Genomic DNA, 71,434 nt, shown 5'->3' on the forward strand with positions numbered 1-71,434 from the left:
TAGAATTCCAGGCTTACTGCGGTGAATGGCTGGCTGTTTAGGAATTAGATGGGAAAGGAAACAGGCTGAGTTGTTCTTCAGTTCTGGGAGTGAGAAATGGTGGTAGCCCTTGGTGGACTTGGTGGAATCATGATGTGAAATCTAAATGGTTTGGAGACTAGACATCTGGAGAATGCGTGATATTGCATTGGCAGTGTCAGATTGTCTTAATTAAAGCAATGTTTTTTATTATTTCATGAAAATGCCACAGTTCTGCCAATAGAATAGCTATATCCTTGTCTTAATACACTGTTGTAAAACAATCAAGGCCTAGAAATGAGCAGAATTTGGCAACGCTTTACTTTGATGGTCCACGGATGGTCCACCTCAAACCTCTTGTAGTCTCCTTGTTCAAATTCCAAAGCCGGCATAAGCAGGTCAGCGCCATTTCAAAGCCTTGCCTCCTTTTCTTTAGGGCCCCATACCATAAAATATATCTAGTCCACACGACTAGCATTGCCCTCGAGATATTCTCTCCCAGGATGTTCATCGGTCACGCTGGAGAGCATGAATATCACCGCCAGATATTCATGCCGGATGTTTAAAATTTTTGACCTCTGGTTGCTACGCTAATCGGCCTAAACAGCCTCATGGATGCGGCTTCAGCTGATGCCACTAGCTCTGAAAGGGACGAGGAAGCAAATAGGTGGGAGGTGGAAGGTGAGAGCATATCTGTGCTAAGCTAAAAGCTATCCCTAGCCTAGCACTAATTCCAGAGGAGGCAACTCAGCTAGCGACAGGATAGCAGCATCGCTGTAAACCAGCCAATCTGAGTAGAGCTCATTAGGTGATTTGTGATCAGCCCATAAAAGGAAAGCACAGCTTGTCACATTCTGGACCGTGACTTACTTTTGTCCCGAGTAAATCTCGCAGACCGATCATTTCTCAGAAGCATCAAACTCGGATTTTTGATGTATCCACCTGAACGCTGTAACTTCCCCACGACAGCGATGGATCATTCATGTTAGTGACATATTTAATAAGAAAGGGATCACGCCCCGAGGGCTGCTGTCCAGTCCAGCAGTGAGTGATGGGGCTAAAAAAAATAAAAAATAAATAAATGGACGTCCGCTAGCCCTGGTGAGCGGTGATGAATGGGGCGGCCAGTGCTGAGTGAGCTGTAACTTTCAGCAGTGCCCCACAGGTGTGGATGATCTTTCATCCTTCCGTCTTCTCTCCTTCCTTCTCTCCTTAACACTCCCCTCCTATCTCTCCCTCCATCGCAGTCGAGTGTACCGCCCCAGGTTGGGCTTAACTCGCGCTCCGACAGACGAAAGACCCCCCTCCTTCCCTCTGGCCCTTTTCCACCTCATCACACACCTCCTACAACAGGGGAAATTAGGGCCACTTTAGCAGATCTTACAGCGCCACTAAACACCGCCCTAGATCACAAACTGATTGCTGGGCTTGCCTCGTCTCTCACAGATACACACACACACACACACACACACACACACACACACACACACTCTCCCACTGCTTATCTTTGCCTCTGGCCAAAACCTGCTTCTTCAGTCTCTTTCAATCAGACTAGGCTGCCCTCAGAAAATATATAACTCCCTTACTGTAGCTCTTGCTAGCTTTTCCAAAGTGCCGTGAGATACCATCAGCTTGGCGGGGGGGGGCGGGAAGGTTACCCGGACAGGAACGAGGGCTTTCAGCTTTTTTTTGCAGTCTTTAATTGCCCGGTTGACCTCCCTTCATCTCCGTCCACACCAGAGCATGGGATTTGTTTAAGGTACCCAGGTACTGCGTACCCGAAGGATTTGCATCCGTCCATCCTTCTACAACTACTCAAAGGGGCTGGCCCCCTGTTATCTTAACGGGAAGCCAAATGGCTTCGAAAATGTGCCAAATATACGTGTGACAAGAGTTTTAATGGGGGCCAATCCTTTCAGCAGCACTGAGGTGGGAGTTTGACAGCGGACTCGTCGCTGCAGGAGGGTGCAAAACTCAATTTTACATTCCACCCAATCTAAAAGACTTTATTACATCATTTAATTGGCAGCCGATGGGGTCCATCAACCTTTGGGTGAAATGTCAAGACCCCTTGGGCTGGGTGAGACCCACCATTTGTCTCTCTCGACTATTTCCTGTGTTTCTTCCTCTTCCCTTTTCTTAGCGGGGAGACCTTGTTCGGCGACCCCCAAAAAAACCTCTCTCCCTTCCCGAGCATGCTCAGCTGAGCACGGCCCGAGCACAGCCCGAGCACAAGCCACTCGGCATGTCTATCAAAACAGACTGGTTTATTTGGCCGGCGCTAAAGGCCAAGGCGAGAGCCCTCTTAACTGGAGTCTTTATTTTCGAGGGGCACGATCGGGAAGGTTGTTATGTGTGAAACCACAGGAGGCTGGTCTGGCGCCTGACCAGAGCTTGAGTGTGCAATATGGAGGGACGGCAGAGCTTCTGCCAGAGCCCAAAAAAAAGAGAGAGATGTGCATGTGTTGAGATCTTGGATTAGATCTTAGGTTCTTGTTGGCTAGGACCATCACTGTTGGTGCTGTAGGGGCATTTATCACGAGAACATGAGGCTAGATTGCATTGCATCTACACTGTATGTCGAAAAGTTTGTGGACCCCCCTGATTATTATTAGTACATTCAGCTTTAATGACCTCCATAGGAAGTCACTGGCAGTAGAACGGGACACTCGTGGAGGAGCCAGAGTGGGCCGTGGAGCCATGAGCATGCAAACTGAGTGATGGAGCTCCATCCAACACCTCTGGGATTAGCTGGAGAGGAGTTTTGAGCCGAAACTAATCGTCCAACTCCTTTTTAATTCCCTTGATTTTAGAAGAAACCATGGATGATGTGTCATGTAATGTCTCAGTAGTGTCATTTTTGTCTCCGGACCATACTGACCACAAAGACGACTCCCTTTTATGCCCTTTATGAGCATGTTGGCTACCAAATCTATAAATACAGGTCCATCATGAATGCAAAAAAAGATTCCGGATAGATAACATTGTTATCTTTGACATCCCAAAAACAGTCAATTCAAGGGGCTCTGAGTGACTCTGCGGTCTAATGTGCTTCCACTATGGCCCAGAGATTGCAAGTTCGAATCTCAAGCCATGTCACTTTGCCATCAGCAACCAGAGTCAGAAAGAGCACAATTGGCCGTGCTCTCTCCCCTCATCACTCTTAAGCGATGTTGGCCTGTACGGGCGTCTGGAGAAGCTGGGGACCTGGTGCTTTCTTCCGAGCATGTTGGTGGCTGGTCCTGGCCCTCCTGTTGTGCTAGTGTCAGGGGGAGCTAGGGATGGGTGTGTTAATTGGCAGTACCACATTGGTAGAAAAGGGAGAAATTTAACACATTTCTAAAACACTTACATTTTATATATATATATATATAGTGAGGACAATACAGATTTCTGTGGACCACTTTTACGTGTCAAAATCGAACCTACGCCCTTACTACAGACTGTGTGACTTGTGTGCATCACTGTCAAAGTTCTAGATTTTTCTTAGGAGCCTTTTGTCGTGAGTTTTCGAGGACTCCTGTGGCCGAGGAGCAGTCCGTTACTCTCTGGGTCGCTTTTTCTGAGTTGGAATGTGGAAATAAGTCAGATTTGCTGTCCATGTTTTTCTAAAGACAAGAAAAGAAACGATTTCCTTCCCTCGAGGAGACGTTTAAACATCGTTTGAAGTAGCCGAGAGACTTTTCAGCACATTAAATTGCCTTGTTAAGTAAAAAATGCCAGATGGATTTCAGATAGCAGAGGTGAACTGTCTTCTCTTCTTCTTCTTCTTCTTCTTCTTCTTCTTTTTTTTCTTTTTTGCCAGGAGCCATTTCTCTGACTCTGGCTTTTTTTGGAGAACAGGTTTTTAGCCTGTTCAGCCTTTTCAGGAGAGGAATCCATGTCACTTGTGGCCTTTTTCTTCTTGCAAACTAATATTTACATATGAGCCATAGACCTTTTTTTTTTTTCGTGTGTCAAACACCTGTTTCCAGCACTGTGCTTTTCAGAGCACAAAAGCCTTCATTCAACCTACTCCTTTAAAGCCTTGCGTTGTAAATTGCATGTCGTAAATGAGTGGACACTGGCGAAGAGTCTTTTAGTGCAGAGTATAAACAAACACTCTAATTCTGCATAATAGTTCACTGTGGGTGATGTTCAGGGAGCAGCAATGGCCAGTCTCAGTGGCTTCATTATCACTCTAATTTGTATTAGTGAGGCCTATCCTCTCAGGAATAATTATGTATCTAGTGTGTGCTCTCTTAATGAGGTTAAACTTAAGTCTTGACTTAGAGTAAGAGCCCGGTGAGGCAAAAAAAAACGAAAAAAAAAAACGTTAGCGTGCTGTTTTTACCTCCAGCTTGATTCTTCTTTCCTTAATTGATGTTTGTCCTCCATGCAAGGTGGGGCGAACGCACCCCTGTTCCTGTTGATGCAATCGATACAGATTTTAATGTGCATTATAGAGCAGGGTTTGAGACATTTTGCGATGTTAAGAAATGAATTAAGGCTGGTTATGCATTAATTAAAGGTACATGGATACGTATTAGTTTAATAGGAATCGTGAATAATAAGCCTGAGTCTGTGCTTCATAATCAAGGCAGTCTATGCATTAATCAACAGTGGGTGGAAGTGCTGAAAGACTTATACCGGGGGGTTCCCACATGTCCTGGGAAGCTTGGGAATTTAGAGGCTAATTATTAGAAATGAGCAAAAATGTCCTGGAAATATTAAAGAGGACCTGAAATGGTTGCATGTGTTAACTACTGATGCCCTATTTATTAAAATTGCATCTAATGGAAAATATATGCATTTAATACTATTTTATATTTACTAACCATGTGCCTAAAAAACAGTTCATACTGGGAGGCTTATAATACACTCATCGTAAGACTGTTGTCATCTATAGATGTTATGGAAATTGTCTTGGATAAGTTCTGGAAAATGGAGTGCAGATTCCTGTCATAGCATTTTCTTGTAATATGTGCTTGAAATTAATCATTTATTATTGATTAAGTCATTATACATATTTACATTTGCACTTTTCAGCTTCTGTTTACTGGCCATCTTTGGTACTCTGTTGTGACTGACTACCCAGTGTTGAAACATTATATGACTAAATGGGCGAATGCACAAATGGGCGGAGCCAAACTGCTGTATGTAAATACATTTGTTATCTTCGACATCCCAAAAACAGTCAATTCAAGGGGCTCTGAGTGACTCTGCGGTCTAATGTGCTTCCACTATAAGGTCAAATCTCAAGCCATGTCACTTTGCCATCAGCAACCGGAGTCAGAAAGAGCACAATTGGCCGTGCTCTCTCCCCTCATCACTCTTAAGCGACGTTGGCCTGTACGGGCGTCTGGAGAAGCCGGGGACCTGGTGCTTTCTTCCGAGCATGTTGGTGGCTGGCTAATTGGCAGTACCACATTAGTAGAAAAGGGAAAAATTCATATGTATATATATATATATATATATATATATATAAAGATAGTGAGGACAATACAGATTTCCACAATACAGGCCCTGTAACTTCTATAAACATGGTGCAGTGTGTTCGTCAGTGCCGCCCCATTGTCAGCCTGGTGTTGTTGAGCGTCTGCTGTCTCCTACTGTAGCTTATCTCTTTGTTAACTGAGTGTAGAGATCAGTGGTTTAACGCCATGCTCCCGCGGGGAAACACAGCTCCAACATCTCCCAACACACCAGTCTGAGACAGATAGCATCGTATCTGATCGACACACTCCTCTCATCTCTCACCAGGTCGACTCTCGACCTCTCTGACATTTTCCTCAGAGCCACCGCGCCGCTGAAGGTGACGGAGAGATCGCTGCGATGCTGTCGGGGCTGTTGGGATCAGCGCTACATGCGTATATCAGTTGTGCTTGGGTTTATAGAGCACTCCATTATCACCGCAGCTATCCGAGAAATGCCTTCCAAGCGTCTATGTCAAATTTGTACTTTCAGAAACCCTCCGCACCTGCAAGGAATAACTCAATGTCTCTGCAGCTCATAAAGGCCCCATAAAAGGCCCATATGTGGCTATATAGTGCATATTGGCCGTCGAAAGTTCGGGGACACCAGGCTTTTCAAAAAGGCTTCAGCATGTGTGTGTCAGGCTGCGGTGCGGACACGTAATAAACGGAACGCTGTTTAGATTTGAGTTATTTTTGCTTCGCCAAAACTGAACTGAGAAAATCCCTACCTTAGGAATAATGCCAAAGCCCACACATTTTATCTTGAAGATTTCTTTATTGCTAAGATTCCTGCAGTCATACCCTTTGTGTGTTTTTGGGATCAAAAACTGTCAAATCATTATTTTGAAAATAGCAACAAATTTTACTACACTTTTTGCAGAATATAATATATCATAAAAAATTATCATAAAAATAATGTTAAAATATATTTTCAGTCATTCAGTTCCAAACATGGACAGAAAAAAATGGCACAACTATAATAAGTGCTCTATAATCAGAGATATCTTTTAAGCAGTAATTCAAGGGGTGTAACATATATATATATATATATATATATATATATATATATATATATATATATATATATATATAAGATGTGTGTATTTATAGCATGTAATAACCCTAATATGCAATATATATATATATAAGCAAAAATATTCTAATAAGAGCATTTCTATTAGAATAGTCATCCAGAATTATTTACACAGTGTACAGAACTGCTACAGCCATGGAGAACCATGTTTTTGATTGGACATCAATCAATCAATCAATTTGAATAATTAACTGTCTTGTCAAACATGGTGGAGGCACTATTATGGCATGGACTTGTATCGTTACCAATGGAACTGGTCACTGGTGTTTGAAATCTAATTCAGCAGCTTTGCACTTTCTGGAGACAAAGCTGAAGCTGAAAGACTCACAAACAAGCAGCAACTGAAGGCAATTGGCTAAGCTTTTCAAAGGTGGAAACATCATGGCAGTCAGGCAGTCATTGGCTGCAAAGGATTTGCACCCAAGCATTAAAACGAATCGTTCTATGTGTAATTAGGTTTGTTTGTCCAATTACTTTTGGGACTGTCTAAAACAGTTGATTCATCATTTCTAATGTTTTTTTCATTAACCCCTTAAATTAAAGTCTACACTTCACTCCACAGACCCAGGAGCCAAAGCCTAGTATCAGTAAAGATGCTGAATGATCTCCAGTGAGCCAAGAGGCTGAACAAATAAAGCACCCAACAAACTCCACCACCCCCCACTCCACCAGCTCCTCCTCCCTCGTTAAACACACCTCTTTGTTTTCTTTGCTCTGCGAGGTTCAAAAAGAGCACCGCCTTATCAGTGATGGAGTGGGATTTATTAGCGCAAAAAAGATAATTGCTACCCCACAGGGCCACAGGGGCCTGATTTACTGCCACTGCTATCCAGGATTCCTTCAACCACGCCGACCTACGGTCTCTTCATCTCCCCCCTGGCGGTGGCGCTGAGAGGCGCTAGGTTCGGCCCGGGACGTTGAGGGATGATCCCCCCAGCAAAACAGCACTCTCCTCGTGTAGGCCAGCACAGCAGGAGAAAGCTAACCTAGCTAACATCTGTTAGGCCCCATAGCAAGGAGCTGACAGGCACCTGCTGAGAAGCACACAATGCTCCAAATACTCGTGCCCCCATTTCCAGCCTTTGTTTTTGCAAAGCTCGCTGGGCTCAGACCATCTCTGTTCCTCTTCCTGATGAGAGGCCCGTCAGCTGAACTGATGGCGATGTGATTTAACGCCGGCTCTCTGTGAGGAGCCAGTTTTTTTGGGGGACATATTTTATGGATCCTCAAAGTTCACCAAAGAGGAACGTGCTTCACAGTGATGAATATTTATCGCTTTGTATGTGTGCTTTAAAAAAAGAACGGGGTTTAATTCTCGGCCTCTGACAGTAGTTTGACGAACACTTTCATTTACACATTGTTCCCCTTACATAAATGTAGTCAAACGGCCAAGACATGCTCGCTTCAAAGTTTGCTTCTTTAGATTTGCGCTGGAGCTACAAAGCTAAATCAGCCACAAAGTAATCCATTAAAGTGGACGAAAGAACCTCACGAAGGAAAAAGTGCTGGGAGCCATTCAGGAGTCTCCGAGTATTTCAGGCAAGTGTGTGATGATAGCCAAACAAACTGTTAGCACCATGCTAACTTGTGTGGAACCCCCTTCTATGACTTGTTGGTAGAACTGTCATCCAGGCCACCTCGGACAGGTCCAGAAGATCTTGTCAAACCGAGTCAAGGCCGATTCTAATGGTGGTGGCAAGCAAGTCGAGAGCATGTATATATGAGAGTGAGGCTGAGATCGTGAGGCCAAGATCGTGACAAGATCAAGCCTTAACTAGTCGCTAACTCAGGGGTACCAAATCCTGGTCCAGAGTGCAGAGATCTTCAGAGATTGGTCACAACTGAGTCTAAGGCCAAGACCATAGTCTAGCTAGTCTCTAACTCAGGGGTGCCCAATCCTGGTCTCAGAGATCTGCTATCTTTTAGCTACAACCCCAATTCAACACACCTGGTTCAGGTAATTAAGGCCTTCAGGGGCTCCTGAGTATTACAGCCAGGCGTGCTCTAACTGTGTTTAGTCCACATTTATTGGCCTTTTAAAAGGTTTGGTGGAGTCATTTCAGATTCCCTTTAGATAACAAAATTAACAGAGTAAACTAAATCCTCTCACTTAAAAAACACTTTTTTCACTTTTAAAATTACTCAGTTGTCTTAAATCTTTTATTGAACGTAGTAAATAAGAAGTTAACAGAACGTAATATTTCAGTTAGCTGCATTTTAAGGCAGTCAGATTATGTATGTTATTACTTGTATTGTTGTATTGTTATTAATTTTCTTAATTTTGATGCAGTTTTAAACTATGTCAAGGTCTAAAACGTAAATATAGTCGTTAAATGGAAAGCATGTATCTCCATGTATAATGTATAATAGAAAGTATAAAAGAATGTGTGCTGATCGTCGCCTTTAAAAACATTTGATCCAAATGCTAGGGTGACCATATTTTTCTTTTTCTTTTCTTTTTTTTTTTTTAATAAATAAATAAAAGAGCACACTGGGGGCACACGGGTATCACCATAGTTACAATGTCATTGATGGCTGTTTTTTTTTTCTGAGTCGTAAATTGATCTGATTGGTCTTATAGGCTATAAAGGCTATTTACTGGTCTTTCTGGCCAAATGTTTAAATGTACCACAGTCCAGCAAATTAGGCCTATTTTTAACCCCCCACAAGCCACTGCATTCCTAACCACGGTGGATACATGTCCCCAGTGTCCTTTTCTTAAAAATAAAGGTCATGAACATCATTGCCAAACATCGCATTTAGTACATTTTGCACATTACACCATATTGTGACAACCACTCAAAAACGTTGTATAACCATTTTTGACATAATGTAAATCTGGCAGTTGTTCTTGTTCACATTGTGTCCAAATCTGATGATGAATGGGCCAATAGAAATGCTCCAAAATGACCTGAAATAAGAAGTTGCGTTGAAAGTTTCTTCAGTCTTTCAAGATTGCAGCCATACACGACCTCTGCTTATAGAACTGCACACACTGGACATAGCAAGGCTATGCAGTCTGCAGTTTAGCTAAATGTCTTGCATATTAGGGTTATTACATGCCTATATGTGAATATCCACACCAGCAGAGCCCTCGTAGAGTCCTATTCGTGGACACAGCTGCACTTCTCTTCCAGCGACCCCGTTGAGGCAGCTATTACCTGGGCGCAGGTGACATGTCTCAGAGGAAGGGGGTGGGAAGGGGTGGTGGGGGTTGGCTCTGTGCTTCAGGGTGGTTGGAGGCCAAACAGGATATGAAGAGTTGTGGGGCTGTCTGTCCATGCTGATCCCCGCGCTGACCGGGAGGCAGAGGCAGCTTCGGCAGCCGTGAGGTCAGCGGTTCAAATCCCAGGTGTTGTGCCCCGCAGCAGGACACGTCCAGTCTAAACAGTGTAAACGCTTTTCAGGAATGTAAAAATGAACCACAAGATCAAAGTGATCCTGTCAAGCATACTGTAATGTTTGAGAGAGAGAGAAATAGAAAGAGAGCGAGAGAGAGAGACATTGGCAGTGGCCTTCATTCTGGATTGGACACAGCAGTGTGAGTCAGAGGATGTGAGTTATGTTGTGAGTGTGTAGTGCTAAAAGCCCCTATCTTTTGGGATGTCTAAAACACTATTTAATTTACATACATCTCCCTACTCTGCATGTAGCAGTTTAGCCACGCCCATTTGGTGTAGACTGCCTTCTATGGGAGGCAGCAAAAGGTCATTAACATATATCACATATCGACGTCTTAAAGGTACAGTAACAAGGCCGTCATGGAATTTGGTCATTATTGGGTTTTAGGTACATACAAACGTACGCTCTGAGATGGAACGGGAGGGTAAAGTGGGCTTTCCTGTGCTCTGTGAGTAAGGCCGGATACCCCCCCCAACCCCCACCAACCCCTGTTGGTGTGGTGAGTAATGAAAGAAAGGGAGGAGACGGGGTGGAGGTGGGTGCGACGTTTGTTCGACACAGAGTTCAACTAAAAAGCAGGGCTTTTGAGGGCCAGGAGGACAAGGAGGAGTTTGGGACGTGGTCCTTCTACCAGAATTCAGAATGTCCTCAAGGGGCCTCGTGGACCTCAAGGGACATTTCAAATGTGAGAAAGAAATTTGACCTACTTGTGACCTCATGTTGACTAATTTTCAGAAAGTTGTGTGAGTGCTAGAAGTGAATAAATATCTCCTCGGACGAAAGCTAGGAGAGAAGTTGGCCGCCTCATTATGTTTACTCTGAACACAGGTGGCGGAGAGGAAGCACATCTCATTTTGATTCAATTTCCATTTCTTTCATTTCTTCTTCGTCTTCTTCGTCTTCTTCTTTTTTCTTCCCTCCTGGCTTAAAGACGTCAGTTCGTCAGAACATTTCATTCCTGCCGCGTATCGCCGCCTCTTTAGAATAATCTCTTTGCCCGGACAGAAATCTCACCGTCGGATAATCGGAGATAAATATGCTTAATTGAGGCCAAGTGAACTTTCTCTATCTCCACCACAGTCAAGCAATCTAAAGTAAACGTGATAATTAGAACCGCGCTGTCTTTCTCCAGAATGCTGAGTGAGGCGGGCTGTCGCAAAGCAGGTGCCCACTCGGCTCAGCTGCGCACACACATACACACACACATTTCAGTCAATTTATAGTGCTTTATAGATGTTGTGTGTGTGTGTGTGTGTCAGTGGATTAAAAAGAGGAAAGATTTGTATGTAGCTGTTTATAATACTTCTATATCTCACGGAGTAATTAGCAAAGTGATGCTAATGCTACGGACATTTGGTGTATGCTGCATGTATCCTGGGCCCATGTTACGAAAAATCTCAATTTCCTCAATTTTGATGCTGTTTGTAAACTCTGTTAAGGTCTAATAACGTAAATACAGCCCATGAATGGAAAACATGTATCTCCATTTTTGTCCATTTTTAGTTTTCTTCCTTTAGCTGTCTCTACACTGTGGAAATAATCCTGTATGAATGGACCAATAGAAATGCTCTAAATTAGTTGGAATAAACTCGTGTTTTACTCGGAATAAACTCGTGTTTTACTTCCATTCAAAGTTAAGATCAGTAAGAGATAAGTATGTGTTTTTCTTTGGACAGCGATGATATACATGTATTTAAATACAGCTATTCACCTATTCAGCTTACAGCAGTTTAGCCCCGCCCACCAACATTGAAGTTATAAGGAGTGTTTCTGCATGGACTGTTGTTGTTGTTTTTTTTTTTGGACGAGGCTCTGTACAAGGCAACCAATCAGAACTGACAACATTTACACATCTTAGTTTTGAAGGTACGGTAACAATGTACAAATGTCTTGCGTAGTAGGAAAGGATAAAATAAGATGAAAAAAGAATGAATAATATATTTTTTTTTTACACAGACCCATGTTCATATCAGAAGTGAGCTTTGGATTTTAAATGGCATCTTAATGTTTCCAATTTCAAGAAACCTTAGGGTTTAGTTTGCTTTTATCCACCATTTTTAGTATTTATATTGTGTCAAATGGGCTTTTTATTACAATGCATTTCATTGCTGTGATGCATTTTGCATCATCTTTGCATTTGTTTATGAATGGACCAATCAAAATGCTCCAGAATAAGAAGTTTTTGCACTAAAACAATTACGAACAATATGTCCACATGTTTGTGGACACCCCGTCTAATGAATTCATTCAGCTACTGACCTCACTATCGCTGAATGCAATCAAATCTTCACAGCAATGCTCCCACATCTAGTAGAAAGCCTTCTTTCATGGACAGTAGAGACAGCCACACCAACAAAAGCAGGATCAACGTTTAAATACGTGATTTAAAAAATAAAGAGAACGAGAATAAGCAGGTGTCCCAATACTTTTGTCCATTTAGTGTATTTAACAACACAATTCTTTGGGGCTTTTGCTGCCACAGTCTTTTTTAAAATGGTAACTTGAATGAAAACAGTGGTGTCACATGACTTTCGTATGATGGCGACGGCGGGTTTGTTACTGTACTGCTAGCTCAACGGCTAACTCGCTAATCTGTTTACTGCAGCTATGTGACCACGCCTTGTCTCTTGCTCAGCGCTACCCTGTCCGTTCCCTAACAAATCGGCTGTCCTGGCCGTTGTGCAGAACGTTGTGGAGCCAGGGCCTGAGCAGATATAACAGGTCCAGGTCAGCGAGAGGTGAAAATTAGCGCTCCTCTCCCTTTTTTCAGAGGGGTCTGGGAGGCTAGCATCCCTGGTCAGCCTGCTGGCCCGAGCGCTGATGAGACTGGACTGCTAGCACCCAGGGGAATCGAATGTCTAATTACCTATTGTGCCTGACAGAAGCTCCTTAATTACCAACTTCATTAGCTCGCTGGTCTTTGTTTTTCTATCGAGGGGGCTGGCGGGGTGGGGGGTGTGGGTGGTGGTGGTGGGGGGGGGGGTGAGGAAAGAGAAAAGAGATGGTGTTTTAGCACCTTTTCCACTCCTCTCTCTCTCTTCTTCTCTCTCTCTCTCTCTCTCTCTCCCTCCCTTCAAGGAAATGTTAAGACCTCAGTCAGGGATCTAATTAGATTCATGGTGAGAACCAGACACCCTTCTAACTAGCCTCTGGAGTCCCCTAAAAGGACAGCAAGTGACTGGACACGAGAAAAGAGGAGCTTCACACACACACACACACACACACACACTTGTTCTCTCTCCCATACTTGCTCGCTTGCACACACACACTTACAAGCACGCACACCCTTGTGTGAATTGGCCTGCTTTGCTCTCTCCTCACCTTAAGAGACAAAACAACCTCCATTATTTAGACATTATGTGGCGCAGACGTGCTCCGCTCACTCGCCGGCTCCTTCTTCCAGGGTTCTCCTCGCTGGAAGGTTCTGCGTGCAACTGTTGGCACCATGACAAACCCTACGAATGGCTTCTTAGTACCATTTGCAGGCTGGTTCTGTTTTTACTGTGCCTTTCGCGGCCTGACGTCAACTAGGGTTCAAGGTCAGTCCCTATCAGGAGCCTCTGGACCAGAGTCATGGAAGAACCTTGTTAAGTTCCTTAAACAGCCGAGGAACCTTTGATTTGATGGTCCTACTCTAAGAACGACTGCTTTGGAATCATGAATCGGTCCAAATAATGGACAGCCTACCATCTAAATATCCTTTTCTTCACCCTATTAAACACAAAGCAACACTTTTCACTCCAGATTGCCTTTCGCCAACCTCCCGCCAACAGCGCTTCCCACTCTGTAATTGGTTCGCACTGTATTCTCGCACATTCATTGGCTAACGATGATTCACAGGGCACTGATAGGCCGCAACAGTCTTTTAAAACGTAATTGGCCGAGCTAGCAGACCCTCACTTAACGATTGGCTATACTTTCCAGAGCCTGTTAGAGGACAGATGTCAAAAGGGGTTGTGTTCTTCACATGATCACAGAGCTCAGTTGCGGAAAAAGAGGGCTTTCCTGTGAAGCTGCATGCGCTATTAAAAATCCAAGGTCGGAGAGTTGAAGCTCGGAGGTTGTGGGGGAGTGTAAAGTCCTCGAATGTTCTTTGCTTCCGAACTAGCTTATTGACAAAGTATTTAATGCTACTCCAGAACATAAGTCTGATATATTAATCTGATCATTCTTGAGTGGCATGTCGGTTTACGGGGTACAGTGGGGTCCATAAATCTGAGATTGCATTTAAGCAATTGAAAGTTCACACATTTCTAGGCAAATATTTGAATTTAAGCGAATTGGCTGTTAGCACCTTTAGTCAAAAAGGTCAGGCTTCCATTGAGGATTGAGTTCAGATAACTCTCAGGTGGATCTGACCTTCTTGTCAGAGCCTTTTTACACAAACTGGTCCATGCAGCTCAAGTCGTATTAAAGCAAAATGTGGAAACATCACCAGATACACACACTTTATGAAATGCCAATGTTCAAATGTCAAAAATTCGGCATATTTTACTCAAATTGTAAAGTTGATGTCATTTGTGTTGGAAAAACTTCCACTAGTGGTCTCAGATTTGTGAACCCCACTGTATGTCTGAACATCTACATCAATGATTTGTCGACCCACTGCTAAATATCTGCGTAATGGTTGGAAACCATTGGTGTAACTGCTTAGCTTTCTCTTCAAAGCATGTTGAGGCACTGGACAGTCTAGCCTTGAGATACTTGAGAAATGGTACGTCTTTCTGGTATTTTAGTGCACGGTTTGTATTTTACTGTAGTAGCATTAAAAGTCAATACTTGTATTTTTATTCATTTTCAATTACATCCAATAATAAAACACATTTCCAAGTTCTTATTAGTTTAAAGTGAGTGTGCCTGCAAATATGCTTATTTGTCTTTGTGCAAGGACTAGTAGCACTAATTAGTCTCCTCAAAGCACATCAGCCACCATCGCAGTTTTCTTTATTAAAACTGTAACTTTTTACATTTATTCACTTGAAAATGCTCAGCTGTAGATACCATTTAACTTTAGTTTAGCTTAATTACAGTTTTGGCTCTTTATATATTTTTAATTGAGTAAGATTTTGACAAGGTACCTAAACCTTCACTTACATATAATTACTCTGTACTGTAGGTCAAAATGGTAAGGCAGTAAGTTTTAAGTAAGTAAGTGGCCAGAGAACTGCACTGGCTCTGAAGCTGATGGTGTTGGTGGTGCAAGTCATTGAGAAATCTACTACTTTGGGTGCAGGCCATGATTAAACATTTAGAAATTTGAAGGAATACCTTTTTTCTGGTGTATAAAGTACATAAAAGTATGAGGTCAAATAAGTAACATAAACTGTATGAACTGATAAAACCCAATTTATAAAGAACACTGTGTCCTGCACCCACGTGTTCATGCTGTGAGACACGTTGGTTTTATAACAGCAACTACCAGAGCAATTATGTGGTCACTGGCTTTTAAATTGTGCTGCACAACAAATCCACAGCTCGTAAAAACACTGTGCGATGTGCGATTCTGCAGTGGGGTCTAAAAAGGCTGAGATCACATTGAAAATGTGGGACTTTTTTTTTTATTTAGAATTGGAAATTGGACGTTTTTTAGAAGTTTAAAACAAAGAACTTATGACATGTAAAGTGGAGAAGAGATGCTTCATTAGAAGCTTATAAGACCTTGTAATTATGGGGTTGCATCTAAGTATGGGGTCCAAAAATCAGAGGTTGTATATAACACACAAAAATGTTAGAATATGTAGGTTAATATTCAAATTTATGCAAATATGTGACCTCTTCTTTTAAGTCTTTAAAATCTCTTGCATTGAAGTTAGTGCACTCAAGTTCAGGTGACTCTCAGGAGGATCTGATCGGCTACCACCAGTCTATGCAGCTCAGGTGCAGGTCATTAACGTAAAAAGCAGGGACATACCACCAAATACTAAGAAATTCGATTCTCAAATTTCAAATATTCAACATTTTCCCTAAATTATTTTTACTGATCATGTCCCTTGTCCCATTAACTAGACTTTTAACCCCACTAAGTTCAGACCAAATGACCTTCTTATGCAACTAGTCCTATTTGCCATAATGCTTTCAACATACAGAAGATTTTGATAGAAATGTAATGCAGGAAGCAGATAAAGTCCACTGCCAGTGCTGCATTTACAGTGTATTTAACCTCCTTTTCAGGAGCCACAAGTTATTAGCTACCAAACAGCCTGCAGGAAAGTATTGCCCATTGAGAACATGTGTAATAGGCTAATTCTATTTACAAAAGTGTAAATGCTACACAGGATCTACAGGCTACACATGTTTTCACTTTATAACAGTGGAGATGACCTCAGTGGATTGTGAAGAATGCGGCCTGCGTTTTGAAGAAGCTGACTGCAGGAACGGTGACATTACAGCGCGCTTCGGCCTGCACTCAATGAAGCAGTGTTAACCAGAGTTACCTTGCCGGGCTGCGGAACATGTATGAGGAGAAGGGCGAATGGGGGCAGAAGACCAGGGGAATCAGTACGGCAACACATGTGATGTATTTAGCGAAGCCACTGCTTATTTTATTTAGGGAACGAATTGAGGATTTTCCGAACAGCGAGGCCCCTGAGGTATTTTATCAGGTGTACGCTCTGGCCATATGGAGCACATTAGAGGAAAGAATGTCACTTGTAGATGCATTTTCAATAAAAAAAAGACGTTTTTATTTAGTGTCCATCACCAAGCGGGTCATATATAATTCATCGCCAGTTAAAAAGGTGTGGAAGGAAATGGCACACATGAGAGAGACTAGGGTGATAGTTGCATGAATGAACTCTGACCTGGACCTCCAGATCCCTGTTGATGTTCTTAAGCTTTGTAGTGAACAACTGGGAAAAGTCTAGACGTGAGATGACCCTTTTTGGTCTTTCCGGGTGTGAGGACAACACCCAGCAAAATTTTGAAAGTGCACACTTCAGAATGCACAGTTTTACCCCCCCCCCCCCCCCCTAAAAAAACGATGAGTCCTTTTTACTTGACCAACCTCTCTTTACTAAGTTTGTTTTTAACCGCACCTTTAAGACTATAAGACTATAATATATATGAAAAACAAATGACCTCTGTTCTGACTGTTCTGGCTGTCCTCTATCATGTCTATGTGAGTGGTTGAGGACATATGCAAATACATTGTAAAAAATTTCAATTGGTTTGTTTTTGCAGCTGGGTTTTATAGACTGGCCAGTAAATGGTACTCTTAACAGTGTTTATATTGTACATCAAACTGTATTTCAAACAAGTGAGGGAAAAATGTTTTTCTATAATATAGTCTCTTTAACATGGACGTCTGTGTATAAGGTCCCTGGGAGAAGGCCCAGTCGCTATTGGAATAACTGAGGCACATACACTGAAATAACAAGCTGCTCAGGCCGTGAGCTTCCAGCCAAGCCTCCCTGTCCCTGTGACTGACTGATGGGGGAACGTGAGCCCAAGGTGGAGAACAGTTTACAGTTTCCATCGTACGACAGCGTAAAGGCTGAATTATAGAATCACCAATTTGTCACTGTTATTGGGCTGACATTTAGATGCCAAACGACCTCTTTCAGCTCTGAGAACATTCTGACGTATGCTTGACCATGTCTGAAAGGCTTAACGTACAAATCAAAATAAACAATGCCAAAATATCACCGCTGGAGCGATTCCATAGATAAACCACATTTCTGTAACAAACTTTATAATGGGCTGTTCTTTGAAGAACGATTTTTGTGAACGAGATGTGTGAGTGGGGAGAACCTTTTGTACATTTAAAGAACGTTATTTAAAAAGTTCCAATGTTCACCATTCACCTCCCACTCATTATGGTCTGCATAATGGCAAAAATGTAATCTCTGACATCACAAATAATTTTTCATGACATCACAGCTTAAGAAAATAGTACGTCATAAAAAAAATCGAACTTCTTCGAACGTCTTTGTGATGTCTTTTTAGCCCCTCCCACAGCATGACTTTATAGAGTTTTTTTCAGTCCAGGCTGTATTTATGAATGTGAATCACAATATGGGCCAGCCAGTCAGAACAGAGCTCATTAACATATATCAGTCTTAAAGGCACAGTAACAAAACCTGCGTGTTTAATTCTAAGAGTTGAGGAGCTGTAGTACAATTACACATAAACCCATAAAAATACTGTAAGTGGAGCTTAGGGGGGGGAATAAAATGCCCTTTCATTTAAATATTCTATTCCTTGCATCAAATATATCATATACTGAGATGGGCTGGGTTTCCCAAAAGCATCTTAGCACAAAGAATTGAGCGACCGTCCCACCATGCGTTCTCTCTACTTGTCTAAGATGATCTTAACACTAAGATGCTTTTAGGAAACTGGGCCCCGATCAGGTCATTTAAAACATGAACTGATTCTGTGATTAAACTGAAAGTTAAACTGCTGATCAAAATTATTTCCATAATATTCATCAAAAGTCCACATCATCTCCTTCAACTTCATTATCTCCTCAAAACAACTCCAACTCCACCAGATAGGTTGTAATTTCTTTAATCTATCCAACAGCGCAAAGCCTGCATCGTTCCACCACCACCAGTTTTCTGTTTTCACTGTACTGACTGTACCCTACCGTCCCACATTCCCCTAATACTGAGACCATTGTTCCTTCTTGTATTTAATACATATATTAATGAAAACGGCAAGCGCGCGCTGAAGGGAGCTTAGCAAGTCGTCGTTCAGAAATTGTTTAGTCTCTTATTACGCAAAGAAGAGCGTGATAGATTGAACTAGCGCTGGATGGATGATGGTAAAAATCTTTGACAAAACAAATTGACAAACAAAATGTATCTCCTCACCAGTTCAAATCTCATCACTGTGGGCGCACCTAAAGAGACACAATAATCCATAAATTAATAAATAAAAGTGGAGCATATAAATGTATTCATTTTATTATTCGCATTTTAGTATTTGATTCATTTGTATTTTAATACTGTTTGTATATATTAAAAGGCAGTGCCAAATAGACAAACATTTTTAGCAGTTTTAAAATCGATCAGTTAAACGTGACGTCATTCAACATTTATTGAATAACTAAATGAATAAAAATGTGTTGCTATAGACTGATCTGGTAAATAGTCTGTGTTGTCTGAACATTTTGGGTTATGAAACATTTAATACACCAATAATAAATTAAGGACAAACAAACGTGCATGCTAATTTTATCTGAAGGTATCTCCACGTTTATCAGTTTTCGTCTTCTGACATAATATAAATCTGGCAGTAGTTTATACATTGTGTCAATTTTTTTCTTGCTGAATGGACCAATAGAAACGCTCCAAAATGACTGACAGTAATATAATATTACTTCTAAATTCAATTGAAAGTTAAGATTTTTCCTTTATTTAAGAAGTTTTACAAATACAAGGTTTACGAATGCGCTAAATATACGCTATATGAAGATAGCAGTTTTTGAGTGACCATAACCTAATTTTATCAAAGTGGAAACATTAAATTGAACTAGAACGTAATCTAGGTTACGAAATATCTCAAATATTATATGACACAAAAATATTGAAATGAAATCGACGAACAAAAGAAGAGAGCTTTATAGTTCAAGGCCAGTATGAGCTGAAGCCCGCCAGGGTCAGCTCTATTAACTCAGTAAGTTCAGTAGAACTGCAGTGTGTAGGCCCGATAGGCACTCAGGTAAGGCGGGTTGGCTACACATCCTCAACTTTCCCATTTGTCAGAATAAACCACTGTCATTTCGGGCACTGGAGCTTGTGCTTTCATTTCCATACTGGTGCGATGCTTTTGCAGGTAGTAGTTAGGGTCAAAGCATGACTTTATCCCGCGCACCGAGTCCTGTGAAAACTGCCATTCATATTAGTGGGATCAGCGGATGTAATTAAAGCTGGTAATTGCAGATTAGAGGTTTTGGGTCACTGGGGTTATTTGATAGGCGGCCGTTTGAAACGACGGGCAATTATTGAGCATCACTCGTAGAAAGGAAGCAGGTTTTACACGTCCATCTCTACTACCTTCTACTTTTACTTCTCTCTTTCTCTCTTTATCCCTTAGGTGTGTGTGTGTGTATATATATATATATATATATATATATATATATATATATATATATATATATATATATAAAGAGATAGAAAAAAAATTCTTTAATAATTTCCAATTCCATTTATACTGTATTCCATACTGAAATACAGTAATAATGGAGATACAAGGTTTTTGCGTGACCGCGACAAAGGTATACTAACATAAAAATAAAGCTACTGAAAAGAGCAGCACCATATATATAAACCACATTTCATTCAGTGAAAAGGTGTGAAGAACCCTAGCACAAGTTTCCGTACGGTGCAGGCAAGAACCACTTAGGATTCTTTATTTTTAGGAGCCTATTTGGAAGCCAAACTGGGGTTTTGGGAAGTGATGTGATGAATTGCGCCCCTACTTCATAAACAGGCCAACGCTGGAGTTCAAGTTGCTCCTCCGTCAAGTTACCCCAAGCTGGGTTTGGCTTAACGGGTCACTAGGGTCTCAGACCCGCGTGCAAATCAATTCATAGCCCATGAGGTCAAACTCATAATCAGTGGTCCTGATTTGTAGAGTAGAATTGTTGCCAAACTCGGGGGTGCCAGTCTTTTCACCCTTGCAATAAAGCGACTTAGTTTTTTTTTTTTTTTTTTTACATTTTGAATATGGCAACCCTGGCACACTCCTTCGTTGCTTTTTAGTGAACAAGCAAACCGTTCTTTTTAGGCCAGTAAGACAAAAACAAATAGGTTATTAAAAGTTTCCAGTGCCTGGACTGTTCGGCCAAAACACACTTGATTGAAGCTAATTGGCCCGCCGTTAAATAATGTAAAACAGTGGGCGCCTTTAAATTGGCAGTGTAAAATTAATAAAAGGGGGGTAGCAGTAGTGATTATGTGTGTGTGTGTGGGGGGGGGGGTCCTGTCTTGTCTTTTGACGCAGAAAGTGCGCCAAATTTGTTTGCAGCGGATCAAGGCTCACCGCCTCCACTGCACTTTTCTTTATCTTAATTCCAACTTGAAAAGATATAATTATCTAGTTTGAACAGGACGGCTATCAAATCCCTTCTTTAGGCAGGGTAGGGGAACAGCTCGAGTGGATTGTGGGCTCTGAGCCGCTCCGTGTTGCTCCAGATAGGGAGTAATGAAGTTGTGGAGTCCGGAGATACAAAGGGCATTAACCTCATTAGCATGAAACCTTTTCTTCTAACTATTGTGGGACCCTTTCAGCCTTCTAATCCCTCTATTTCAAAGCTGGGTGTGTAATAAAGCTTTTAGGGGGTTTTCAAAGCTAATGGTATTCTCTGAAGATTTTTTCTTATTGCCGTTTTGGTGAACAGACCATTTTTATAATAACGAAAAAAATCCTTCCATACTGTGGATGTATATCTGCCGCAGACAGTATGAAAAATAGCTTGTTAGGTGTTTTGTGTCTAGTTCAAGACTTAGCGCAATTTTCTGCCCCAGTAAAAATTACCACGCTAATTTTATATGAGCAAGTTTTTACTTTATGCACTGCTTTATTTTCTAACCGGCCTTATTGGTGAAATTGTGGCGTGTAGGTTAAATGCTATGCGGTTTTAAAGGACACGGTTTTAAACAAAGCAAAGCACATTGCAAACCTTCCCTTATCGCCTTGTGAGGGGTAGTCAGATTGTACTAAATTATGTCCAACCAGGCCCCTTTGGATCCACGGATTAACAGATTAAAGTGGACCACTGGGCAATGCACCCCCCCCCCCCCCATATTACTCGTATGATAATTGCCTAAACTGATTTGCACTTGCACAAAAAGCTCGGAGGACTCTTTGTAGGCCAGAACAGAGCAGACTGCTGCTTCTCTGTCAATGGAAATAAAACTGATTAATGCCGTCTATCAGGGCTGAGAGGCAAACGAGACAGGAAAAACAAAACAAAAAAAAAAACACAAGACCTTATAAAAAATATAAAACCTGAAACTGATTACAGTTTTAAAACATAATAACTGGTTACAGCATTCTTGTTGTGTGTGTAACTTGTGTAGAGAAACGCCCTCAAAATAACACGAACCGATCTGTATGTTTTTTCAAATTGTGTAAATTATTTTTTTTAATACTGTTTACTATTTGTTTACTAAACTTCGTATCTTCAAAATGTCAACTTGTACAGTATGAGCAAAACGTCTTAAATTTCAGTGGAAGTCAATGTTAAAAGATTTTATTTATTAAGTCATGTTGGAGCATTTATGTTGGTCCATGCATCATAAAATGCGGACACAACCCGAATTGAATTATGTCAAAAAGTAAATAAAAACGGCAAAAAATGAGCCAACGAGTGTTGTTTTTTGTGTGACACCGATAAATATGACTCCAATCAGAGACTCTTGTGGCCGCGCACCTGCCAGTAAGGTACTAAGTACTAAGATAGCGTTTGCGACCCCCCCCCTCCCACCACCACCACCACCAAAATGAGGCGCAAAATTCAGTTGAACTCCTCACAAATCCTGAGTCGATTTTATTCTCAGCAACATGATAAAACTTTATTGACAAAATATTGACAATTATATACTTCTTGGAAGTATATGTTTTTCGTGTTAAAATTGTAGCAAACTTAACACAAAACACAAAAAAAATTATTTACATTCTGGTAAAAGAGAATTTAACAGAAGCATTAGCTTTTTAGGATCTCTGTACATGGAATATACGCTCAGTGCTTGAAGTTTTTTTCTCTGCTGCCAATTCTTGCGTTTTAGTCCTTCGTGGCAACTCTTTAAATGAGGAGTGAGAACAGGGAGTAATGGTAAAGCTTCCAGGAATTTTTCAAGGAATGTCACTGATATTTTGTTGTCGTACGTTTTTGTGGCAAAGGTTAGAAAATGTTCGTTTTTTATCGTTTTTCATTTTTTCGCTTCTTTAAAAAACACTATAACGCAGCACTGCTACTTCATGTTTTGTTTTTTTCTTTTCTTTTATCTTCACAACCACTTGAACACGATAATTATAAATTCAAATACTTCACACTGTCGTAGAAAAAAAACGGAAGAAGCACACAACAATTTCTTAGGTCGAAAAAATAGAGTTGAAACAAATTCGTAGCCTACGGGAGGTCAAATTAAATCACCTATACCCAAAAATAATAATAATAATAATAATCCATTGCTCTATCATGCAATTCAAGTTTTTTTTTTTTTTTACAAAAACAGTCGTGTATTTTGGTATCTTGGAGAGGAGCGTTCACGTTTTGCCCAAAATAAAATAACAAAATAATAAAATTATCAGAAGTGCAAAATGTCTTATGCATTGGAGTTATGTTGTTTTTTTCTAGGGTGGGGGGGTAGTAGTGGTGGTGGTGGTGGTGGTGGGGATTGAGGTGGGGGATGAAGAGAACATGTTGTAATACCTGTCAATCATCTCGTTTTGGCAACGTGGACAAATTATTGACAGTCCCCTCGTAGTGACAGCAGTGCCACCAACAGGAATATCTCACCCTCAAGCTGCCGATCTCCAAAAGAGTGGAATTGTGACCATTGGCTTTACCCTCACTCTCTTTTCTCTCTCTCTTGCTCTCGCGCTCTGTCTTTTAGTCTCTCTCCCAGCACACAGCATCCCCTCATCCGTGTCCTCCTTCAAGCCGTCGCAAGCTCCTGTCCTGGGATTCAGACAGTCTATTTTTTCGTTTTCTTAAAAAAAACAACGTCTTTGTTTTTATTTTAATCGTCCGATGTAACATCTATTTCCTCCGGACTGCCTTGTTTGGTGGCCAGTCTCCATCGGTTTACGTGATGGGTGCCCTTCTTCTTCTGCTGGGAGTCTGAGCCTTCCTCCTCCAGCTTTTGACGCTTAAACTTCGTCCTTCGGTTCTGAAACCAAACTTTTACCTGCGGGGAGAAAATTAGAAACGTCTTAAAAAAGGAAAAAGTACAGCACGGTTTCCGTTTTCTCTTTAAATGAAACTCCAAAACAAAGAAAAAAAGAGTGCTGGCCTCTGAGCCGGTATCAGTGACGGGGAGCTGAATAGCCTTATACAAAAAAGAAAAAGAAAAAGAGAGAAAGAAGGGGGTGGGGGGTGGGGGGGCATCTCAAATGCAATCTATCCGAGAGACAAAATAGTCCGCTTTCCATTCAACCAGGGTATTTCGTTCTTTACAAAACGCAAAACGCAAGTGTAAAACTATTTGAAAATGATATATAATATGTATATATGTGTATATATTTTGAGTATATATTGGCTGCCAAACTGGTTTCATTTGCAGTCTTCCCTGCAAATGAAGCTGAGCTGGTTATCTGCTTCTACATGTTGTGATCCGCCGCCTGTGTTGCAGGCAGGCAGTTGGAAACACTAAATAAAGATGCCATAAAATCGCGCAACACTGGCCAAAAGAGCTGATGCGCCATGGTTGCACGCTGACCCCTCAATGCACATATGTTGGTGTGTTTTTAGTCATGGCTCGATTCGATGGGATGCGATCAAAACCACCTTCCATATAAAAGGGTTTCGTATAATTGCATCGTATTTTAACTCAAGCATGTTCTACGGTAGTAACGTATACGATAAACGTAGGTGTAAAACACTGTAAGTTAAATAACCAGTTAATAAACAAAACACCACGCTGGACAGTGCTATTAGAAGTGTTATTAGAATTAGAAGTGTGTTATTTATATTTATCATAATAAAAAAGTCTCACCGTGTATATAGGCTAAATATCGCCCTTGAACTTATACCATTCCGTTTACTGTTTCCAACTCACCTCTATTAGTGTCACACTTTTCTACCATCATGTAAAATACACTGTGCTCTCAGCTTCATCCTACAGCAGCTCAATTCGTCATCTTTTATCATTCACATTAGACAAGTTGTCCGAGCGAGGAAGGGAAAGGGAGGGGTGGGCATTTAATGTGCTTTCAGGGGGCTAATTGAAGCATTGAAGTGGGCTCCCAGTTCGTCTCCCCTCTCTCTGAAAAGCGTCCGTTTCTAAAAGGGCCCACCGAGAGCCCTGCGCACAAATACGATCTTAAACGTGGCGTAAGGAAATTCACCAATCCGCCCTTTTTTCTTTTAAGCGTCCCTTTAAAGCCTTTAACTGCTTAATTGCCAGACATTTTCCAATAAGGAGCGCCCGCACGAGCACGGGATCCTGAACGGAGCTCGTGGATCCGATTCCCTCTTCATCCTTCATCTTTTTTACGCGTATAACGTCCCACATCTCACACCCCAAAACACATAAGTAGTCCTTTGGCTGTGCAGCTTTAAAGCATGAAATAAGCAAACAATCAGCGTGCAGTTTAGAGTGCGTGCGCATGATATGCTGGGAATACAACCTTGCATTGTTATGTGTATAAGGTTAATATATAACGAGCAAGGGAGTTGTAAGAAAAACAAAACAAAAGTAGCAAAAAAAATAGCAGCAAAAAAAACAACAAAAAAACAAAAACAAAAAAATGCGTTTTTAATAAACGTGATAAACGCACAACGCAACCAATTCTTACGATTTTAACGCACCTATAAAGGGCTGTATGCGTATATATATTAAGTGATGTATTTATTGCACGCAACGTAATTTATTTTAAATCATTAAATGTATTCAATACACAACCCATACACGCAGGTGCACCGTGTCGCGCGTCAGGGGCGCTTTTGGAGAGGGAGGATTGCTCGTACCTGAGTTTCTGTGAGGCTGAGGCTGTGGGCTAGCTGTTTGCGCTCCGCTCCCACCACGTAGTGGTTCTTCTCGAAAGCGTGCTCAAGCCGCAGTAACTGGGAGGGGGAAAACGCAGTGCGGATCCTCTTGGGCTTTCTGGCCAGTGCATTGTGCAAAAGGAAGCTTTCCGGACTCGTTTCGTTCCCTGCACATCACAACGAACAAGACACCATCAGTTCTCTACTTGCAGACTGTCACAATCAATTCAAGTTCAATTCAATGCAGGCCTTATCTTTACTGGCCCGACTAGGCTAAAGTTGTATGTAATGACAATCTGCATAATGACCAACTATGACAATCAGCCAGTAAATATTATAAACGTTTTAGCATTTAGTTCAACTACACCGAAATTCAGTCCCAAAGGCCTAAATAGATTGAACTGTTTAAACAGAGCTATTCAGTATCTTTAAAAGAAACAGAAAAAAACAATCAAAGTAGCAAAATAAATCGTTAGTGGATCATGATTACACACTTTCAAAAGGGTATTAAATAAATCCACGACCCCCATATAAAAGCATAATATCTTTTCACTGTATTTTAACATAACTCGGCTTATAGTAACCAGCAATGCACAGCAATGCTGATAAGTAAACGTGTGCTGTGCTGTAAAAAATTTAAATATTTCTATATTCTATATAACGTAGTAAGTAAACACATAGGCCATGTTTGATGATACGATACGAACTACTACTACTAGAGCTGGAGAAGTTCATTACAGCATTGCAATGTACTGCTGCTATCTGCACGCGACAGAGGACACCTCATAAAACACCAACTAAGGCTTTTTAACTTGAAATGCAAGATAATGCAATTCAATCAATTACGAGTCGTGGGTTTATAAATATAATAATTTATCTTCTTACTGCTGTTATTAATTGCAATTAGCCTGCCATGCAATTTGCATTATAAAATGAGCTAATACTTAATAACAAACCCGCTAGTAACACCACGAGCTTATTATTAACTAACATTACCCTTCTATTGCTTGGTAAAATTCTACATTGCAGACCCTCGTCACTGAAGACAGTGTTGTATTTGGATAGGGCAGTGTATGGCCTACTGTAGCTATGAATGCAGTCTCTTTTAGCAACAGCGTTAGGTCTTCAATTCTGATGTGAAAATATGGCACTGCTGGAATTTTATTATTCCAAACTAAACTTCTTATGAACATTTTTCATGTGTAATTGTGCTCTGTTGCACAGTTCCGGTCATTTATTTTCCCAACAGATAATTATTTTAAATTGTGCACGTGCCTGTCTAGCCATTAGCCTTAATAAGCTTTATTTATAGAAGCTACATTTTCATTCATGCTTAATCAAATAGATGTCAATTGCAAAAGAAAAGGCGTTTTGCACCAAATTGTCGTTTTATTTAAAATTAAATTAGACGTTTAAAAATAAGACAGATCTTATTTAAGCTTGTTTGGCTGTTTAAGAGAACTAAAACAATACACTTGGCTTAAAGTATGGTTAAACAGAGTTGAATTAAAACTAAATTTTCGTTTTATAATTCTCGGCTATTGAGACGGGTTTTTTGTTTGTTTTGTTTTATTTGTAAAATTTGTAAATTTTTATTAATAGTCAAAAGTAAAATTTAAAATAGTCAAATGTTAGTTCTAGTTTCGACCTCCTTCGAATGTTCAGGCTAATAAAGGCAAATTGTCCTGTCCAACAACATAAACAAAAAAAAAATCAGAAAGAAAGAAAAGAAAGAAAAAGAAAATAAGAAAATGTTTTGTTAGTTTTTATTTTTTAAATTCAGAATCAACCCACCTTGAAATCTGTGTCCCAGATATCTATACCGGTGTATCAACCAGGGGTAAAACGTGGAAGGGTCCCTTTGCTGTCCGGCGAAAAGCGGATGCGGCCCGTGCGCCGCGGACGTGGACGAGGACGAGAGCGGGTGGGCGGCGAGCGCGTGTGCGTGCGGCGCCACCGGGTGCACCGGAGGCATGGCGGATCCAGGCGCGTGCGACACGGCCTCTGCGAACACCAGCTCCGGGCTGGAGTAGACAGCCCGCGCTCCTGGGTGGAAGCCATTGAGGAAGGGACTGACGGGGCTCGGGTTGGCGTAGCTGAGCGCCGCCGGACGCACGGGTTCTTCGGCTCGAGACGCCGCCGCAACCGCCGCCGCCGTCGGTAGAGGATTATCCTTGGCCACCAACGACTCTATCGTGAAACATCGCTTGGGCGCGGGCTGAAACATTGTCTTTAAAAGAGAGAGAGAGGGGGAGAGGGGGAGAGAGAGAGAAGTCGAAATCCAAACAAAGTTTTACTCCACACGCGGGACCAGAGCGGAGGAACCAGGCAGGAACAAGAAGAAGCAATGGAAGAAGTGCAAGAAGAAGAAAAAGAAAAAGGGGTTCTTCACAAATGTTGCAGACGCGCACGCATCGCCGTGTCCTCCACCGCATCCATGGATGTGACGGGGTTTGTTTTGTTGTCTCTCTCTTTTTTCCTCCCTTCTTTTTATTTCTCCACCGGTTTGTTGCAGGATGTAAGGTTAGCTCAGGAGAGTCTAATTAGTCCCGTGAAGGAGCTTTCCCGTGGAGCCCGTGTGCTGGTGATTGGTCGCAGCTCGGAAGCGAAGGGGAGGCTTTAAAGTGCGTCAGCGGCGCGCGCGGAGAGGCGGACTCACAGGCTCGAGCCCACAGAACCGGGGAGAGAGAGAGATTTACATACAGTTCGTCCCACGGAGGCAGCAGATCTACTGAGAGTTTGGGTGGCTGGTCTGCGACTGGAGCACTATTCTATTTATCGGCTTTGATTTTTTTTTTGTTGTTGTTATTTTTTCCTTTTTCGGTTTTTCTAAGTTCTAGTTTTAAGTTCTAGTTTTGGACGAGAGCTGAAGTTTAAACCAAAACCAGTCAGACAAGTTGTTGTGGAGTCTCTCAACCTCTCTCTCTATGGCCTCTTGTCATGTGAAGTCCAGTCGTGAGGGGTGAGAGTCTCTCTCTCTCTCTCTCTCTTGCTCTCTCTCTTGCTCTCTCTCTCTCGCTCGCTCGCTCGCGCGCGCGCACGCTCTGTCTCGCGTGTCTATTGGCCAGGAGTGAGGGATGAGCCTTATTAGACACACACAATATTTCCAGCTCTGTTTGTTGGGGGACGTCATGAGGAGAGGCCATTACGCACCGAGCGCGCATTCAATTAGCATCCATCCTGGTTCGGGAGCGCGCAGAAGACAGGCAGAGGGGCACGAGCTGCACCCATTCAACACACAGGGGTGTGTTGAAGTGATCACAGATTAAATAACGTGCACTTGTTCTCTTCCACTTCCACACACTCCTTAATCAAACGCTGAGAATAAGCCGAGCTTATGTTTAGAGGGGAACGGCGTGTATATTTCTGGGCCTACTTTTACTTAAGGTTGTTGTTAAATACCCTGTTATTATTATTATTATTATTATTATTATTATTATTAATACGCCTCCATTACTGCTCACTGTTATTTACCCTTGGCTGAGTTGGTCTTAAAGCGTCGCAAAATGCTGACACTCCGTGTGTGTGTGTGTGTGTGTATGTGTGTGTGTTTCCAGGAGTGTATTTTCCTGCTGTTTAGACAGTCGTATTAAACATATTAAACGTATTAAATGATATTCTGTTTTTTGTTTTAGTTTAGGACACATATATGCATAATAACAGAACAGAAGAACAGAAGATCAACACTACTGATAGTAAACTACTGAATTTATTGTTCCCGGTTTTATTATTAGGAGTGTTATTATTATTATTATTATTACTATTAGTAGTATCTTCATCATATTTGCTCGTTATTATCATCGGAATCATTGTGTTGTTAAATGTAATAGTTTAGTAAGATGTGGAAAGGTTGGTTATTATTATTATTATTATTATTATTAGCAGCAGCAGCAGCATTGTTGCAGTTGCCATTCTTATTATATTGTTATATTATTATTATTATTATCATTATCATCATCGTCGCTTTGATGTCGTTAATAAGCTAATATAGCTTATAATAGTGTATTAATAATGTATTTTTTATATCATTTATATTTTGTTCATTTTTAAATATAGTTAATATTACATATTCTAAAAGAAATACGGATTATTAAATAGAATAATAAAAAATCAAATAAAAAAATAAGAATAATAACTATCGTCATCGTCAACTGTTATTATTATCATAATTGTTATTATTATATTTATTTCTTATAGTTAATAAGTTATTCACTAAAAATACGCTGTTGTTATTATTATTGTTATTGATGTTATTGTTAAATTTTGGTCACCTCGTTATTGTACCGGATGATGTTCTACAAAGTATAAATCCCTTTTTAAAGACACATTTTTAAAAGTGTGTGTGTGTGTGTGTGTGTTCGTGCATGTGTGACGGTGGCCTGTGCCCTTTCAGACTGGTCGAAGTCATAAGGATACAGCGCCACCTGCCGGCGTGTTGGTAAACGGCACATGTGAATTAAACTGCGCCGCCAGCTTTAGTGAATTCAGGGAACTGAGATGCCGTGGTCCTGTATTCCCCCTGTAGAGCTCGACTGCACCGCTTTTCTCTGCATTTCTGCTCAGTGGGATTTGTGTTGATGTGGGTGTATAAACTTGTAACACTCTAGTCTACACGCTAAGTTCTGCGTCTACACTGCGCCCTCTGGCGGACACAGCGGGAACTGCCCTTTGCAGCCCACAGGAACAGGACGATTCTGGTAGTGTGGAGGGCTATCGTCAGAAAGGTCCTGCGCTGTATCGTTACAACAGGTGAGAAGAAGGGCGAGCGGGAGCTTTGAGAATTACAGGGAGTTGTTTTCTCATGTTCTGTTAATCTGAGGTTGATATTAAACTCTACTGCCTCTAACGTCTGTTTTAAACTAATCTCAACCTTCAGACTTAGTTTAGTGGTTCAGTAAATGACTTTGCAAACGTTGTGCGTGTTTTCTTATTTTGCGTTGAAAGGTTTAACACACTGATATTGATTCCAAAATTAGTGCCAAAGAAAATCCATTGAATTTCTGTCACGCGTTCAACCAGTCAGTAAAAATGTCTGATCAAAAAACAAAACGATAACATTTCATAATAACATGACTAATTGCCGATTTGTCATTATTCAAGCATCTGTCTAGAATGTCTTGTTTGAGTCTGTCAAGCAGAAAAACTAGCGTCCGGATTAGTAAACCACGTATCTCCACAATAGCAACTTTACAAGATAAAGAAACAACCCTTCTAAACCTTTAGATGAAGGCAATGGGGGTGGGATTTTTTTTTTACTCAAGTCATTTCTGGAACATTTGTATCAGTCAGTTCGTCATGACATTTTGACACGAAGTACAGAACGACTGCCAAATTCAAAAAGTATCAAAAAGTAAAAACGGAGAAAAAATGGAGATACGAGGTGTAGGCGTGACAGGCCAAATGATGGTCATTTTATTTAAAAAATGCGGTTCTTATTTAATATTTTAAAACATACTGACCAAGAAACTCACGAGTGTGGCTTTGCATGAGAGAAAGAGAGAGAGAGAGAGTGAGAGAGAGAGAGAGACTGACTTCAAATGCTCGTCATGTACTGCAGCTCTCTAGGCTTGAAGATTAAAAGTCCCTTTCCTTGATCAAAGCAGAATATTCCACTATTTGCCAAATTGCAAATCGTAAACGACCGGTCCACAATGAATTAGCCCAAGTTTGCCTTTTACACCTCCACCACCGACCAAACCAGTGACCAATCTCAGCAATCCGACACAGTTATGCTTCCGATACGAAAACTACGATCCATTTAAAGAGTGTTTTGTAGGTGCATTTGCTCACTTAGATGCTCTCTAGTAACTATTCTGATGGACTCATACTTTCTTCAGCACATTCAGATGGTAGTATTTTTCCTCTGCTGTATTTCAGAGGAAAGATGAAACTCATCTCATTTTAGTTTATTTTAGTCATTCATTTTTCCATTGAGTTTAGTTCCATTCTGCATTGATCTTTGAGGCCATTTTTTGTTAAAAAAAAACAAAACAAAAAAAAACAATTTTTAACGTTTAAACGTTAGTTCCCAAATTGATGGATGCTGGATGTGCCCTGCCGAGACATTCCACTCCAGGCTTGCGGATGTTCTTCCTCTCGGGTTGAAATATTTAATGTATTTTCAGTTCTTTACCTCGCAGAAGCAACAACGGTGGTTTAGGGCACTCTACCCGCCTTTAGATTGGTGGAAAGGGAGGTGAAGACGTTGACAAATCCTGCTGGGGTTATATATATATATATATATATATATATATATATATATATATATATCGCTTGTCTAATCTCCAAAACATCTGCTTTACATGAACACCATCACAATGGTAGTCATCCTAAAAAGTTTACTTTTACTTTCCAAGTGATTTTTGAGTATTTCTATTGGTCCATTTGTCAAGAAATTTGGACTCAATGTACAGAACAATTGCCTCTGACATACAGTTATTTGCATCACAATGATGATCTGTAGAACAAATTTAGGGAGGACTGTGGTTTTAAACATATTTGAGGTAGTGGCATGGTTGCAGTGCATACTTTTATTAAGTAATTTAGTAAATATGGTAGTATTGTTGTTATTATAGGAAGATATTCTCTAGTCTTGCGGTAAACATAATATTTATTTGTTTATATCTCAAAGTATACACTGTTTTTAAATGTATAGACTTTTGACTGAAAAAGGCACTGTGCTACTAATCCAAAAGGAATAAAATGGAAGTGAAGAGATGCCATAATAAAGAGAATGTCATCTTCCTGCACCCCTCTCAAACTAAACCCCCGTAATAGGACAGTATGTCAATGTGGTGATATGTGTTAGGCTCTATAGAAGAGTGCGTGGTGATATATGTTTGGTGTGGACAGAATATGGTAATATGTGTTAGATGGTTTAGGACAGTATGTGTTAGATGTTTTAGGACAGTATGTGTTAAGTATTTTAGGACAGTATGTGTTAGATGTTTTAGGACAGTATGTGTTGGTTTTTTTAGGACAGTATGTGTTAGATGTTTTAGGACAGTATGTGTTAAGTATTTTAGGACAGTATGTGTTAGATGTTTTAGGACAGTATGTGTTAAGTATTTTAGGACAGTATGTGTTGGTTTTTCTAGGACAGTATGTGTTGGGTTTTTTAGGACAGTATGTGTTAAGTGTTTTAGGACAGTATGTGTTAAGTGTTTTAGGACAGTATGTGTTAGATGTTTTAGGACAGTATTTGTTAGATGTTTTAGGACAGTATGTGTTGGGTTTTTTAGGACAGTATGTGTTAAGTATTTTAGGACAGTATGTGTTGGTTTTTCTAGGACAGTATGTGTTAAGTATTTTAGGACAGTATGTGTTGGGTTTTTTAGGACAGTATGTGTTAAGTGTTTTAGGACAGTATGTGTTAGATGTTTTAGGACAGTATGTGTTAGATGTTTTAGGACAGTATGTGTTAAGTATTTTAGGACAGTATGTGTTAGATGTTTTAGGACAGTATGTGTTAAGTATTTTAGGACAGTATGTGTTGGTTTTTCTAGGACAGTATGTGTTGGTTTTTTAGGACAGTATGTGTTAAGTGTTTTAGGACAGTATGTGTTAGGTGTTTTAGGACAGTATGTGTTAGATGTTTTAGGACAGTATGTGTTAGATGTTTTAGGACAGTATGTGTTGGGTATTTTAGGACAGTATGTGTTGGGTGTTTTAGGACAGTATGTGTTAAGTATTTTAGGACAGTATGTGTTAGATGTTTTAGGACAGTATGTGTTAAGTATTTTAGGACAGTATGTGTTGGTTTTTCTAGGACAGTATGTGTTGGGTTTTTTAGGACAGTATGTGTTAAGTGTTTTAGGACAGTATTTGTTAGATGTTTTAGGACAGTATGTGATGGGTGTTTTAGGACAGTATGTGTTAGATGTTTTAGGACAGTATGTGTTGGGTATTTTAGGACAGTATGTGTTAGGTGTTTTAGGACAGTATGTGTTAGATGTTTTAGGACAGTATGTGTTAGGTGTTTTAGGACAGTATGTGTTGGGTATTTTAGGACAGTATGTGTTAGGTGTTTTAGGACAGTATGTGTTGGGTATTTTAGGACAGTATGTGTTGGGTTTTTTAGGACAGTATGTGTTAGGTGTTTTAGGACAGTATGTGTTAGATGTTTTAGAACAGTATGTGTTAGATGTTTTAGGACAGTATGTGTTAGGTGTTTTAGGACAGTATGTGTTGGGTATTTTAGGACAGTATGTGTTGGGTATTTTAGGACAGTATGTGTTAGGTGTTTTAGGACAGTATGTGTTAGATGTTTTAGAACAGTATGTGTTAGATGTTTTAGGACAGTATGTGTTAGATGTTTTAGAACAGTATGTGTTGGGAATTTTAGGACAGTATGTGTTAAGTATTTTAGGACAGTATGTGTTGGGTGTTTTAGGACAGTATGTGTTGGGTGTTTTAGGACAGTATGTGTTGGGTGTTTTAGGACAGTATGTGTTAGATGTTTTAGGACAGTATTTGTTAGATGTTTTAGGACAATATGTGTTAGATGTTTTAGGACAGTATTTGTTAGATGTTTTAGGACAGTATGTGATGGGTGTTTTAGGACAGTATGTGTTAGATGTTTTAGGACAGTATGTGTTGGGTGTTTTAGGACAGTATGTGTTGGGTGTTTTAGGACAGTATGTGTTAGATGTTTTAGGACAGTATTTGTTAGATGTTTTAGGACAATATGTGTTAGATGTTTTAGGACAGTATTTGTTAGATGTTTTAGGACAGTATGTGTTAAGTGTTTTAGGACAGTATGTGTTAGATGTTTTAGGACAGTATGTGTTAGATGTTTTAGGACAGTATGTGTTAAGTATTTTAGGACAGTATTTGTTAGATGTTTTAGGACAGTATGTGATGGGTGTTTTAGGACAGTATGTGTTAGATGTTTTAGGACAGTATGTGTTAGATGTTTTAGGACAGTATTTGTTAGATGTTTTAGGACAGTATGTGATGGGTGTTTTAGGACAGTATGTTTTAGGGTAGGATGTGGTGATATGTGTTTACATTGTTTCCTTCTGCTTATGTGAAGAAATGAGCACCAGAATCAGCTGAAACAACAATAAACAGAACTTTTTCATGTGTCCCACTTTACTTGATGGCTATAATATCCCGTCTTTAAGCTTTAATGGCTTTAATTTGCAGTAGTTCCCTTAGCCAACTCCTCAAACATTTCCTTACCAAACATTTCCTCCTGCTCTCAAAATAATCTACAAGCCCTCGGTTCAGAAACGGCCGTTGTGAGAAGGCTTTGAGGGCGGATTTTTAATGGCCAAACAGCAGAGGGTCTCAGAGTCACAGCTTATGAACACTTAGGTTGGGTGAGTTTACACAAGGAGGAGGAAGACCTTTTAGAGCACAGTCCAGTGCCGTCCAGTCGGGCAGTTCATCACCTCCGCCGTGGGAACTGACCGCTCCTGTTGGGGGATTATTGTCCCTAACTGGGGATTTTCCACTAAAACGCAGCAAACAAAAAAATCCCCTATGTTGTCCTTTAAGCACTGAAATGTTTCTTTCTGTTGTATCCTTTTGTTGGAGAGCGATACTCTCCGTTCAGAAGTCCCTCACCCCGCAGAGAACTGGAGAAAGCCCTGCTGAGGAGAACCAGGCAGGGATTAAAGTACTAAAGCTAAAGGCAGGGGACTGTGTGTGGTCCTCCGTCATTCTATCAAACATAGATATTAAACCATTGATGTTTCTGCTGTGGTCATTATAGTGGTGTACGGGTGTAGTTTTGTATATATTGTATATTTCTTGTATATACGGTTTATATATATTTTTAATTTCTATCATTACTGAAAACCTTGAGATGCTCAGACTTCCAGTTCCAGTTCAATAGGAGTGTTCATAATAAGACATGATAAATAGATACTGATTCTTTACACATAATAACAATACTAACAAAATAATGTGCAAATAATGCTAACAATATTTACTGCAAATAGTAATATATATAATATATAATTAGAAAAATCCTATTATTACATGGTATATTATGACATAAAAGTATTTGGACACCTACTCATTCATTGTTTCTTCCAAAATCAAATTTCATATTAAAAATGAGTTTTTGTTGGATAAACTGTCTCTCTTGTCAATGGAAGAAGGCCGTGGACAACCCTCCACTAGATTTTGGAGGAGCCAGAGGAGCATTAGTAAGGTCAGCATGTTGGATGATTACTACCCCACCTCCTATTCCCAATTTGCCAACCCATCCCAAAAGTACTGGGTGGAGCACTGTCATCATTCCAGAGAGCACAGATCTTCAATGCTCCACAGCTCAGTGCTGCTGGGGGGCTTTCTACCCCTCCAGTCCACGCCTGACACTAGGCAGAGTCCTAAAAAAAAGCTTTGTGAGTGCATTTGTCGGCAATATTTGCAACCTAAATTATCTGAATTAATTCATTAGAAAGGGTGTCCACTAACATTTGGACATATAGTATAAAGAGTATATCAATATCAAAACCCAGTGTAATATTCTGTAGGTCTGACACATTGAGACAAGACCTCCGGAGGCGTCCTGTAGTATCTGGCTCCAAGACGTTGGCAGCAGATCCTTTAAGTCCTGTAGGTTGAGAGGTGGGGTCTTGACCCTGTCACTGGTCCATTGCTTATCCTTCCTTGGAGCACTTTTGGTAGGTACTGACCACTGCAAACTGGAAACACCCCACAATCTACCCACTTGACAGGAGCCTTGACAGACAGGTGGATGTCACTCAGTAGAGTCATGTAGCGTTGAGGGTGGAGCAAGTTTTTATTTATCAACCAATAACATCATAGTTACTTCACACTCAACCAGGATGTGAAAGAGTGGTCAGGAGCAGGACAGAGTAACACACACCTCCACCTGATGGAGGAGAAAGAGCAGCAGAAGATCCTGCAGCACCATCTTTGAGCAGCAGAGGGCAGAACAACGTCTCCAGAGGAAGAGAAGAAGAAGGAGCAGCAGTGAAAGCAGGTGAGTTAGTAACTAAACTCTGCTCTAATTTCAGTAGAATTGTTCTCTAGTGAAGAAAACACCTCACTGAGCTGAACTTCAGCTCTAATGCTCAGTGTGCTGCTCCTCCTGCTGAAGAGTCTTTCACACACTGCTTCATCCATTTAGAGAGGATGAGCTTCAGCTGGGAGACTGGAGCTCCACCCTCAACTGAAAGCTGGTGTTTGAAGCTCAGGTTGGAGCTGCTGTGCTGTTTCTCATGAAGAAACTGCTGTAGTTTTACTACAGTAACGCTGTGCTCACCCTCACACCCTCCTGAAGTTCACCTCAGAGTCCTTCAACAGTCTGATCTTCACTGAACTTCTCCTACATGAGCTCCTGCTGCTGGACTCCTAGTGGTGGATGCTGGTGGTGCAGATGGACACCTAGTGGAGCTGGGTTTGTCCTCCATCGTCGTCATTAGTCGTATTTCTCTGTAGAAGTTCTGTCACAACATCAGGCTTGTTCTGGACTGAGGAGCTTTGAGGAACTTCATTCAGGAAGAACAGCAGGTTCTAAAGGTTCTTTATGGACTGTTAGTAACAAGGCTCCTAAAACTGTAGAGCATCTGTAGATGGTGGTGTGGTGGTGGTGTTGCTGGTGTTGGTGGTGCTGCAGTGCTAGCAGGAGTGTAGTAACTCGTTTGGCTTTAGAAGCTGCAGCTGCGTGGTTCGACCACCAGGGGTCTGTAGAGTGCAAATGCAGTAATAGTAAGTTCCAGTCATTAAACAGGGGGGTAGATATGGCAGTTTTGGGGGGCTTTAGTCTGGGGTGAAGCTGTAAACTATTATTAAGCAGATAAACATGTTTAAAGTAAAGTTTGCAGCTGATTGTTTTTCTAATATTCAGTATTTCTGCACATGGAAATCAGCCAGAGAAGACTGGATTCACTAAATGAATCAGATCATTAATTTGATACAGTTGGATGCTGTGGGTTCTCAATTCAGGACCTTTTTAATGAAGCGGTGACTGAACATGTGTCTTTTAGTGATTGTTATTAGTTATAATTTCAGCTTTTTTATTTTTTAGATCTTCCAACATTAAGGGTCCTGTCTTACACCCTGCGTAAGGTGCGTCACGATGCTCATCGCTGTCTTACACCCCACCAACAGTCTATTTCCACTGCTTCCATCTGCGGCGTTTAAACAGCAGCACTGCTGGTGAATATATCTACACTGATGGGAGCGGGGGTCTCGAAATGAGGGGTGTTCAGGTTAGTTTCTGGCGTGTTGCTGTGTATCTTGGCGATGGAAAACACAGGAGGAGCTCCACTGACTGAAAACAGCCTAGGCAGACGTCAACAGTCAGACGCTCGTTGCAATCTTGGCAGTGAGTTGTCAACACAGGCGCGTGCAGCCCGGCACTCGTACTCCCCCGAAATAGCAATCCACCAAAGTCAGACCTCACCTGGCTCTTAAAGGGAACGACGAGAGACACGCTGATTGGTTTACTGAACGTCCCAAAAAACAGACCCATGATTAAATAAGAGACCCCGTCCCCCCGTCGTTCCCGTCCTTATGATACCAAAGACACACCAACACGCCCTAAATCAAGCTGTATGGTTGACGACTCGCCTAAAGATCGATAAAATAGGGCCCTAAAAGTTCACCATCTGAACCACAAGCTGAGCCTCATAATGTCCTGATTCATTTAGCTAACATGCTAATCCTGCTATAATTCTACCAGACAATAATAATCAATAATTCCATACAGATCTAATTTTACATTCCTACTGAATGACACTGTGTTTTTACTGTTCACATAAAGGCTGAGTTCTCAACTGTCCGTGTCCATCTCGCTATTAGCAGGGGTGGGAAGCGAAGCGTGGGCCGGAGTCCAGCACAGTTTGCTGATTTTCCTTCTCTGACACACCAACTAACCCTGGAAAGATGTGAGAGGAAGCAGCTGTGCTTAAGCAGGTAAACCACACAGCTGTGCAGGAACCCTGTCCTGCAGCACTGCACTTCTCCACCCGTGGTCTAAAGGCTTTTCTCCCCGTCTTTTTCAGACCGCGACTCTGAGCTGATCCTGAGCTGCTGACAAGAGAACCGTGTTACCATCCCTCCACCAGCTACAACACCTGCAGTGGAAGCACAGGCCCCTTTCTCAGGACTGTTCAGACTGGACTTCTGGCTGCTGGACTGCATCCCTTCCTGAAACGTGTCCATCAGTGATGAAGAGACAGAGACTGAAAGACTGTAGAGAAAGTGTGTGTGTGATTAAACTGCTGTTCTAACAGCTCAGAGTGGACGAGTCCTCCTTTTACTGTGGAGAGCAGCTGGAAGTGGGTCCTCCAGTCAGGAACATCTCCACTGCAGTTCCTGTGATGAGCTGCTGAGTCTCAGCTCAGCTCCACTGCTTTAACAGGGAGAGAGAGGGCGAGAGACCTTATGTTTGTATGGAGAGGGAGGTCCCTATAAGGTGGAGCTCCATGAAGAGATTCACACAATAGTGAGTGCTCCCAGAGTTCCAGAGTGCTCATTTGCATATTAAATGAGCAACTGACCAATCAGAAGCAAGCAAAGTGAATGACTGCTTAAATACCCTGAGATGTGAGCGGTGTTCTCGATGATGGTGAATTGTAAAAATAAGCAAATTTGAAGTTTTTCTTCACCGTGGATGAGAACACTAGCGCAGCAGAATAAGTCAAACTCAGTGGCCAGATTTTCCTCAAATTTTGAAAAGCAAAAATTTTTTTCACTTCTGTAGTTTTGCAGCACTTTCTTTTCTTAGTTCCTCACTCTCAGACCTTCCAGTGTCGGGGCCTCGGCTGGGGGAGCCGAGACGCCTCCACGCACGGAACTCCAGCACTTCCGGCCAACACCCACAAGGGGTGAAGAGCAAGAAAGGGTAAATTTGGGCTAATGAAACAAATAACACTAGACCCAAATTTATACCCCTCCTCTGTTATGAAGCTGTAAGTATGTTAGAACTAGTTTTATCAGTTATGGTTACTTCATTATGCAAACTCCTCCCACTCTACCATGAGTTTGAAGTCTGGTTCATCATTTCAGGTAATTAGTGAAAGTTGGTTCTTCTGTTTATCAGTTTATACTAAAGCTCTTCTCACTGTGAAAACCCAAACATCTCAAACTTAAGCTCTGTGTCTGGGGTTGGGTCAGAAACACCAGAATCAGAACATAAACTGCTGTGAATTTCTCTCCATAAAAAAGAACAGCATCCTTACACACCCAGACCCACCCTGAGAGAACCAGCCAGCACTTTAACACTAGGCTTCACATTTATGGTAACAGCTCTGATCTACCAGCGATCAGTGTGTGACCTGGTGGGCCCTCCCAGGTCTGTCCAGTGGGTCACATGCTTTGGGTCAGTGCTTTTTGGTATAGCTTTATAGGCCAGTTATATAATAACACAGCTCTGTGATGCAGGTGTGGAGTTAATCAGCTGAACCTCACTACACTTCTACACTTATACAAGTGTTACTTAAACTAAATGGACCCCCCTATATAGCGCAATGCTAATGAGGGAGGAGTAAACTAGTAGACTCAATAGACCCTCCTATATAGTGCAATGCTAATGATGCCATAGACTAGCATTCTAAATAGACTCCCCTATACAGCGCAATGCTAATGAGGGAGGAGTAAACTAGTAGACTCAATTGGCTTCCCTATATAGTGCAATGCTAGTGAGGAGGGGTAAACTAGCATACTAAATAAGCTTCCCTGTATAATGCAATGCTAATGAGGGAGGATTAAACTAGTACACTAAATAGGCTGCCCTTTATAGCACTAAGCTAATGAGAGAGGAGTAAACTAGTAGACTCAACAGACTCCCCTATATAATGCAATGCTAATGAGGGAGGATTAAACTAGCATACTAAATAAGCTTCCCTATATAATGCGATGCTAATGAGGCAGGAGTAAACTAGTAGACTAAATAGGCTGCCCTATATAGCGCAATACTAATGAGGATGAGGGAGAGGTAGACTAGTAGACTTAATAGGCTCCCCTATATAGCGCAATGCTAATGAGGGAGGAGTAAACTAGTAGACTCAATAGACTCCCTATATAGCACAATGCTAATGAGGGAGGAGTATACTAGTAGACTCAATAGGCTCCACTATATAGTGCAATGCTAATGAGGGAGGAGTAAACTAGTAGACTCAATAGGCTTCTCTATATAGTACAATGCTAATGAGGGAGGAATAAACTAGTAGACTAAGTAGGCTGCCCTATATAGCGCAATGCTAATGAGGGAGGAGTAAACTAGTAGACTTAATAGGCTGCCCTATATAGCGCAATGCTAATGAGGGAGGAGTAAACTAGTACACTAAATAGGCTCCCTATAAAGTGCAGTGCTAATGAGAGAGGAGTAAACTAGTACACTAAATAGGCTCCCTATATAGCACAATGCTAATGCGAGAGGAGGGACCTGTTCTGGTGGCAGTCATGGTAATGACTCTAAGGGCACCGTGTGTAATATTGATAGAGCACTGAAAACAGCAGCATGGCTTTATTGGGTTTACATTGGAAATAAAGCTGTTTTTTCTTTATAATCTGAGCTGAACTACAAACATTTGTGCAGGATGTTGGACTAAAGCACGTGATCTACTGGAGAAACACACTGTAGGCTGACCTACAGGCCAAACACTGATTGGTGGATAAGAGTAATCACCAGAAACGTGAAGCCTAGTGATAAAATGTTGGTTAAAAGTTGTTGGTGGGCTGGATGTGTTTGCTGTTTTGTTTCATTGTTGAGTTTTTAAGAACTCAGAATTAAAACAGCATGAAGTTAGGCAGATTTTTCAGTTTCAGGAATGATTAAATATGTTTATAAGTGAAATGTATTTAAATATCGGACAGAAGAGCGTTTCCTGTTCTCTGAGTTTAGGAAGGTGTTCTAGATATCATATGTAAATGAGGGTAGGAGGAGTTTGTACAAAGATCCAGGTGTTTGGTAATGAAGTCACCATAACTGATAAAACTAGTTCTAACATACTTACAGCTTCATAACAGAGGAGGGGTATAAATTTGGGTCTAGTGTTACTGGTTTCATTGGCCCAAATTTACTCTTTCTCGCTCTCCACCCTTTGTGGGTGTAGGCCGAATGCGCCTGAGTTCCGCGCGAGGGGTGTCCCCGAGCGGAGGCCCCGGCGCAGGAAGGCCGGAGGCGTCTAGGCTCCCCGAGCGGAGGCCCCGGCGCAGGAAGGCCGGAGGCGTCTAGGCTCCCCGAGCGGAGGCCCCGACGCTGGAAGGCCGGAGGCGTCTAGGCTCCCCGAGCGGAGGCCCCGACGCTGGAAGGCCGGAGGCGTCTAGGCTCCCCGAGCGGAGGCCCCGACGCTGGAAGGCCGAAGGCGTCTAGGCGGCCCCGGCGCTGGAAGGTCTGAGAGTGAGGAACTAAGAAAAGAAAGTGCTGCAAAATTACAGGAATGAAAAAAAGAAATTTTTTGCTTTTCAAAATTTGAGGAAAATCTGGCCACTGAGTTTGACTTATTCTGCTGCGCTAGTGTTCTCATCCACGGTGAAGAAAAACTTCAAATTTGCTTATTTTTACAATTCACCATCATCGAGAACACCGCTCACATCTCAGGGTATTTAAGCAGTCATTCACTTTGCTTGCTTCTGATTGGTCAGGTGCTCATTTAATATGCAAATGAGCACTCTGGAATTCTGGGAGCACTCACTATTGTGTGAATCTCTTCATGGAGCTCCACCGTATAGGGACCTCCCTCTCCATACAAACATAAGGTCGCTCGCCCTCTCTCTCCCTGTTAAAGCAGTGGAGCTGAGCTGAGACTCAGCAGCTCATCACAGGAACTGCAGTGGAGATGTTCCTGACTGGAGGACCCACTTCCAGCTGCTCTCCACAGTAAAAGGAGGACTCGTCCACTCTGAGCTGTTAGAACAGCAGTTTAATCACACACACACTTTCTCTACAGTCTTTCAGTCTCTGTCTCTTCATCACTGATGGACACGTTTCAGGAAGGGATGCAGTCCAGCAGCCAGAAGTCCAGTCTGAACAATCTGGAAAAGATGGTCCGTTGTTTTTAACACTGGTTCCACTGCAGGTTTTTCAGTGGTTTGAAGGAACGGTAACATGGATTTCTACACATCAGCTCAGGGTCAGCTCAGGGTCAGGGCCTGAAAAAGACTGGGAGAAAAAAACACTGACTTTTAAAACAGACTTTAGAGAAACGATGAACAAACAACTGAGATCTGATCATATTTATATTTATGGAAATATTTAGGACATTATATCACACTGTTTGGAGTTCCACCGTACTGAAGTGTATTAGCATGTTAGCTAAAGCTACAGTAGCTCTTTACAGAAGCAGGACAGCTTTTAGATCTGGACATTATGAAGCCCAGTTTTTCTTTCAGATATTGAACTTTTATAATGTCAGAAACTCCAATAAGCTCAAATTATTACAATTACTGACACATTAATGAAAGGCCCGTTTTCAGCCCCCCTCTCATTTAAAAGGTGGATCATATCCTACTGTATTAAATGATGGTCTGGAGGGAACGGCTACTCTCTACCATTTAGCTCAATGTTCTCTCTGACTGCTTTCCACAATGTGCTGAACTGCTGAACACAGTTTCTTCCCTCAGGATCAATAAAAAGCTCCTAAAATGTCTGTTTAGAGTCGAAACAGCCGTAAAACTGATGAAACACACAGCTACTAAAAGCCCCCTAAAACTGGCCCAGCGCCGCCCCTGTTTAACACTTGTAGTCTTCCAGCTGATTTTACTGCTGAACTCACAGTGAACCCTGTGGAGCCCCCTGGTGGTCGGTGCATTCAGCTGCAGCTCCTAAAGCCCACTGGGTTAATGCACCCCTGGAAGCACTGTGGCTTTACAGAGAGGAAAAACACAAGCATCTACTGATGCTGTAGAGTTAAACACCACCAGACTCTCAGCAGCGCTTCACCTGCAGCCCAGCAAGAACCTTTAGAACCGTATGTTCCTCCTGAACAGAACAAGCTCCTCAGTCCAGAACCAGCCGGACATTCTGACAGAGCGTCTGCAGGAGAAACACCAACAGCTACACACAGCCCCAGTCTAAGAGGAAACCCAGCATCTCAACACTGACCTCTACCTCCATCTGCATCACCAGCATCCACCACTAGGAGTCCAGCAGCAGGAGCTCATGTAGGAGAAGTTCAGTGAAGATCAGACTGTTGAAGGACTCTGAGGTGAACTTCAGGAGGGTGTGAGGGTGAGCACAGCGTTACTGTAGTAAAACTACAGCAGTTTCTTCATGAGAAACAGCACAGCAGCTCCAACCTGAGCTTCAAACACCAGCTTTCAGTTGAGGGTGGAGCTCCAGTCTCCCAGCTGAAGCTCATCCTCTCTAAATGGATGAAGCAGTGTGTGAAAGACTCTTCAGCAGGAGGAGCAGCACACTGAGCATTAGAGCTGAAGTTCAGCTCAGTGAGGTGTTTTCTTCACTAGAGAACAATTCTACTGAAATTAGAGCAGAGTTTAGTTACTAACTCACCTGCTTTCACTGCTGCTCCTTCTTCTTCTCTTCCTCTGGAGACGTTGTTCTGCCCTCTGCTGCTCAAAGCTGGTGCTGCAGGATCTTCTGCTGCTCTTTCTCCTCCATCAGGTGGAGGTGTGTATTACTCTGTCCTGCTCCTGACCACTCTTTCACATCCTGGTTGAGTGTGAAGTAACTATGATGTTATTGGTTGATAAATAAAAACTTGCTCCACCCTCAACGCTACATGACTCTACTGAGTGACATCCACCTGTCTGTCAAGGCTTCTGTCAAGGGGGTAGATTGTGGGGTGTTTCCAGTTTGCAGTGGTCAGTACCTACCAAAAGTGCTCCAAGGAAGGATAAGCGATGAACCAGTGACAGGGTCAAGACCCCACCTCTCAACCTACAGGACTTAAAGGATCTGCTGCCAACGTCTTGGAGCCAGATACTACAGGACGCCTCCGGAGCTGTTTTGGCAGCATGAGGAGGACCCACACCATCCTAATACTGTAAGACGCCTCTTCTAATGAATGAAATCAGCTACTTTAAGCTGCACCCATTGCTGACACAGATGTGCAAATGCACACACACAGCTTGTGTGGTCCCTGTAGAGAAGCAGTGCCAGTAGAATAGGACTCTCTGGAGCAGGTAAGCATGAACCTATTGGAATCATGCCTAGTGCCAGGCGTGGGCTGGAGGGGTAGAAAGCCCCCCAGCAGCACTGAGCTGTGGAGCAGTGGAGAACTGTGCTCTCTGGAATGATGACTCTGCTCTACCCAGTACTTTTGGGATGAGTTGGCAAATTGGGAATAGGAGGTGGGGTAGTAATCATCCAACATGCTGACCTCACTAATGCTCTTGTAGCTGAACACAATCAAATCCTCACAGCAATGCTCAGCAAAATCTAGTAGAAAGCCTTCTTCCCTGGACAGTAGAGACCGTTACTCCAACAAAAGCAGGAGAAGCTCAATTTCAATATCCTTGATTTTAGAAGTCAAGTCAAATTTAGTCATCACAAAGCAGCTTTACATAATTAGTAATTAGTAAAAGACAGAAAAAAAGAAATAATATAAGAAGACATGAAGGATCCAAGACCTCCAGTGAGCCCCAACAGCGACAGTGGCCAGAAAAACTCCCACAGAGCTGGAGGAAGTAACCCGTCCTCCTCTGATCGGAACTATTTATCAATTATTGAAAAAAATTACTAAACCATCTGAACTGTTGAACTGCTCAGATCATAATCATGGTGTAGAATAACTAAATATAGTCATGGCAGTGATGGTCAGAGTAATGATGGCTAATAGTGGTGATATTAAGAGTGGCAGATAGTTAAGAGTCCATTTAGGTTTTACCGCTGGTAAAACCGCTGGTCTGGTATGGGTGGTGGTGGGGACGGGGCCTGCTGGTTGTGCTGGTAGGTGGCAGCTGGTTTGACGCAGGTAGAGGGGACCTCAGCGGGCAGTCTTTCAGCAGGTCGGGCTGGGTGGCCATTTACTCAGAGAGGGTAAAAAGAGTGAGTTAGTACTGAGATGAAAATGTTGAGCAGTGTCAGAGTGTTCCGGTCGACTCTGGCAGGTCTGACTATAACAGCCTCATTAAAAGGGGAGAGCCAGAAGGTAACACAGACACGAGAGCGCCCTGAAACGCTAGCTAATAACTCTTATAATCTACATTATTCATATATCTAAATATAATCAGTATCTATTGATCATGTCTGATTATGAACTCTCCTATTGTTCAGCTGCTGAAACTGGACTCAAGTCTGAGCAGCTCAGGTTTTTCAGTACTGACAGAAATAAATAAATAAATAATCATCTAGACAAGCAATCTACAATATACACAAAACTACACCCATACACCACCATAATGACCTCAGCAGAAACACCAGTGCTTTAATATCTATGTCTGGTAGAATGACAGAGCTGGTTATGATGGTCGACCAGCTGATCCATGAGCCTCAAAAGTAAACAAGGCCTAAACTGCTGAAGAGGAAATCTGTTTCATACAACCAGACAAAACCAACTGAGAACAAACCGAGGAACATGAGGAACACCCTACTGTCTATTTACTCCCCTAATTTTACTCCAAACACATCCAGCTTATTGAACCCTCACAACCAGGATGTGAAACAGTGGTCAGGAGCACAGCTCTCAGCAGCTTCTCCAGTCAAGCAGACCAGAGTAATACACACCTCCACCTGATGGAGGAGAAAGAGCAGCAGAAGGTCATGCAGCACCATCTTTGAGCAGCAGAGAGCAGAACAACGTCTCCAGAGGAAGAGAAGAAGAAGGAGCAGCAGTGAAAGCAGGTGAGTTAGTAACTAAACTCTGCTCTAATTTCAGTAGAATTGTTCTCTAGTGAAGAAAACACCTCACTGAGCTGAACTTCAGCTCTAATGCTCAGTGTGCTGCTCCTCCTGCTGAAGAGTCTTTCACACACTGCTTCATCCATTTAGAGAGGATGAGCTTCAGCTGGGAGACTGGAGCTCCACCCTCAACTGAAAGCTGGTGTTTGAAGCTCAGGTTGGAGCTGCTGTGCTGTTTCTCATGAAGAAACTGCTGTAGTTTTACTACAGTAACGCTGTGCTCACCCTCACACCCTCCTGAAGTTCACCTCAGAGTCCTTCAACAGTCTGATCTTCACTGAACTTCTCCTACATGAGCTCCTGCTGCTGGACTCCTAGTGGTGGATGCTGGTGGTGCAGATGGAGGTGGAGGTCAGTGTTGAGATGCTGGGTTTCCTCTTAGACTGGGGCTGTGTGTAGCTGTTGGTGTTTCTCCTGCAGACGCTCTGTCAGAATGTCCGGCTGGTTCTGGACTGAGGAGCTTGTTCTGTTCAGGAGGAACATACGGTTCTAAAGGTTCTTGCTGGGCTGCAGGTGAAGCGCTGCTGAGAGTCTGGTGGTGTTTAACTCTACAGCATCAGTAGATGCTTGTGTTTTTCCTCTCGGTAAAGCCACAGTGCTACCAGGGGTGCATTAACCCAGTGGGCTTTAGGAGCTGCAGCTGAGTGCTCCGACCACCAGGGGGCTCCACAGGGTTCACTGTGAGTTCAGCAGTAAAATCAGCTGAAAGACTACAAGTGTTAAACAGGGGCGGCGCTGGGCCAGTTTTAGGGGGCTTTTAGTAGTTGTGTGTTTCATCAGTTTTGCGGCTGTTTCGACTCTAAACAGACATTTTAGGAGCTTTTTATTGATCCTGAGGGAAGAAACTGTGTTCAGCAGTTCAGCACATTGTGGAAAGCAGTCAGAGAGAACATTGAGCTAAATGGTAGAGAGTAGCCGTTCCCTCCAGACCATCATTTAATACAGTAGGATATGATCCACCTTTTAAATGAGAGGGGGGCTGAAAACAGGCCTTTCATTAATGTGTCAGTAATTGTAATAATTTGAGCTTATTGGAGTTTCTGACATTATAAAAGTTCAATATCTGAAAGAAAAACTGGGCTTCATAATGTCCAGATCTAAAAGCTGTCCTGCTTCTGTAAAGAGCTACTGTAGCTTTAGCTAACATGCTAATACACTTCAGTACGGTGGAACTCAAAGTCCAAACAGTGTGATATAATGTCCCAAATATTTCCATAAATATAAATATGATCAGATCTTGTTTGTTCATCGTTTCTCTAAAGTCTGTTTTAAAAGTCAGTGTTTTTTCCCCCCAGTCTTTTTCAGGCCCTGACCCTGAGCTGACCCTGAGCTGATGTGAAGAAATCCGTGTTACCGTTCCTTCAAACCACTGAAAAACCTGCAGTGGAACCAGTGTTAAAAACAACGGACCATCTTTTCCAGATTGTTCAGACTGGACTTCTGGCTGCTGGACTGCATCCCTTCCTGAAACGTGTCCATCAGTGATGAAGAGACAGAGACTGAAAGACTGTAGAGAAAGTGTGTGTGTGATTAAACTGCTGTTCTAACAGCTCAGAGTGGACGAGTCCTCCTTTTAGTGTGGAGAGCAGCTGGAAGTGGGTCCTCCAGTCAGGAACATCTCCACTGCAGTTCCTGTGATGAGCTGCTGAGTCTCAGCTCAGCTCAGCTCCACTGCTTTAACAGGGAGAGAGAGGGCGAGAGACCTTATGTTTGTATGGAGAGGGAGAACCCTATAAGGTGGAGCTCCATGAAGAGATTCACGCAATAGCGAGTGCTCCCAGAGTTCCAGAGTGCTCATTTGCATATTAAATGAGCACCTGACCAATCAGAAGCAAGCAAAGTGAATGACTGCTTAAATACCCTGAGATGTGAGCGGTGTTCTCGATGATGGTGAATTGTAAAAATAAGCAAATTTGAAGTTTTTCTTCACCGTGGATGAGAACACTAGCCCAGCAGAATAAGTCAAACTCAGTGGCCAGATTTTCCTCAAATTTTGAAAAGCAAAAAATTTCTTTTTTCACTTCTGTAGTTTTACAGCACTTTTTCTTAGTTTTTCACTCTCAGACCTTTCAGCATCGGGGCCTCCGCCGGGGGAGCCGAGACGCCTCCGGCCTTCCAGCGCCGGGGCCTCCGCCGGGGGAGCCGAGACGCCTCCGGCCTTCCAGCGCCGGGGCCTCCGCTCGGGGAGCCGAGACGCCTCCGGCCTTCCAGCGTCGGGGCCTCCGCTCGGGGACACCCCTCGCGCGGAACTCAGGCGCATTCGGCCTACACCCACAAAGGGTGGAGAGCGAGAAAGGGTAAATTTGGGTCAATGAAACCAGTAACACTAGACCCAAATTTATACTCCTCCTCTGTTATGAAGCTGTAAGTATGTTAGAACTAGTTTTATCAGTTATGGTGACTTCATTACTAAACACCTGGATCTTTGTACAAACTCCTCCTACCCTCATTTACATATGACATCTAGAACACCTTCCTAAACTCAGAGAACAGGAAATGCTCTTCTGTTTGATCTTTAAATACATTTCACTTATAAACATATTTAATCACTCTTGAAACAGAACGATCTGATTAACTTCATGCTGTTTTAATTCTGAATTATTAAAAACTCAACAATGAAACAAAACAGCGAACATATCCAGCCCACCAACAACTTTTAACCAGCATTTTATCACTAGGCTTCACGTTTCTGGTGATTACTCTTATCCACCAATCAGTGTTTGGCCTGTAGGTCAGCCTACAGTGTGTTTCTCCAGTAGATCACATGCTTTAGTCCAACATCCTGCACAAATGTTTGTAGTTCAGCTCAGATTATAAAGAAAAAACAGCTTTATTTCCAATGTAAACCCAATAAAGCCATGCTGCTGTTTTCAGTGCTCTATCAATATTACACACGGTGCCCTTAGAGTCATTACCATGACTGCCACCAGAACAGGTCCCTCCTCTCGCATTAGCATTGTGCTATATAGGGAGCCTATCTAGTCTACTAGTTTACTCCTCTCTCATTAGCATTGTGCTATATAGGGAGCCTATCTAGTCTACTAGTTTACTCCTCTCTCATTAGCACTGCACTATATAGGGAGCCTATTTAGTGTACTAGTTTACTCCTCCCTCATTAGCATTGCACTATATAGGGAGCCTATTTAGTATGATAGTTTACTCCTCCCTCATTAGCATTGTGCTATTTGGGGCAGTCTATTGAGTCTACTAGTTTAATCCTCCCTCATTAGCATTGCGCTATATAGGGGAGCCTATTTATTATGCTAGTTTATAGCATCATTAGCATTGCGCTATATAGGGGATCCTATTTAGTCTACTAGTTTACTCCTCCCTCATTAGCATTGCATTATATAGGGGAGCCTATTGAGTCTACTAGTTTACTCCTCTCTCATTAGCATTGCGCTATATAGGGGAGCCTATTTATTATGCTAGTTTATAGCATCATTAGCATTGCATTATATAGGGGATCCTATTGAGTCTACTACTTTACTCCTCTCTCATTAGCATTGCGCTATATAGGGGAGCCTATTTATTATGCTAGTTTATAGCATCATTAGCATTGCACTATATATGGGATCCTATTGAGTCTACTAGTTTCATTCTCCCTCATTAGCATTGCATTATATAGGGGAGCCTATTGAGTCTACTAGTTTACTGCTCCCTTATTAGCATTGCGCTATATAGGGAGCCTATTTAGTCTACTAGTTTACTCCTCCCTCATTGGCATTGCATTATATAGGGGAGCCTATTGAGTCTACTAGTTTACTCCTCACTCATTGGCATTGCATTATATAGGGGAGCCTATTGAGTCTACTAGTTTACTTCTCCCTCATTAGCATTGCATTATATAGGGGAGCCTATTGAGTCTACTAGTTTACTGCTCCCTTATTAGCATTGGGCTATATAGGGAGCCTATTGAGTCTACTAGTTTACTCCTCCCTTATTAGCATTGTGCTATATAGGGAGCCTATTGAGTCTACAAGTTTACTCCTCCCTCATTAGCATTGCGCTATATAGGGGGGTCCATTTAGTTTAAGTAACACTTGTATAAGTGTAGAAGTGTAGTGAAGTTCACCTGATTAACTCCACACCTGCATCACAGAGCTGTGCTATTATATAACTGGCCTATAAAGCTATACCAAAAAGCACTGACCCAAAGCGTGTGACCCACTGAACAGACCTGGGAGGACCCTCCAGGTCACACACTGATCGCTGGTAGATCAGAGCTGTTACCATAAATGTGAAGCCTAGTGTTAAAGTGCTGGCTGGTTCTCTCAGGGTGGGTCTGGGTGTGTAAGGATGCTGTTCTTCTTTATGGAGAGAAATTCACAGCAGTTTATGTTCTGATTCTGGTGTTTCTAACCGAGACACAGAGCTTAAGATTGAGAGGTTTGGGTCTTCACAGTGAAATGAGCTTCAGTATAAACTGATAAACAGAAAAACCAACTTCTACTAATCACCTGAAATGATGAACCAGACTTCAAACTCATGGTAGAGTGGGAGGAGTTTGCATAATGAAGTCGCCATAACTGATAAAACTAGTTCTAACATACTTACAGCTTCATAACAGAGGAAGGGTATAAGTTTGGGTCTAGTGTTACTGGTTTCATTGGCCCAAATTTACTCTTTCTTGCTCTCCACCCTTTGTGGGTGTAGGCCGGAGGCGCCTGGGCCCCGAAATTGGAAGGCCAGATGTGCCTGGGTTCTGCGCGCGGAGGCCCCGACGCTGGAAGGCCGGAGGCGTCTCGGCTCCCCCAGCGGAGGCCCCGACGCTGGAAGGCCGGAGGCGTCTCGGCTCCCCCAGCGGAGGCCCCGACGCTGGAAGGCCGGAGGCGTCTCGGCTCCCCCAGCGGAGGCCCCGACGCTGGAAGGCCGGAGGCGTCTAGGCTCCCCCAGCGGAGGCCCCGACGCTGGAAGGCCGGAGGCGTCTAGGCTCCCCGAGCGGAGGCCCCGACGCTGGAAAGTCTGAGAGTGAGGAACTAAGAAAAGAAAGTGCTGCAAAACTACAGAAGTGAAAAAAGAAATTTTTTGCTTTTCAAAATTTGAGGAAAATCTGGCCACTGAGTTTGACTTATTCTGCTGCGCTAGTGTTCTCATCCACGGTGAAGAAAAACTTCAAATTTGCTTATTTTTACAATTCACCATCATCGAGAACACCGCTCACATCTCAGGGTATTTAAGCAGTCATTCACTTTGCTTGCTTCTGATTGGTCAGTTGCTCATTTAATATGCAAATGAGCACTCTGGAACTCTGGGAGCACTCACTATTGTGTTAGTCTCTTCCTGGAGCTCCACCTTATAGGGACCTCCCTCTCCATACAAACATAAGGTCTCTCGCCCTCTCTCTCCCTGTTAAAGCAGTGAAGCTGAGCTGAGACTCAGCAGCTCATCACAGGAACTGCAGTGGAGATGTTCCTGACTGGAGGACCCACTTCCAGCTGCTCTCCACACTAAAAGGAGGACTCGTCCACTCTGAGCTGTTAGAACAGCAGTTTAATCACACACACACACTTTCTCTACAGTCTTTCAGTCTCTGTCTCTTCATCACTGATGGACACGTTTCAGGAAGGGACGCAGTCCAGCAGCCAGAAGTCCAGTCTGAGAAAGGGGCCTGTGCTTCCACTGCAGGTGTTGTAGCTGGTGGAGGGATGGTAACACGGTTCTCTTGTCAGCAGCTCAGGATCAGCTCAGAGTCGCGGTCTGAAAAAGACTGGGGAGAAAAGCCTTTAGACCACGGGTGGAGAAGTGCAGTGCTGCAGGACAGGGTTCCTGCACAGCTGTTTGGTTTACCTGCTTAAGCACAGCTGCTTCCTCTCACATCTTTCCAGGGTTAGTTGGTGTGTCAGAGAAGGAAAATCAGCAAACTGTGCTGGACTCCGGCCCACGCTTCGCTTTCCCACCCCTGCTAATAGAGAGATGGACACGGACAGTTGAGAACTCAGCCTTTATGTGAACAGTAAAAACACAGTGTCATTCAGTAGGAATGTAAAATTAGATCTGTATGGAATTATTGATTATTATTGTCTGGTAGAATTATAGCAGGATTAGCATGTTAGCTAAATGGATCAGGACATTATGAGGCTCAGCTTGTGGTTCAGATGGTGAACTTTTAGGGCCCTATTTTATCGATCTTTAGGTGAGTCGTCAACCATACAGCTTGATTTAGGGCGTGTTGGTGTGTCTTTGGTATTGTAAGGACGGGAACGACAGGGGGACGGGGTCTCTTATTTAATCATGGGTCTGTTTTTTGGGACGTTCAGTAAACCAATCAGCGTGTCTCTCGTCGTTCCCTTTAAGAGCCAGGTGAGGTCTGACTTTGGTGGATTGCTATTTCGGGGGGGGGGGGGGGGATATGAGCGCCGGGCTGCACGCGCCTGTGTTGACAACTCACCGCCAAGATCGCAACGAGCGTCTGACTGCTGATGAATGTCTGCCTAGGCTGTTTTCAGTCAGTGGAGCTCCTCCTGTGTTTTCCATCGCCAAGATACACAGCAACACGCCAGAAACTGACCTGAACACCCCTCATTTCGAGACCCCCGCTCCCATCAGTGTAGATATATTCACCAGCAGTGCTGCTGTTTAAACGCCGCAGGTGGAAGCAGTGGAAATAGACTGTTGGTGGGGGGTAAGACAGCGATGAGCATCGTGACGCACCTTACGCAGGGTGTAAGATGGGGACCCTTAATGTTGGAAGATCTAAAAAATAAAAAAGCTGAAATTATAACTAATAACAATCACTAAAAGACACATGTTCAGTCACCGCTTCATTAAAAAAGGTCCTGAATTGAGACCCAGCAGCATCCAACTGTATCAAATTAATGATCTGATTCATTTAGTGAATCCAGTCTTCTCTGGCTGATTTCCATGTGCAGAAATACTGAAGATTAGAAAAATAATCAGCTGCAAACTTTACTTTAAACATGTTTATCTGCTTAATAATAGTTTACAGCTTCACCCCAGACTAAAGCCCCCCAAAACTGCCATATCTACCCCCCTGTTTAATGACTGAAACTTACTATTACTGCATTTGCACTCTACAGACCCCTGGTGGTCGAGCCACGCAGCTGCAGCTTCTAAAGCCAAACGAGTTACTACACTCCTGCTAGCACCACCAGCAACACCACCACCACACCACCATCTACAGATGCTCCACAGTTTTAGGAGCCTTGTTACTAACAGTCCATAAAGAACCTTTAGAACCTGCTGTTCTTCCTGAATGAAGTTCCTCAAAGCTCCTCAGTCCAGAACAAGCCTGATGTTGTGACAGAACTTCTACTGAGAAATACTACTAATGACGACGATGGAGGGCAAACCCAGCTCCACTAGGTGTCCATCTGCACCACCAGCATCCACCACTAGGAGTCCAGCAGCAGGAGCTCATGTAGGAGAAGTTCAGTGAAGATCAGACTGTTGAAGGTCTCTGAGGTGAACTTCAGGAGGGTGTGAGGGTGAGCACAGCGTTACTGTAGTAAAACTACAGCAGTTTCTTCATGAGAAACAGCACAGCAGCTTCAACCTGAGCTTCAAACACCAGCTTTCAGTTGAGGGTGAAGCTCCAGTCTCCCAGCTGAAGCTCATCCTCTCTAAATGGATAAAGCAGTGTGTGAAAGACTCTTCAGCAGGAGGAGCAGCACACTGAGCATTAGAGCTGAAGTTCAGCTCAGTGAGGTGTTTTCTTCACTAGAGAACAATTCTACTGAAATTAGAGCAGAGTTTAGTTACTAACTCACCTGCTTTCACTGCTCCTTCTTCTTCTCTTCCTCTGGAGACGTTGTTCTGCTCTCTGCTGCTCAAAGATGGTGCTGCAGGATCTTCTGCTGCTCTTTCTCCTTCATCAGGTGGAGGTGTGTGTTACTCTGGTCTGCTTGACTGTGGAAGCTGCTGAGAGCTTCTACACATCCTGGTTGTGAGGGTTCAATAAGCATGACTTTGCCCCGCCCACAAATCTTTTGAGTGATCAAACTAAACTAGACTGGACAAAGACTGGCCTCCTGCTGTGACTGTAGGTCCTCCAACGAGTCTATTGAGTGATGGCCATCTACCTCCAGAGGCCGACCAATCTCCAGACTGGACAAAACCCCAGTTTGGGTCTGAAGTAGTTACATAGTTGGCTAGTTATCTGGCTAGTGGTCATGCTAGTAGAATAAAGAGGTAGAGTGTTGACATGAGCCTGAAATTCCTCAAATGATCTGATCCACCTTAAAATCTTTAATAATCTAATGATTATTTCTTTAATAATTAATTTTCCCCCTCATTTTAATTTTTAATAACAGGCCATAATAACCCAAGTTAATTGGAGTCTGCTCTAATAAACACTTTTACACCGGTAATGATGGGCAGTGGGGGGTCGTATTGGCTGAAGAACACTCCAATAGATGAGCAGATAAAAATTGAGCTATTGGCATCATGCCAAGTATGGGCTAGAGGGGTATAAAGACCCCCCCTCCTCCTAGCATTGGGCTGTGGAGCAGTGGTAAATGTGTCCATGTCTTACTTGTTGAGTTGTGGCCACAGATTAGCAAGGTGTGGGAATGAGATCCTAAGTTGTGGCCATGACTTAGGATCTTGTTCCCACACCTTACTGATTGTGATCCTAAAGGTTATTTTCTTTGCATAGCAGTTGGGCAGTTACTTAGTAGCTTCTGAAATAATTTAAATAAATAAATAACAATTTTTAAATATTTTAATTATGTGGTTTATCAAGTTTATTACTAACAAAAGCAAATAATGGCTGAATGTCAAAGAATAACGTACTGCCGTAATTTCAGTGGAAATCTAAGGGGCTAAACAATAAGATGTGGTCTAAACAGCGCCCCCTACTGTTAACAGGCCCTCCTTTATCAGTGGACGTGGATCCAGTTAGTCTTTAATTCAGTTGAGAGGCAGGGCAACAGACCAATCAGACTCTTCGTTTAGGGAAGGGGCGGTGCTTCTCAGAACCATAAAGTGGTAGAGGGTGCTAGAGCAAGCCCCTAATTGATGGAAGTCTAGCACCTCTGCTGGCTGGTTGCAGTATGACATGTAGCTCCGCCCACCACTGTATATTTTAATGACAAAACAAACCCACCCATTTATTTATTGTCTGCTATATGGTAAGAAGGTGGGGTTACACTTAGGAATGAAGTGATTATTGACCACCTTGATGGCTGGACGAGCGCAGTCCTCTGCAGCAGGACCTGCAAGTAGATGAGTCCAGCTCTGCCTGTGATTGCAAATTTGACATGGGCATTATTTCTACAGGACTAAGGAAAGTGAAGGGAAGTACTGCCACAGTGATTGGTGGGGCTGAGGAGCTCCAGACTTTAAGAGGACCATCATTCACGACTAGGCACATTATCATGCAGGAAGTAACTATTAATAGCAGGGTACACTGCAGCCCTGAAAGGATGCAGATGGCCAACAGCAGTAAACAGACAAGACTGACTGTGGTCTTCAAGTGATGGATGATTGGCATCAATGTTCCAAAGGGTGGCAAGAAAACCTTCCCCACACCCCTATACACCACCTCTACCAGCCTAGACTGTCTGGCCCTACAGACTCCAGGGGCCAGTCCTGTTATTGCACCATCCTGAGCGAACTCTAGAGCCTGTTTCTGAAAATCCTGAGCAGTGGTTCTTTTATTAAGAATAATAAAAACAAAACCATCCAAGTCTGTCTTGGATTAAGTCATACCCCCCCCCCCCATCTGAAATGGTCACCCAGTCCTCCCATTCTCACAGGTGATACAAACATTACGTGAAGCTGCTAACCAACAGCTGCAGGGTCTCTTGCATTACAGGGCTGCCACAAGCCTGGTGAACTAGACAATTGCAGGGGTTAAAGCTCATTCAGGCACCCCGTACTAAACCGTACCCTTAAATACAGAAAGCTGCAGCTTTATTTTACTGCAAGGATGTCCAGTTTGGAGTTCCTGAAGTTAATTCGGAAACTCACATACATAATATTGACGACCCGAACTGAGAGGCCAAAGAGTCTAAACAGTTATATAGCATAACTATAGTCTTTGCATTGTGCGTGCAGGCTAAAATTCCTAAACCACCACAACATTCGCCATTAATAAAGTCAAATTAAAAAGACCCAAAGAAATTCAGAAATCACACAAATGTTAGAAAATGGAAGGTTTACTGAAAAACATCACAGTAAAAAAAGTGTTCATTTAAAAAGTTACAGTAAAATCTCTTAAAAAAAAAAAAAATTAAAAAAAAAAAGACCTTCAGTAACTTGAAAGTCAAAAGATATAAATAAATAAAAGCATTATTTGAAGCCTTCCCCTGATAGACCAGGAACAGCACCTATTTAAGGGGAGAGAAGAAAAATTAATATTCTAAGTTTATCACTTCTGAAGTCAGCATTAACTTGGCCTGTCCAGAACATTTGTGTCTGCACTTAAGACATCCTGTCCACACAACCAGTGTTTCTGGTCACTGATTAGCACTGATTAGTTTCTGGCTGAATCTCATACCATTTTCGTCTACACACAGATGATGCTAGAGCTCAGACTGCATCATACACATACTCTGCCGTTAGAGATATTAACTCTAAAGGGAGTTTACTGACTGGTGCAGTGCACTACAAAGGAAGTCGTGTGTAATTGGGGATTAAACCTCTGTTCCTCAAATACAGAGGGATGAAGGTCAGTAAAAATATCTGGATGTGTGGACAGGGCTTCAAAGTGTGACCAACGAAGCTTACCTTTAGTGTCTGTTTAGATGACTTGAGCCCTGAGGAAGACCATCAGGTATCAGCATCAGCATCTGGTCGACATCAGAACACAGGAGGAAAATCAAGTCAGTGACCGAAAAAGATCACAGATCAAAACCAAGCAGCTCAAGTTATGCAACTCATGCTTTTTTTTTTTTTTTTTAAATACTGAATTTTAGTAAATCTATTTTTAATAACTTAAATGACTAATAAAACTATTTTTGGTTAAAAATAACGATTTAGAGTCAAAACTATTTTTTAAGCAGCATATTTTAGAGCAAGAGTTGCACACTACAGTTCTATACAGTATAAAAAAAAAATAAAAGGTGGTTTTCAAAACCACTTTTAAATGGCATGGCAAGGTTACGTAAATCTACAGATTTTGAACTCCAGGCCTAAATTTCTTGCATTTTTGGTGAGATTTCTTCTTCTTTTTTTTTTTTTTTTAAACACAAAAATAAATAACAGTTGTGTTGAAAAGAGATTTAGGGCAGATGTTACCTTTTTTGTTGCGCTTCCTAGACTTTACGCCTCCTTCCCCAATTTTGTTCTTTATTTTGTCAGCCCACGAAAGCCAAGTAAGCCTGCAAGTTTGCAATCTTCTTCACAGTACGGGTTTCAGTCACACTACACATACATTTAAACCGGAGTCACGTCGAGCACGAGGTAAGAGGCTTTCTCCCTTTTTCCTTGTTACATTTTGATGCACAAGCTCAAGGAGCAAACGCTACGTTTTGTTCTGGAGACATCTTGGTGGCTTTTGATTATACGTTACCTTCCTTAAATAAAAAGGGGGGGGGCTATTTTTGGGGGGTTAGAGGGCACTTTGCAGGTCTCGCTTCATGATCCTTTTCAATGGAAGAAAAATATGGAGTGAGCAATAAATTTTTTAAGAGACATCAGCTGGTCTTGGTGCAGCTCAACAGCACACAGACCTGTTTCAAGACAGTAGAACTAATTATGTATTGTGTATAAATCATTGAACTCAATTAAGCAGATAAACAGGTACATTTATAAGGGGGGGGTTAGTAAATTGCAAATTACGTAGATGGACAAAATGAAGGAACTGAGCATTTTCTATTCTCTTCAGTTACGTTTTAATTGTAATACAAACGGGACATGAAGTCGGAATTAGAAAAATTGCCATATTCACAATGTAACAGCAGCTACCTTAACTGGATTCTAATAAGCAACGGTTTATACACAATATTTTTGCATGGAACAACATGTGGCATTTTTGCATGCAAAGTTCAGTTTTAGCAGAACTTAATTGTTAGTGGATGACATTTATGTACTGAACGCTACAACAAAAGCAAAAATACCAAGTTTTGTTAGCTGAAAAAGAACACTGCGCTTTATTGACATACTACAGAAAACAAACAGATTTGGTTCCTATTTAGGCAACGAACACAAGTATGCGTATATTGAGAAACGCAGATCTATAAAAACAGCAAAGTAGAGATTTGAAGTTTAAGTGTAGTATAAGTGCAGGTAACTTATACACCTTTTGGGCTAGCCATATTTTTCTAGCAGGGAAAGACACTTGTTGGGTTTTTCTTTCGTACACAAACTAAAGAGTGTTGCCTACAAGCTGAAAGTTGATATCAAATTTATACATCGGAAAGGCTGAAGTTAATGTGTTTAAAAAGGTCTTGTTTTGTACATTTGTCTAAACCTTTACTTTCCCCCCCATTCATTTTAAAGCCTTCGGTTGAGGAAAAAAGGCTATTTTGTGTGTATTGTGGTACTGAAAGCGCTTTTAAATATTAACCAAGTGTACTGGACTGTCATGCATTAGGTTTTTGAAGCAAATTAGGCTATCCACAGGACCTGCGGAAAAAACACTACCTACAAGACATAGCCCTAATTACTCACAGAAACAATCAGCCGTTCAAAATCATAAGCAAAAAGTCAACGCGCAAGACAAGGCAAATAGGAAAACAGAAAAATAAGCACAGTCCTTATACGTAACTACAAAAGGTTTGTGTCCCAACAACTTTTAAGCATTAAAAAGCAGTCAGTGGCAAATAAAAAGAACAAAAAATACCACACAAAAGAAAAATATCTAAAATTACTTTGAGTTGTTAAAAGGAGGAGTTACAATGGGGAGGCGGCTGCCCAGGCAGCCAAAGTGATCTGACGCATCTCAGAACCTTCCGTACGGATGTTCCCGATACGCTCCTTTGTTCTGCCGCGAAGAAGCAGACTTTCCTCCGCTGCCACCCCAAGCAGCACCATCCCAGTCATCATCAGCTGGAGGAAAGGAAGAGAGGGGAGGGGGCAGGAGAGAAAATGTAAATGCAATGAATCCACACTGAGGATAACGCACATTAGAGAAATAAGCACTTCTGTATGATTAAACTCCAACACTACATGTTCAGAGGTACTATTCAATTTATACACTACAAACCCAATAACAGTTGATCTACTTGAGCTCTCGTTTTCCAAAAAAAATAAAATAACCTGCAGTACAGTTGGCAGACAGACATTTCATAGACTAACTCATTTTTGGTGCAACGGCACTGTAGGAAGGTAAATGGTGCCTTACCATAAGATCCATAGGACTCCTGGGCTTCACCATGACCGTAGTCATAGTACTCTGTGTCGCTGCAAGGACAGAAGACTGTAGTTAAATTCACTTGGTCTTCTGGTACTGAACAACGTTCCCAGAAACACCACCACTATCAAATCACATGCAGATTAAAGAAGGTTGACCGTTTCAAAATGATTAACTGAGCGAGTACTAAAATAAAAATAGTACTCCATGCTTGCATTTAGATAAGAGGAATATTTTGCATGCAGCTGATAAAGTCATGTTTCTTACGCTTGTGGAGCTGGCTGGCTGTAATAGCCCTCATAACCCTCGTAAGCAGGTTCGGTGTAGGACTCTTCGTAAGGCTAGAAGAAGACGGGGGCATCAGTTATTAAGAGAAAAGCAAGCACGCCTCAGGTAAGGCAGAGAAATGGGTGAAGTGCAAGTTGAGGATCAGGCTACGAAACTCACATATTCCCCGTATGACTCTGGTGGCTGCTGGTGATGCTGCTGATGCTGGTGGGAGAGCGCTGGTGCAGGGGCCATCCTCTGAGGGGCACTAGGGGGCCTGGACCGTGCGGAAGCTCCTCCGCGATTAGAGGAGGCGGAAGGAGGGCCACCTCGGCCCACAGGAGCCCCTCTAGAGGCGGCGCCTCTGCCTGGGCCTCCTCGCGGAGCTCCACCACGGGGTGCTCCGCCACGAGGGGGCATGCCACGTCCCCTATGGCAAAACAAAATGAGTTAATTTCAAAAACAGCACAAGTTCGTCAATATGCAGCCTTTGAGGCAACAAACAAGGGAATTCTCACCTGGCTCCAGCCAAAGGTGGTGGGCCTCCACGGCCTCTGACAGGACCACCTCTTCCGCGATTCGGACCATCCTGCGATCCATTCAGATAACCGACATCCATGAATGGGTCTGGGTGCATCTCATCCATGTTATCCACCTGAAAAACAAAAGAAAGGGGGCACTCAGTACTTTAGGAAGAGACAGACTGCTGTGCTGCAAGGCTTTAACAGTTTAGCGCTACTGGCATAAAACTGGCATCAACACTGGGTTTAAAAGTTCACCAACTTGTTGGCAGCACAATCTTAGTCTCCCAGTCTGCTTTGACAAGGGGTAATTGGACCAACATGCAAACAAGACTCCTCACAGACTATGCAGTTTATTTGGGGAGGAGAGTCAAGTCAGCTTGCATTAAGGCTTCAAGCAAAGCCCTTTAGAACAAGACAGTAACATTTTCTTCAACCCAGTGAACTAAAATGCCACCTTTGCCACCAATCTTGAGTGTGCAGGTCATGTAGGTCACCAACTCCTTAAGGCACACCAACTTAAGCTTTATTTTCTATTTCCAAAATTACAAACTAAACAATGAGAAGAGCATCTATCCCTTATTAATAATGCAAAGAATCAACTGATTTTATTTATTATAATCTCAAGTGAAACATACAGGCATTAGGAACTTCTTGACTTCTTCCATTGCATGAGCCATGCGCAGGTAGCACTCCGGGATGGGCGCAAACACTTCAATGTAGACATGCAGCTCCATAGCAAGATGGGCATATTTGGGTTCACCTCCCTTCCTGAGCTCCTCCTCCTAAACAATACAACAGAAACACATTGTTAGTTTAGAGTACAGTGGCAGTACGCACATTCTGCAATAAAAGAAATGTAAGAGACCTGTTTTCCAGTCACATTACCAGCTTAATAATAATAATAATAATGAGGACTCAAAAGGAGGATTAGGTATTCTGCCTATTCAGTCTGAGAATACAGGCTGTGTGATGCTAGTTCACTGGACAACACCTCAAATTACCTTGTTTTTGTCCCTCATGGAGCCCTTCCCCAGGACTGAGATTTTGGCTCCAGTGTCCTCCTGTAGTCGTTTGATGGTGCTGCCCTGGGGTCCAAGAATCTTCCCAACAAAATTAAACTGCAGGATAATCAGAGATGCCGTGTTAATTTGCTTTCTCGTCAGCCAAGACAGAGTTACCTATTCTGAAAATGTGTTCCCTGTATACTTCAGCTGGGTTTCAATGGGTACCACTCACCCGTGGGTACTGTTTGACAGGAATGAGCACACGCTCCTTCACCCGGACATTCTTGGTGGTAAACAGGTCCAAGTAGGTCTCTTCGTCTTTTTTAGGCTCTCCTTTCTGAATCCTTTCGATCTCTGTAACAAACACCAAATAAGCACTTTCAGTTTCACAATGCTTTTACCAACAGGGGCACATTTAACATGGTGATCATGACAATGTCAGTTGCTGCCTTTAAGAAAACTGCCCACGGTTTGTTTACCATCATCTACCCCCTACCTCCAACAGGAGGAAAGGCAAACTCAGCACAAATAAATACACTGCAAATGTGAAACCAAAATCTGATAAACCTAAATAATGACCTGATCAATCTCCTTCCCAGTTGCAGAACAAATTTCAAGAAAAAGCAGGGCAACTAGCTCCTTAAATAGAAAGGCAAGCAATGCCCTAAATACATGTACCACATCTTGCAGGACCGCCATGCTCCAGTGTTTATTGAAGCATGCACCGAAGCTGAGTCACGCTTAAAAAGGTAGCATTTAATTTAGTGTGCCGTGAAGGGGGAAATGCAGAAACCACTCAAAGGTTGTTGCTGGATTTGGATTAATCCATAATGGGGGGAAAGCACCATTTAATTATCCAGCCTGTAGTCCCACAAGACATGCTGGAAGCAATCCAAAGACTTGCTAGCATTTTCCACCACATTGTAACCGAGCTCAAGCCAAAACCACTTGAAATCCTCAAATGATCAGCATTACTGGATGGAAATGTTGTGCAGCATCTTGAGAGCATCATGAACCTGGTTCTCTTTCCTATTCTGCTCCAAGACCCAAAGTAGGATCCTTAGCTTAGATGCACATTTCCATTCCCTGAATTGAATATTAAGAGAACCGTTAAAGGTACTTACAGCAAGTGCTCTGGGAATGTGACTCAATTTTTGCAGAAAAGCATGCAATTGAGCAGGGGTGGCCAAACTTCAATACGACTAGCTATATATTTGCACATCTATATCAATATAAATAACTGCTGCTGATGCTGCTGCTTATTGTAAGGAAGGGGTGCAGGCACAACAGCGCCCCCTGAAGGGGGTTAGCCACGCCCCCACTGCATATCGCCCCATTATACCATTGGGGCACATTCAGACAAAAGGCTGAAAGAGAGGGGGGTTGTTAATGAAAGATTTAAAAAAAAAAATAATAATAATAATAATAATAAAAATGGCTTAATCTAGTAATTATGGAATTATAATAATAAAAATATTTATTAAATTATTAATTATTTATACATACACACGTTCAGCTTTAATACCAAGCCACTCGAGTAGAGATTTACAATCTCGGTTATATTATAAATAATTTATTGATAAATAAAATAAATGTAAACCCCACACCTCACCACAGAGGAGCTGTGTGCCTTTCTGGGTGGCTAACTAACCCCATTGTCTGGAGCAGATAACGGCGATAACCCACTACATGTTGGACTAGGATATTAATATTAGTTATTAATATTAAAATTAGTCCTATTTTATTCTTCATTATCTACATTTTGCGGTCAGAAACCGACCAGGCCACATAAAGCACTGTAGACCTTCGTTATACCAAATTACATTAGCCGTAGCGTTAGCTAGCTCCAAACGGCTAGGCTAAGCTAGGGTTAGCCGTTCCACCTTAAATCGTTGCATTGGCTTGACTTGCAGCGCCGAATCAGCTTTAACACGGCCCCTATGCACAATATTTAAGGTGGACCAGCAAATTTACGAACACTGTCTAAACTTGAAGCTTTTTCGCAGACAATACAGTGCGCCATTTGTTTAGCACGCTAATACTGGAGGGAGCTGCCTAGGTAAAAACACGGCGCTTGAAACTTAAGGTCTCCCTCCGGTCCACCTTAAATGCTGCACTGGTTAGACCGTGGAGGGGGAGGAGCGCGAACACGGCGCTTATACGGCAGATTTAAGGTGGACCGCTATCTAGCGAGCTACCTTCAAATAAACGCTAAATAATCTTCTACGGACACTAAAACAGCCTTAAATTATTCAGAAAACAGATGTTAGATGTTAGTAGATGTTGAGTTAAACGTTTATAGCTAGCTAGGCACGTCAGAATTAAGCCTGAGGCCGAAGAGAGCTCGCCAGGCCGCGTTGTACACCCACGTTGTAGCTAGCTAGCTAGCCAGGCATTAACAGCAGCCCCCTCCATCAACAGACCCGCACTCAACTAAAAGATATACCGCCAAAGGAGGTGAAGCGTGTGCGTGGATGCACCGTGAGGGGCTTACCTGCAGCGAGGAGCTTCATGGCGTGCGTGAAAGACGAGTCCAGGCTGTCCTTCTCCGCCAGGAGCTCGGGCAGGTACTTGCTCTCGTTCTCCATTTTGCCGCCGGGGCTTATCTTCTTTCCCTTGGTGGCGGTGGCGGCGGCGGTGTTACTGCGGTTGTCCTTCGTGTCCATGTCGGCGATGTTAACCAGATGAAAGTACTCGGTTGCAGTGAGGAGGCTGCTCGGGGACGGTGTCTGGAGGAGCCGAGCTGCCGATGGCGGAGAAACGGCTTCTTATGCTGCTGCTCTAACAAAGGAGCTCCTGGAGCGGGAAGGCGGAAGTGACGTCGATGAGCGGACTCGAGGCGGCTTGGCTTGGGATTTATTTATTTATTTATTTATTTACTGTAAATAAAATAGTAATAATAAAAAAAAACATTAATTTTATTAATTAATATTATTTAACCAAAAAATACAGTGACAGTGTGTGTTTTGACCAAAGCAGGGTAACAACATAATATGTTGAGGCCACAAGATAATATATCGAGGCCACTAAATAATGTATAGACACAACAAATGAATGATATATATTGACTACAATACAATATACTGAGCCCACAAATTAACATTGGGGTGAGGATCAAGATGATATATTTACGCCACGAGATGTAATATGCCAGAAATGTAGTAATGTGTGTAGTGGCCATGAGATATAGATGAAGTATTTGGACACCTGCTCATTCATTGTTTCTTCCCAAATCAGGGGTATTAAAAATAAAATGCATCCACCCTGCTTTTGTTGGAGTAACTGTCTCTAGTGTCCAGAGAAGAGGGCTTTCTACTAGATTTCGGAGGAGCATTGCTGTGAGGATTTGTTTGCATTCAGTGACAAGAATGTTAGTGAGGTCAGGATGTTGGTTGATCACCACCCCAGCTCAATGCTCCGGTATAAAGCCAATAGGTTCATGGCAATCGGCTCCAGAGAGTCCTATTGTATTGGCAGGACTTCTCTGCAGGTACTAGAGAAGGGATGTGCATTTGCAATGGCAATGTTTTCAGCAATGGGGTGCAACCTAAAGTAGCTGAATGTATTCATTGGAATGGGTTTCCACAAGCATTTGGGTGTGTGGTGTATTTTGAGGCCACGTGATAATATATTGAGGTCACAGACTAGGTATCTAGTTATATATGTATATATAAGCATTGTACTCCCACTCTCAGACACTAGGAGGCAATATTACACCACTGAGAGCAGAGCAGTCTGCATATACTGGGATAGTTGGGTTTCCCAAATGGGCCCTATTGTTACAGCCCACCTTAACCTCACATCAAGGCCACATGAGCAGTGTACAACCCAGATGGGTCCCATGCTTAACCCCTCCAGGTCACATCGCTGACCCTGGTGGGCATCCAAACGTGTGGCCAACCTAAAACTCGAGGACAAAACCTTCTGCTTCCCAGTTGGGCTACCCATATAGACCCCACATGGGCATGTTAGCTGGGTTCCAACAAAGTATCTGGAGTGTGGCGTGCTCCACTAGATCGTTCAGGAATGCAGACCTATTTATTAGTCAGGTGTGTTTGATCTGCATGTTTATCTTCAGAGCGAGTCACGGCATGCTTCCCCCTCAGAGCTGATGAGAAGGGAACAGGGAGTGAAATTCTGGTGAAACATTCTTTGCTATTTCAGGGCACCTTGCAGAATCAGAGCATAGTAACCCAGCTTGCATAAGGGTCACAACTCCAAAGCCTGATAGCCTGATGCTTCCACCCTCATGCTTCACAGCTGGCAAGGTGTTCTGTTTATCAAATCCAGCAAGGCTGCACAGTGGAAGGACGCATCACTCCCTTGTCTTATCTAAGCGCTCTTGCAGGTTCTTGGACTGGCCTGTCTTACCAGGTTCAGTTCCCTGAAGTACCTTTTCTGAATAGCAGTCAATACTGTAGAGCTACACTGCAAGCTGAAGCCACTGTACCTTTGAGAGCATTGATTATTATTATTTCTTTTTTTCAGACGATCTTCAGACGCAGAAAGGCTTATTACACTCAGATGTTTACTCAGTTACTACAGGGGCTTCTGTACCAACTAATGGGGCTATTTGTGGTAATAGAAGTAGTCTGTAATAACACTTTTGGGCCTACTGGTGGACCATAGACCATAGACTTTATAAAGCTTATATATTTAACTTAATGCACTGTTCTGTTCCTATTTACAGTTAAGATATGATAAGATAATCCTTTATTAGTCCCACAGTGAGGAAATTCTCAGTGTCTCGGCAGAAAAGGAATAGCAAGACACTCAGATGCAAAAACGTAGATAAATTACCACTATATACACACTATAAACAATAGAAGTAAAAAAGCAATACTATTATTTACAGGTAATTGCAAATTACTCTTAATTGCATGCAATGTGTGTGTGTGTGTGTGGGGGGGGGGGGGGGGGGGGTATTGCACATGGCATTTTTACATTGAGGGATCTCTATTCCCTGAACATGTTAATGTAATAAGTACTAATCAAGGTCTTAGACCTTATAAAAAATGTATTTCCTGAACATACCATGCTTTATTCGATATTGGCTATTATTCTTGTGTTTACAAAAAAAAAGAAAAAGAAAAAAAAGATTGCATAAGACTGTAATACTTCCAATCAACCCCTGATAGCCCAGTTCCCCAACAATAGAAGTGATAACAGGTCTGTCACCTGCGTGACTCAACCTTTCCAAATCCACAACACAAAAGCCCGAGTGATTGTCCAGTTTATTGTGCTGTGGCTCTGAGCCAATCACTTTACAAAGGCAGACTTTGTTTAGTTTCAGTGTTGTGAAGTAGAAGCACTCAGTTTATACCCTCATTTTTATCCCTGTGGAAAATGTGAAGCGTTATACACGCCCTTAAAGATCCACACTGTAAGTAATACAGCTGTACTGGGTTTAACAGTAAACTCCTCATTTAAAAGCCTGGGTTACGTAGCTTCATGCTAACACTTTTATTATCATCAATTACAATACTCATAGTACTAACTAGTAATAATTTATGGCGGGGTACAACGGTGCCCCTCTACATTCTATGTTTGCTCTAGTACAGCAACCCTCCTGGTCTAGGCCCACCCGTTTCTCCTCAGTCACCTTCTCAGACACTTTCCAAAGACTCTCTCTTGACTTTACAAAGGCAGTAATACAGCTGTATTGGGTTTACGATCACAAGGAACTATTTGCTGGCGTACACTTACCTTATCTTTGACAGGCCTACTTAATAAATGATCGCAGTAGAGCAATCCTTTTACCCCATCAGTGTCCATTCCTGAGATTTATAATGGCATAACACTTTACATTGATGGCGTTTAGCTGATGCTGTTATCCAGAGGGACTTATATGGTTACTCGAATTACAACTCATTTTTATTCCCCCTGATTTGAGCTGGGGACCTCTTGATCTGCAGTCAAATGCTCTACCACTGAGCTATACCCCCACAGCTACTCGTATTACAGAGGTGGGCCAATGTAGTGTTAGGAGTCTTGCCCAAGGACTTTTATTGGTGTAGTGCAGCATAGTCACCCAGACTGTAAAAAACTAGTAATAATATATGGCAATCAAAGGGGTACAACGTCCTGGTCTAGGCCCACTCGCTTCTCCTCAGTCACCTTCTCAGATACTTTCCAAAGACCCTCTGACTGACTGCGGCTGATTGATCCTTGAGAAGGACGGGGTGAGCCAAGACCACAACTTCTTGGAGCTCATCTTCACGATCATCAGATCTGACGATGGACGCCATCCAATGTATCCATCTTTCTAATGAAATGGCCTTGCATCTTGCTTTGCTAAATATGGGCAGTTGAGCAACCCCTAACTGAAGAGGAACCACAAGAACTGAACATGGCAGCTGATTTATTGATTTTTATTTGATCAAAATCACACACCATGTTTTCCCATCATTTCCTCGCTTATCACAGAGTATAGCATTGATAAATTATACAGAGTAAGAAAAGTGTCATGGAACTGGTCCATTTCCCAGAACCAGTCTGATGCTGCTGCGGAGCCTCCTCTTAAATGAAAACCCCAACCAAGCGACTGCTACGGGCGCAGCGCCCACTACATTACACAGATCTGTACACGGAGAGAGAATCAGCGAGCTCTGCTGAGTTTCATTTGAAGTACCCTGGATCAACACACGGCTGTAGTTCTAGCAGAATTAAAGACAATCAACAGTGTACGTACGGCCTTACACAGACAACAGCTCCCGGATGGGTTGTGGGCCTTCTTCAACTACACCCTTGAACAATAAAGATGCTACGAAAGCTGGTTTTGGAGAGATGGCGTTCGGTTTTCTTTTACCTAACATGGTTCTTTATGGAACCAAGACCATAAAGAGTAGTTCCTCCGGAGCACTGCTCAAAGAACTCTATGTTGCACCTTTATTTTATTAGGTTTTTAAGAGAGTGAGAGCAGTGAATCGATGTCCAACTGATTTGCTGGTGTTAAATGAGTACGTATATTTTAAATGAGGCATTTCCTCCCAGCCAAAAGTGTATGCATGGATCACCCAGCCTGCTGGAGGAGAACCTTGATTTTTCCCTACTGAAGTGAAAACAGAAAGCAGTTAACCACATGGGACTTGCTGCCACCTCACTTGGACGACTGAGCCGAGTGGTCAGAAGGCCATCAGACCTGGTTGTCATCGCTATTTAGCTCGCTGTGACTAATTATAGCTTACATGATTATAACCTGAGGAAAACTAAACTAAAGCTAAACAACACAGAGAGAGGGGATGAGAGAGAGAGAGAGACTCCATACATTAGGAAGTCCTCAAGTTCATGTTGAAAACCACAGGAAGGTGTACCATGGCACTTGGCTTGACCCCACAGGCCTCAAAAGCAAGGAACGAAGGAACGGAGCTGCTCTAAAAAAATTATAATAATAAAAAAATGCCGGCTTTCCTTCTTTTCTAGCATGGAATGAAGTTCCTCTACTAGAAAAAAAAAGAGCGAAGGTTATCGTGAAGCTTGCTTTGGTGGGCCGTGAAGGGACTGTGCAAATAGCCCATGAATAACAGCGTCTAGCAGCTCATGTGGTCACAACAGGTTTGCTTGCAGTCCCTGTTCGTTCATAGTTCTCGGGAGAGCTGGAGAGGAAAGCGTTATTTATCCGGTGACTCATTTTAACATGGACAAGACAGGGCATTAAAGATAAGCTTATCTTTAAAGGGATAGGATCGGCCTTAACAGATGTCTGCATACTTAAAATTCCTGGATATTAACCCATATTAAATGTTCTTCACCATCTAAGCGCGCTCTATCTACACTTTGTTATTTTGTTATTGCACGGAACCAAAAAAACAATAAAATAATAATGTGTATGTTCAAGCCAGGAATGGTCCGGGATGGTCCGGAATAAATACGATTTTAACACTGAAGGGAATAGCCATAGTGACTGTGTTTAAAAAACAAAACAACGACAACAACAACAACAAAACAATCGAAGGCACATGAATATTCCCCTTGATCAAAACAACAACAGTTTAAAAAGTGAAAGTCGAAAGGAGGAACGGTCTGAAAGAGGAGGAAAGAAGGCGGAGGAGCCCGAAATGTCAGGGACCGGGGAGGGTGGGGCTCTCTTATATTGGCATGGAGGGGCCTCCAGTCAGAGTTCAGTTCAGTTGTGGGCAGGGAGCGCTGCTTCAGTGCAGGAAGCGGATACTCATCTTCTGCTCAACGTCGACCTTCTCCAACACCTTTAGAATAGAGAGTGGGGAATAAAGGGTCATGCACACGAACAAGGACAACATCCAATCAAATAATATTAAAAAAGAAAAACCTTAAAAAATCAAGTTTAGCTATTTTATTAAGTCAGTATTTGGCATATAGGTTCATAACCACTTCCATCACTCCAGAAAATGAAGTTCCACTGCTACATAACCCCCTGATTTGGCACTGGGCATGATGACCTTCACATTACATTACATTACATTACATTGACAGTGGCTTTCTATTGAAATGATATACTATGGAAAACATAGTTTTAGCGAGAGTGTGGCCAGCAAACCCACGGTGATTAGCACAGGTGGGCTGAGCGCTGGGGGAAGCAGGGTAGATGAACTAGTGGGAGGATGTAGTGGAATCGAGGCAGGTGATGCAGACATATGAGCCTAAATTAAATATAACAGAGGAAAATTACGGGATAAAATAGTTGGAAAACTGATAACAGCCAGAAGAGAGTGCTGAAAATGAGCAGACAGGGGCTTTAAGCCTCCGATATGCTTTTAGTAATGAAAGACTGCAATAATAAACAAAGTCCATCTGCTTCTTGATTTCTATACTGTGTACTGTAGGTGCAACAGGTGACAGGTGGTCGGTTACCTTGATGAACTCATTGAAGGAGATGGACATGTCTCCGTTCGTGTCAGCCTCCTGAATGGTCCTGTCGGCAATGCTGCCCAGCTGCTCGTCAGAAATATTCACTCCAACCATCATCCGCAGGACCTGATACACACACACACACATTTTCATGGTTGTTAATAATAAAAAAAAATAATAAAAAAATAAAAAATAACCACTACTACCACTTCTACACATTCACTACATGGACAGAAGTATTCGGACACCTCCTCAGTCATTGTTGCTCCCAAAATCAAGTGTATTTATAAAAATGTTGTTGGAGTAACTGTCTTCACTGTCCAGGAAGGAAGGCTTTCTACTAGATTTTAGAACATTGCTGTGAGGATCTGACTGCATTCAGCAACAAAACTGTTAGTGGGGTCAGGATGCTGGACGATCACCACAGCCGACACACTTGGAGGAAAGCACCGGGCCCCAGCTTCACCGGAACCAGGTAACATCGTTTTAAGGGAGTACTATCTACTCAGCTCGGCCAACTGCCTGCTCTCTGACACTCCGGCCTGTGAAGGCAAAGCGGCATGGCTCGGGATTCAAACTCGTGGACCCCCCCCCGGTCACAGCAGCAGCACGTTAGACGGCAGAAATGGAAACATATGTATACATCTAATATTCTATACAAATACCTCTTTATTATTACTGTGAAATTGTACCATCTGTGGAAATTAAGGAGTGACTGAGAGTAGTCCCCGTTAGGCCCTGCACTTTACTGAATAGCTGGTTTCAGGTGACAGTGACAGGGAGAGGTGTCTCAAAGGGGGATTATCCACAGAACAAAGCTTCTCCAACAAAGAGGTGTTCCCTACAGGAGCTCAGTACTGTAAGACCACAGGGGCCAGATTTCGGACTCCTGGCACGCTGGAGTAATAGAAATCTCTGCTCACCTGGAGTAGCTCATCTCTGGAGATTTTATCATCCCTGTCCAGGTCATACAGACGGAAAGCAACTGCAAGAGACGAAACAGGAAATGATTGGAAAGTGATCAACACGTCATGAATTCATATTTACAGGAAAGGAGTTACAAGCAAGTTACAGGCAGATTCCTAGGAAATGAAATGAGCTAAGGTCTTTAAAAGTTTACACAAGGGAGGAGACATGGGT

General features: G+C 42.4%; 3 protein-coding genes and 1 long non-coding RNA gene across 6 annotated transcripts in view; all 4 read right to left on the reverse strand.

Annotated features, from left to right (window-relative positions):
• Positions 1-22,463: 22,463 nt before the first annotated feature.
• emx2 (empty spiracles homeobox 2) lies at positions 22,464-28,429 on the reverse strand. 2 transcript variants are annotated; one of them, XM_072676774.1, is made up of 3 exons: positions 27,422-28,429; positions 25,610-25,794; positions 22,464-23,828 (listed from the first exon to the last, which is right to left on the reverse strand). In XM_072676774.1, exons 1-3 carry the CDS (start codon positions 27,852-27,854, stop codon positions 23,661-23,663), a joined length of 786 nt encoding a protein of 261 aa, XP_072532875.1. In that variant the 5' UTR covers positions 27,855-28,429; the 3' UTR covers positions 22,464-23,660. The 2 variants fall into 2 exon arrangements, with proteins under 2 accessions (XP_072532875.1, XP_072532876.1); XM_072676775.1 differs by lacking the exon at positions 25,610-25,794 and having other exon boundaries at positions 23,694-23,828.
• A 14,052-nt stretch (positions 28,430-42,481) lies between these two features.
• On the reverse strand, positions 42,482-44,091 carry LOC140553979 (uncharacterized). Its single transcript, XR_011979573.1, has 3 exons — positions 44,067-44,091; positions 43,659-43,919; positions 42,482-42,716 (listed from the first exon to the last, which is right to left on the reverse strand). It is a non-coding gene; the product is annotated as an uncharacterized lncRNA (long non-coding RNA).
• A 12,429-nt stretch (positions 44,092-56,520) lies between these two features.
• khdrbs1a (KH domain containing, RNA binding, signal transduction associated 1a) lies at positions 56,521-64,286 on the reverse strand. Of its 2 annotated transcripts, XR_011979611.1 has the most exons (11): positions 63,963-64,286; positions 61,701-61,822; positions 61,466-61,582; positions 61,100-61,246; positions 60,459-60,595; positions 60,121-60,370; positions 59,941-60,014; positions 59,665-59,723; positions 59,192-59,369; positions 57,108-57,169; positions 56,521-56,707 (listed from the first exon to the last, which is right to left on the reverse strand). XR_011979611.1 is itself a non-coding variant. In XM_072677375.1 (9 exons), exons 1-9 carry the CDS (start codon positions 64,132-64,134, stop codon positions 59,263-59,265), a joined length of 1,185 nt encoding a protein of 394 aa, XP_072533476.1. In that variant the 5' UTR covers positions 64,135-64,286; the 3' UTR covers positions 57,537-59,262. The 2 variants fall into 2 exon arrangements, 1 of the variants encoding a protein (XP_072533476.1); XM_072677375.1 differs by lacking the exons at positions 56,521-56,707; positions 57,108-57,169 and having other exon boundaries at positions 57,537-59,369.
• A 3,537-nt stretch (positions 64,287-67,823) lies between these two features.
• The window catches only part of chp1 (calcineurin-like EF-hand protein 1), a 16,995-nt gene continuing 13,384 nt past the window's right edge, over positions 67,824-71,434 (reverse strand). Inside the window, exons 5-7 of the mRNA XM_072677376.1 lie at positions 71,218-71,279; positions 70,298-70,420; positions 67,824-69,672 (exon numbers count right to left, since the gene is read on the reverse strand). Coding sequence (XP_072533477.1) covers positions 69,619-69,672; positions 70,298-70,420; positions 71,218-71,279 — 239 coding nt within the window. The 3' untranslated portion in view covers positions 67,824-69,618. The remainder of the gene's footprint in view (positions 69,673-70,297; positions 70,421-71,217; positions 71,280-71,434) is intronic.

The sequence above is a fragment of the Salminus brasiliensis genome, chromosome 4, assembly GCF_030463535.1.
Source record: "Salminus brasiliensis chromosome 4, fSalBra1.hap2, whole genome shotgun sequence".
Lineage (NCBI taxonomy): Eukaryota > Metazoa > Chordata > Actinopteri > Characiformes > Bryconidae > Salminus > Salminus brasiliensis.

Bases quoted from the DNA above. Each gene is read 5' to 3' on its own strand.
- emx2 (XM_072676774.1), bottom strand. From the start codon at position 27,854: ATGTTTCAGCCCGCGCCCAAGCGATGTTTCACGATAGAGTCGTTGGTG. The intron at 25,795-27,421 runs GTGGGTTGATTC...TGTGATGTGCAG, and splicing joins TCTGGGACACAGATTTCAAG to GGAACGAAACGAGTCCGGAA. The intron at 23,829-25,609 runs GTACGAGCAATC...TTCTCCCCGCAG, and splicing joins TCAGCCTCACAGAAACTCAG to GTAAAAGTTTGGTTTCAGAA.
- khdrbs1a (XM_072677375.1), bottom strand. From the start codon at position 64,134: ATGGACACGAAGGACAACCGCAGTAACACCGCCGCCGCCACCGCCACC. The intron at 61,247-61,465 runs GTAATTTGAGGT...TGTATTGTTTAG, and splicing joins CCATGAGGGACAAAAACAAG to GAGGAGGAGCTCAGGAAGGG. The intron at 60,596-61,099 runs GTATGTTTCACT...TTTGTTTTTCAG, and splicing joins TCAAGAAGTTCCTAATGCCT to GTGGATAACATGGATGAGAT.